The sequence below is a fragment of the Mixophyes fleayi genome, chromosome 6 (genome assembly GCF_038048845.1).
Source record: "Mixophyes fleayi isolate aMixFle1 chromosome 6, aMixFle1.hap1, whole genome shotgun sequence".
In the NCBI taxonomy this organism is placed as follows: domain Eukaryota; kingdom Metazoa; phylum Chordata; class Amphibia; order Anura; family Limnodynastidae; genus Mixophyes; species Mixophyes fleayi.
The window spans coordinates 50,214,481-50,286,569 of record NC_134407.1 but is presented as its reverse complement, the minus strand read 5'-3'; the positions used below and the strand labels follow the sequence as shown (position 1 = coordinate 50,286,569).

At 41.4% G+C, this 72,089-nt stretch overlaps 1 protein-coding gene and 2 long non-coding RNA genes across 3 annotated transcripts; 1 reads left to right on the top strand and 2 right to left on the bottom strand.

Annotated features, from left to right (window-relative positions):
- Positions 1-19,932: 19,932 nt before the first annotated feature.
- Positions 19,933-33,905, bottom strand: LOC142161144 (uncharacterized). The gene is made up of 3 exons (XR_012693354.1): positions 33,069-33,905; positions 31,169-31,485; positions 19,933-21,207 (listed from the first exon to the last, which is right to left on the bottom strand). It is a non-coding gene; the product is annotated as an uncharacterized LOC142161144 (long non-coding RNA).
- On the top strand, positions 33,146-54,669 carry LOC142161145 (uncharacterized). The gene is made up of 3 exons (XR_012693355.1): positions 33,146-33,836; positions 53,056-53,267; positions 53,443-54,669. It is a non-coding gene; the product is annotated as an uncharacterized LOC142161145 (long non-coding RNA).
- A 4,256-nt stretch (positions 54,670-58,925) lies between these two features.
- LRRTM3 (leucine rich repeat transmembrane neuronal 3) lies at positions 58,926-62,001 on the bottom strand. The gene is made up of 2 exons (XM_075215192.1): positions 61,487-62,001; positions 58,926-60,750 (listed from the first exon to the last, which is right to left on the bottom strand). The coding sequence occupies exons 1-2, from the start codon at positions 61,488-61,490 to the stop codon at positions 59,213-59,215; spliced, it is 1,542 nt and encodes a 513-aa protein (XP_075071293.1). The 5' UTR covers positions 61,491-62,001; the 3' UTR covers positions 58,926-59,212.
- Positions 62,002-72,089: the final 10,088 nt, after the last annotated feature.

Genomic DNA, 72,089 nt, shown 5'->3' with positions numbered 1-72,089 from the left:
TTTACTTTCATTTTCCAAATACGACAGTACACATAATAACAAGCTTGGTCCATTTTTCCTGTGCAAACTGCTCCAGTTCTCAAGGATTGGAAGGGAGCCTTCTCCCAGATGCAGTTTTCAGATCTCTCCACTGGTGCTCCATGGGTTTAGATCTGGAGTGACTGCTGATCACTTTAGAACAATCTTGCATCTTGTCCTGAACCATTTCTGGGCGCTTTCTGAGTGGGTTTGTTGTCATTGACTTACTGGAAGACCCAGGACCAGCTTTCTGACACTGAATGCAACATTGCTCTCCAGATGACCTGTAATCTCCAGCTTTCAAGATGCCATTCAGATGTAGCACAACAACCCCCAGTCGTCACTAAACCTCCCCCATGTTTGAATGCCGTAAATGTTTTCTTTTCTTTGTAAGCTTCCTTTTGCTTTCTATAAACATATCGATAATTTGCTCTAATTTGCTCTAATCTGTCCAATACATTGTCCCAGAAGGAATTTGGCTTATTCAGGTGTGTTCTGGCAAACTCCAGTCAAGCCTTATGGGGTATACTTACTAAACTGCAGGTTTGAAAAAGTGGAGATGTTGCCTATAGCAACCAATCAGATTCCAGCTGTCATTTTGTACAATGTACTAAACAAATGATAACTAGAATCTGATTGGTTGCTATAGGCAACATCTCCACTTTTTCAAACCCGCTGTTTAGTAAATATACCTCTATGACTCTCTCTCTCAACAATGGGGCCTTCTAACGCCCTCTCATAGAGTTGGCAATTGATGGTGCAAATTGAAACCATTGTACCTTTTGTATGCAGGTTAGCTTGAATGTGTCACTTGATCAAGGTGCTTTCTCCACAATTCTGAAAATACTGCTCTGCAATGTCTGATCAAGTTTCCCTTTCCAGGATTACAGTGTCCCGGGCCTTAAACTTCCTAAAATTATTACATATGGAGGAAACTGGAACATCAATGTCTCTGAAGATTGATCTGTAGTCTTGAGATTGTCCATGCTTGGTTGTCTGTCTGTCCCCCTCATTCAATTCTCTTACTTTCCTTCTTTTCTCTATGCATTCCTGTACAAACAGGGGAATAAGTATTTTGTTCTCTATTCAAGCTTATGTAATGGGTGATTTTTACATTACAGGCATCTGCTACTCACCATTGGTTAATTTACAAAGTGAAGGAGAATCACCTGTTTTAAATCTTATTATTTCTAACTACATCTAAAAAGGTGCCAATAATTTTGTCCAGCCCATTTAAGGATTTCTGTGTGGAATGACATACAACTTAGTAAATGGTTTTGCGTTTTGTGTTTTAACCAATGAAATATACTGTATATGTGGATATCAAAATATTTTTTTTAATTTCAACAGTGTTCAAGTAGATATTGTGCACTATTAGAAAAAAAACTGCAAGGGTGGCCACATCTGTATTCGTGGATACAAAGTAATACAATAATATTAATTATGTGCAAAAAAGAACCCACTAAAGTTGGATACTATTGGAAACTAACATTTGCTGAACTTGTATAACATAAATATATAAACTCACTTCTACATAAAAAAAAAAGATATCGATTAGGATGATACATAGTAAAATTCATAACTTGGCCAGCAAATTTTTTTTTTTATACAAAATCAATCTGCATGGATTCATATAAGAGAAAACGTCCAAACGCTGGAAAAATAGCAGTCATATACACAATAATATAAAACTCAAAGCAGCTGAACTGATCACAAATGCTGAATAATAAATTGGGCATCACAAACAGATCCAGATCAATGCAACACTGCACAGTTACAAGAAGAGGGCTGAAAAACAAGTCCACTCTGTTTAGGAACAAATGTGTCACATGTATAGAGTGTCACTAACTGTACTCAAATTACAATCAAGGTAACAATGTATTTGAAAATATGTAACAATAAATTAGAAATATGCATCTGTTCATAGGAGTAAGTACTTCCAGGGTCTGAATGTGCTATTTGGAGCCCAAAGTGGGTGATATAAGTGTGTGACTGGGTTGATGAAAGGATTAAATAGCAAATACAACCAGCATGTACAAACTCTGAATCCAGTATTCACGAACAGACAGATGGCTCGATTATCAGTGATTCAATGGCCTGATATGCTTCATTTCGAACAGCAATTTCATCAGTAGCATAACTGAAGCAGGGAGCCATCGCCCTCTTAAATCATGCATAACCAATTAGAAACCAGTCTGTATGCATTGATGAAGATTACATGTGTATTAATCCTGAAATGAATTTATCAAGTATATTTATCTATAAATATATATTTATAGATATAAATTATTTGTTGCACAGATAAAAAAATCTAAAAATAAATCACCAGATGGAAAAAGAAAAGTCCCTGAATTAATAAATTATATGAACAATAATTATAAAAGATGAAACCAGCTGTGTATAAGAGGGAATATCAACTCATGTTCAAATCTATGGATTAATTTAATCCACCAATATGCCTCTCAGCCTGTTGTTTCTATTATCCCATTGGCAGACCTCAATGCTGTATGCCAATGGTGCTCAAACCCAGTCCTCAGTAGCTACCAACAGGTCATGTTTCAGGATTTCTGTCTATAGAAACAGGTAGGATAATTACTGACCCAGAAAAAGAGATTAACTCACCTGTGTGAGAAATCCTGAAAGCATGAACTGTTGGTAGCTCTGGAGGACTGAGTTTGTTCATATCTGCTGTATAGAAATGCTGTTCAGGGCCGCCATCAGGGGTGTACAGGGGGTATTGGCATATGGGGCCCGGGCTCACCAGGGGTCCAGCTGTATCTGATGGTGGCTGTCCTCCGCTGCATCCCTGCTGCTGCATGCCTGCTTCGGTGAGCCTGGCTGTCACAGCCAGGCTGCTGTCAAACAGGATCACAGGGGACTAGTAGCTCCGCCCTTGCGATCATTTGATCCACCCCCTCTCCATGCCATTTGCTTTTGATTCTGGCTGTCACTGTGACCGCCAGGCTGCTGTCAATCAGGATCGCAGGGGACTAGTAGCTCCGCCCCTGCGACCATGTGATCCGCCCCCTCTCCCTGTCATTTGCGGGGAAGGGGGGCTGTCTGTTTCATTTGTACTGGGCCCCACGATTTCGGATGGCAGCCCTGATGCTGTTAGTGCATAAATTCTTCATAACAACAGGTATCACTTGACACCAGTCAAAACATGTGATTTTGCAAAGAAAATAAAATGCTCAGAACAGACTTGCAAGGGCCAAACCTGTACCAGGTACTTCTCAGGACATTTCCCAATATTGCTCAACTATTGCTTAATAATCCCCAATTCTCCTAACAGGAAGAAATTGCTAATTAGAATTTAATAAATATGTTAATGAAATTATATCCCATTACGGAGGTGTTATCTTAATAGTAATTATAGGCACTTATTACAACTTTGAGAGATTAAACTGACCTGACACTGCCTTTTTCCAGAACAGTGCTCACATAAACAGATGTGTGTTGTCCAAGATCCTGGGAAATGCCTCTATCTGAATTAGGAAAATCTTAAACAGTAAAGCAAATAATGTTAAGCCATCAATGCCATTAATTATATTACACTTTAACTGCAAACAAAGTCTGGTAACACACTAGACACAAATTATGTTATGTGGGAGCTTCAAGCTCCTCTACAGATTTTCCTTTCTAATCATCTATTCTGTTTTCAATGGTAAGTGGCAATTTACAGATTTTTGCCAGCTGTAAGCTGTTTTCAGTCAATGGTACTTTCTGCATAAAATATATGGCAATTTGATCTAATTTGTTGGTTTTTTAAGTTCATTATATGGTACGGTGTAGCTATGTCTTCTTAATCTAGTTGGGATGGCCATGATGGGTTGCTGTCTGTGGCTGCACAGTTCATGGACACAGCTGGCCACCTTGGGGCAGGCAAAGGATGCTCCTCAGCCATAACAATTGTATTTATAACTGTATTTATAATCAGAATACTCCATGAACTGCAGTTACTGGGTATGCTGTTATACCCAGAAGACGGCTACTAGCACAATGACTGGTGGATGGATCTGGTCATTTACCAATCAGAGTGCCAGGAGTTTCACACACACACACACACACACACACACACACACACACACACACACACACACACACACACACACACACGTGGATGGCTGGAACTATCCACCAATCAATTTATTTGCCTTCAATTTTTGCCATTTCTTTTTAAATCCCAAAGTCTAACAAATTGTTTTTCTTATTATCCTTTCATGGCATTATCTTTAGGACTATATCATCCAGGGGCGCACGGATGATTTTTAAGAGTTTCCCCTCCACCCCAAAAAAAAAAGAAAAAGCGAGAGAGCATGCGCAGTAGCTCCGTTTCGTCAGCACTGTACTATACAGCAGCCACGGCGCTGTCAAAGAAGCGTCCGCGGCGGTGCTATATACAATACAGTTCCACCACAGACGCTTTTTCGACAGCGCCGCGGCTGCTGTATAGTACAGTGCCGCTATGTAGGGCACTTTTTTAGCGGAGGGGGGGGGTTTGGGTCTCCCCCTGCGTGCACCCCTGTCATCCTTCACCCTCCCTGCAACACACACCTTTGACCACATTGCCCCTTCACTACTCCACTCCCCTCTAATAAACACACATGACCTTTATTCTTATTTGTATTCACCTTGCCGCCAGGACATAAAAAGTCATATACCATACAATCAACTTTCCCTCACTGCCATTAGCTGATGATGTATCACCCAATCCAGGTCCCGTTCCTCCACCACATCTCCCAAACACCTATATCTAATTCATAAGACTACAGAATTCCAGCTAATCTCAATTTCACCTATCTCTTGTCTTTTTTAAGGTCTTTAAATGTGCCCTATGGAATGAACTTCCTGTTTGAAACAAACTTAGCTCCATACACAACCTCTTCCTCTCAAATAACCTCAACCTTCTGACAATAACAGAAACATGCCTTACATAATTAGACACTGCCTCACCTGCAGCCCTTTCACATGGTTTCACCCACACCTCCACACCTGGAAGCAGACGCATTCACAATTCTACCAAATGTCGCATCACACATATTCGAGTCTTTTGAAATACATGTTATTCAGATAATTTCTTGAACATTCCTCTGCATGGCTCCATCATTTCTTATCTTCTGACATTCCCACCATCATCATGTGTGATTTCAACATCTCCATTAAAAATCCATTTGTGCTTCCAAACTACTAACTTCCTCCATCAACCTCTCCCATTGGAGATTTCTCTACTCATCAAGATGGCCACTGCCTTGATCTTGTTTTTTCTAGACTATGCCCTCTCATATCATCACCTTATCAACTGTATACTTTACACCAGTACTTTAATCTCTCTGCTGTCAAACTGTACCAAGCATCCTCATACCCATAGAAATCTTAACTCTATTAATACTCAAGTTTTCCACCTTTTCCCAACACCCTCTCTCCCCAATTTCTACATACTTCTCTCTTGATATGGGAGTTGCACATTTTTGCCAAACCCTAGCAACATCCTTTAAATCAGGGATGTCCAACCTTTTAGCTTCCCTGGGCCACATTGGAAGACGACGAGTTGGTTTGGGCCGCACATAAAATACACTAACATTAACGATAGCTGATCACCCAAAAAACTATAGAAAACATAGTTAACACATATATATATATATATATATATATATATATATATATGAGAAAAAAGTGATATTATATATATATATATATATATATATATATATATATATATACACACATATATATCACTTTTTTATCAAATCCCCCTATACTTACCTTTTAATCGACTTGTTCTCCGATCTCCTTCTCTTCATTTCTCCAATTCTCTGCTGCTGATTGTTCTTCTCGCGTGAGTGACTCCTCTGTGCTGCGCTCCGCGCCGCATGGAGGAGGAGACCAGGGATGGAGCCGGAGTACCAGCTGACGTGACCGCAAGATAAGTATTTTCTTTTCTTTTTTTTTTTGCAGGATTTTTTTTTTCTAATTAACAGCGTTGCCCCCTTGCCACAACCAAAACTCCCGTTGGGCCACATTTACAGGCGTGCTGGGCCGCATGCGGCCCACGGGTTGGACAAGCCTGCTTTAAATCAATAGGCTCCAGCTACTCTTCATACTCCATGCAGACTTCTATTTCAGCCGTGGCACAGTAAAGTAACATGGTATCTTTAAAAACATTCTTGCAAAGCCGAATGGCATTGGCATAAATCTCATACTTCTAATGAATTCCTCACATATACTGCTATCTACCACTCTTATTGAAATGCTCTGGACACTGCTAAAGAAATATACCTGCAATCTCTCATCTCTGCTCAAGCTTCTAACCACAAACACATTTTTAACACATTTAAATCTCTTCATAACCCTCCACCTAATATCAGTGCCCAAGATCTTGCTTGCTACTTCAAGGACAAGATTGATAAGATCAGAGTTGAAATTGTATTGTCCTTGGTGAAGTTCTTTGACAAACCAGCTCAATTTCTTCATTTGATCACACAAATGAAGATGAAGTATCCAGTCTCTTCTTATCTTCCTACTCTACCTCCTGTCCTCTTGATCCTATACCCTCACAAATCAGTAGAGCCTTCTATCCTTTGCTCGGTCCAACCTTAACTAAAATCTGTAATCTATGTCTACTGGTATCTTTCTATCAGTATGAAAGCATGCAGTGATTACTTCTATTTTAAAAAAACAGAAATCAGAACCAAACTCCCTCTCAAATTACTGTCCCATCTCCCAGCTCCTCCAAACCCCTCAAGAGAATTGCTTACACTTGCCTTACACATTTTATTTCCTCTAACGACCCAGTTGGACCCTCTTCAGTCAGGCTTTCATTCCCAACACTCTACAGAGACTGTACTGACAAATGTTGTCAATGATTTGTTCACTGCTAAATCTAAAGGCAATTATTCACTTATTCTCCTGGATCTTTCTGCTGCATTCAACACTATTGACCACTCTCTTCTTATACAATCACTATAATCTTGGTTCTCATTTTACCTATATAATCGATTTTTAAGTGTTATTTTCTCTAGATCAACTTCCTCCGATACCTTTATCAGTTGGAGTACCACAAATGTGGTATCTGCATAGTAAAGCTACCATAGGCCTGGGTCTGTATAGTAAAGCCACCATAGTTTTGGGTTATGTATATTCAAGGGGTGGTCTACATTATAAAGCCACCAAAATGTAGGAGTCTGCACTGTAACACTATCAAAGATTTGGGGGTATGAATGTTATAGTGCTCCCTAGAACATTGGCATTGAATAGCAGTCATTAGTATGCATTGTTTTGACAAATGGTTGCAAAAATACTTTTCTTATTGTACAAAGATCACTAGAAAACACTTTGTGATGTATAGAGATCACTAAAATGTTCTCTGTATAATGTTTATATAACATGCTCTCTGTATGTCATACTTGTCTATAAGATGGTGTCTGTTTTGTATTATGCTCACTAAGTTGCTGTCTTATTGTATGGCCTTCATTGGAATAGTCTCTGCATTGCATACTGGTCAAATGGAGCTGTGTTGCATTTGCCTACAACTCTTTGACATTTTTTCATATATTATATTCACTATACAAAATTACATCCACATTAGACAAACCTCTTCTGTATAGTTCTGGTCATTCACAATTTTCCATTGTGGCATGCTGGTAGAAGAGTGTGAGCCACTTGCCTGGGGGTCCCATGTACATTTCTTCATTTTGCCTGAAGAAATGTACTAAGAGCAGGCAACACATATATGAACTCTAATATGTTTTAAGATGTTTAATAACCATTTTAGCCTGATCTTTTGTTTTACAGTCATCTTTCATGAGAATTCCTCCAACAACTATTTCCACAACTGTCCCCAGGGAATAGCCACTATTAAAACTCAACTTGATGCTACGTTTTTGTTAGTGAATTAATCAAGACCATATAGCGTCCCTGCGCCCTCAATACCAAAGTAAATCTGGCTGGATGAATTGCATCTTTTAGATGCTCAATGAAATCTGACTCATTCACAGCAAAAACAAATGATGCTAATTCACCAAGCTTCTGGGTTAAAATGAATGCTGTGTCTTATATTCATGGTTCAATTACAAATCTCCAAATTTAAATATAAGTGGTATTTTACAACATGCAGTGATAATGGAAGAAGCTTAGTGGATGCTGAATGAACTTGTTTTCTTTTTTTTTTTTCATTTTACAATGGGCATTATGTATCCGCAAAGCAGTCCCAGCAACCAGTGTTGGACTGGCAAGTAGTAATTTACTGATGTAGTTACAGTGGGCTTTCTCTATGCAACACATTATGCATACTTTTTTATAGCACTTCTATAGTATGGTGATAGTCGCCTTTATTGCAGAGATTTTTTAACAGAACATACCTGGACCTGAGTCATTAAGGCAAAAAAAGGAATATATGCTTTCCTGGACAAGCCATGTTACAATGCAAGGGGTGCACATTCGTTTATTATTTTGCACATATGTGGAATACTGGCTGGTTTTTCATCTAGCACACAAATATTTGATAGCTTAATTTTTACACTAAAATTTAAAGTTGATCTAGGGGGGCACGGGGGCTACTGCTGTACCGTGCCCGGGCTCACTAGGGCTGCCCGGTGGCAGAGACTTAGAGGTCCCGCTGTCCTCCAGTCCCCGGCGTCGGTGCCGCTGCCGTCAGACTGGCTGTCACCAGGGCCACCTTAACTACATTATGGGCCCCCGGTCAATGCAGTGCACCGGGGCCCCTAAATATAAATATACCAACATTCACTGCGAGAAGAGGGGACCAGGGAGGGAGTCGGATCGCCAGCTGACGTGACCGCAAGGTAAGTATTTTCTTTTCTTTTTTTTTTTGCAGGATTTTTTTTTTCAGCGCTGCCTCGGACGGGCCCACTTGCCCGCAGGGCCCCCGGGCACCTGCTCATTGTGCCCAATGGAAGAGACGACCCTGGCTGCCACTGTGACAGCCAGGCAGCTGAATGCGATTGCAGGGGAATAGTTGCTCAGCCCTTGCGATCATGTGATCTGCCTGTGACAGCCAGGCAGCTGTCAGCAGTGATCGCAGAGGAGTTCCTCAAGGCTCTTTCATTGTCCCTATTTACCGAACTGCAACCTGGAGACGCAACAACGGACACAATAAAAATATAGAACAGGATCTACAGAAAAAAAAATTGAAGGTGCATTATTGCAATTTCACATAGATACAGATTAGAGGCTTGATGCACAAAGTAAGCAAAGCGCAGTAAATTGACACTTTGTTAGACTGCTAATGAGTGATAAATGCAATAACATTATTACCTGACAAATAGATTACCACTGTTATTGTTGCTGGTGTAATTAAATGAATCTAAATTATACATAAGATAAATGCATACAGTGCCTGGGAGTGTACGAGACATGTATACTGTTTTGTTAGGGGAATTAGTGTTTGATTTAGCCTGAGGTGTGAGGCATTGAGATTTGTACATTTAATGACATTATAGCAAATGGGTCAGAAGCACTTGATTCATTTGAGCAGGAAAAAAGGACAAAACAAAATACAGAAATGTTGTAAACAACAGTTTGTCACATCTGCCAAAACTTGTTTATAGCAAACACACTAGTTATCAGAGTTGTCTTTACTATATTTATAATTTAAATGTTTTCTTATATAGGTAGAAATGCACCTACAAATGTCCTTTCACCTATAACGTGCTCCTTGAAGATTCAACGAAAATATGCTTCAAGTTTAGGTCAAGGCCTGACACCCACCACCTCCAAGCAAAGGGTAAAAATCTGAATTTATGATGGAGAATAAAGTTTTCCCATTAAATCCATATGCATTTTTTTGACCAGCCAAACTATATCACATTTTTGTATGTGAGTGACGGGGACGGAGCGTTTTCATCGGGAGGGGGGGGGGGGTGTTCGTGGGGGGGCCCTGCCTGTTTCATTTGTACTGGGCCTCACGATTTCTGATGGCAGCTCTGCCTATCCCAACTATAAATCTTTTCCTCACATTTAATATTTACCTCCCCCTCCAATGTAACAGGTGCAAAGTTACTCCTGTTTTATGCTTAACTCTCCTTAATAATTCAGGCCACCCTGTGTTTTAAATATTTTTTTGAAAGCTGATAAAAAGCAGTTCTCATGCGTATAAAATACTTGTCTACTCTCCCAGAATTTCCGGGAGGCTCCTGAATTTCGGGGACCGGACTCCCGGAAGAGTAGGCAAACCTTCCGGATCCCATAAAATCACGGCATTAAATAGCGGGGGGTGGAGCTTAATTGCATCATTAAGCCCTGCCCCCGCTATTCAATACCTTGAATTGCTGTAATTTTACTGCGGGAGGGGCTGTAGTGACACAACGACGTTGTCACTCCCCTTCCTACCCTCTGTCACATATAACGGTATCTCCCGGAGTACAGATTTAAAAAGTAGGCAAGCATGGTGTATAATCCTGAGGTACCCCAGCGCAAAAACCGGTCACACACTACTGCAAAGATAACTGACCTTACTATGCTAAAGAGGACTGCCCTTATATTGCTACAACAGGATCATATTGACCCTACCATGCCATTAATATCAAAAACTCATTTGGACTGTGCTTTTGGCCCTCAATTGGCCAAAAACCCAATTGTTTAGATTATTCATATTATGGCCTACATAAGCATGGAAATGAGTACATTTGGGAATGTATATTAATGAAACATTACTAAAATAAAGATAGTTTAACCTAAATATGTTAAGGTTAAGATAAATTAACCAATATTGTGGTTTAAAAGCGGTAATTAAAGAATAACGAAACCTTAAACTTTTCAGAAATGAATCATGAGTGTAAAATACATTATATGTTAACCTGACATTGCAGCGCTGCTCTCGTAACATTTAATATATGTTCTCTCCGTTTCATTACAGACAGTTCCAGCCCCTCCCACCTCTTTAGGACAACAGTCCAATTAGACCTGATATAGATAAAAAGTGGACACTGCAGTCTGTTATCATCACCTGCCCTGTCCATTTGTATGAAATCAATTAACATAGTGCAGTTCTGCAGAGTAAGTTTATCAACTAATTACTCTATGTCTGTGTGAGGAGGAAGAAGCAGGATACGGATAGGAGGTGAGGAGAGAATCTCGTCTCTGCCGTCCCTAGATAGTGAGGCCTGAGACAAGATTCTTACCTCGCCTCAAGGAAGGAATGGCTGAAGCTCAGAAATACACAGCCTTTCATAGAAGCGGCAGTGAGTTTACTTTACAGATATAGATTTCTTGTAGGCTGAACCAATGTGCATGTGAATGTAATCTGCAAATTCACTAACAGCTAGTGACATCGCTGAGGGCCTGCAATCCCTAATGAATTAATAGGCTGAGTTCATGAATCTTTGTTGTCTATCCCATGAAGAAGTGACATAGGCAGTAAGTGCACTTTAAGGGTAATATCAGTGGTCATATAGGTCAGCTGCTGGCTTGTTACAAGGGAAGATACAGGTCGCCTGCACTTACATTCACATGTATTAAAACAGTATTGATGTGAACTTTTTCTTTAAATTCAGCTGACTTATCAGCACAGATGTAGTCAGTCTGCATTCATACCAACTATATCTTAGCATTCACTCTGAGGAAGATATGTTGGGGGGTTTCCTACACTGAGTGGGTTTTCTCATAAAGTGTACGGAATTGCACAGTCAAACAACAAGTTTGAACAAACAGAAAATAACCTCTGATTCCTGTCAGTAACAAGTGTCATCTACTGCAGCCTACCACTGCACTTCTTTTATCACTGTCCTGGCATTGTAACTTGAATATTATAGCTTTATTTCTTTTCTTTTTATTTCCCTGCTTCACTCCCCCCATCCAGCTGCTCAGCTCCTGCGCTCTCTCTGATTCCTATCCTTTCCTCTCGCTATTTCTGCTTTCCACAAACTCTCACCTCTTCTTTCTCACCACTTTATTCCATCCCGTCTCTTCACTTTTCTCCTGCCACTAATATCCCATTCACACTGCCTGTAAAACCCGGATTTTAGCCGGGGCGAGCTCCGACGACCCGGGTCGTGGCTCAGTGTGAAAGGGGGTCAGTGCAAAATCCCAGGTTGGACCCGGGACCTTTGCAGGGTTAATCCGGTGTCAGTCCCGGGCTGCCCTGAAGTGTGAATGGTGCAACCCGGGTTGTTTCAACTCGGGTCTCACATAAAGAAGCTGATTGGGGGGATTAGGGATGTTGGAGGGTGACATCATTTCAATACTGCAGAGAAGAGAAATTGGACAAAGCATGGTACCCTGGCTAGAGGAAGAAGGTCCCTTTAAATGACCTCACCATTTTTCAGCCAATCAAAGCTTTTCTTGTGATGACTCACACTTATTGCCAGGGCAGACCCGGGTTCAGTATGAAAGGGGTAGACCCGGGAAATTCCCGGGTCCAAGGTGCAGTTTGAGTGGATGCTCTATGACACGGCAAGAAACCACTTGAAAAACCTGGGAATTTGCAAGGGCGTGTTCAGTATGAATGCAGTGTGAAAGTGGTACACCTCGCCCTTCCACATATACCGCTTTCACACTGCCCCCCCCCCCCCCCCCCCCCCGGAAATATCCCAGGTTCATATACCCGGGATATTGCCTGAACATTCATACTGAACATGGTTCTGCCTGGGGTCTCCATGGCAACATCACAAGAGGAACTCTGATTGGCTCCCCTTGAGACGTTTTTGGTTTTTTTTTTCACTTTAACATTGTGTCTAGTGAGACCTGGGTTGAAAAACCTGGGTCTCACCATTCATAGTGCAGGCTTCCCAGGGCAGACCCAGGAATTGGCACACCAAGACCCGGGTCTAATTCCTGGGTCTGATGACCCGAGAATTAGATCTGGGACCATTCATACTGCACCTCGACCCAGGTCGTCCGGGCTTGCCTCGGCAAAAACCCAGGTTTTGGGTGCAGTATGAATGGGGTATTACACACATTATTTTCCCATTGCCTTTGTATTTACAGCTCTTTCATTATTGTACTGCATTGTCTTTGCCATTGTAGTGGTCTAGCATAACATTGCTGTGCCAAAATATTGCCTTGCTATTGTTATATCACTTTGATTACATTGCCACTGTCATACCTCCCTTGTCACCATCTGGCCTTCTACACTACCTAGGCCCAGACACCATAATGGCCCCTGCACCATCTGGACTCTCCAGGGATCTGTACCACCAAGGTCCCTGTACCATCATGGCCTTAGTAGTTTGCAGACCTCTGCCCCATAGTGAACCCCACTATGCGATTGTTCCCATTCTCATGTATTGTTTCTCACTATCACCTCTCTTTTAGAATGTAAACTCTCGCGGGCAGGGTCCTCTATCCTATGTCTCATGTCTATACCCTATGTATCATGTCCCCCCACTCACTATCCTCCTCTCTTTCCATTTAGTCTTATGGTAATTTTTGTGGGTATGCCATGCAATTCGTTCTGCATTTACAATTCTGTCTACCTGTATCTGTTCTATTTATCTGTATGTACTTATGTAATCTTGTAATTTTGTTGTATATTCTAACCTCCTATGTACAGAGCTATAGAAGGCATGAGACACCTTATAAATAAAAAAAATATTATTATTAACACTTGATTCCACTATAAGGCAACTAACACTGATTTGCAAATCATCTTATCAACTTTGAGGACATTAAACAGGTAAATGAGATCATTTAAATATATTTTTAAATGTTTATAATGTCTTTTCTACTGACATTTCCACTGTATTTTCAAAACAAAATATATAATTTTCCTGTAATATCATATTGTATTGACATGTATTTAAACTTCAATTAAGGTCATTTTACTCTACTTATATGTAATATCCCCAAGAACCCTTAAGTGTAACACATTTATCACTAACAGGTAACAAACAGTCCCCAGTGTCTTGAATTCAATCACAATGAACAGTGATGAGTATATTACTGTAACAGAGAGCAGTCATACTAAGTGACCCATATAAAATATACATACCATACCTCTAGTATTTGCAGGGGACAAGCATGGAGTAATAAGCAAGTGTAGTCCACATTGTGGTGTACAGTAGGTAAATTCAGGGCTTCAGTGAGGAATCTTGGGCCTTGAGGCGGGAACCGTTTAGGGACACCCCAGGCTGCACACGCAGCTGAAGCAAGTGAAGTTATAGGCTGCGGATTTAAAGAATGTTTCCACCCACAAATGGCTGCCTCTACTGTATGTAACAAGTGCATTTTAACATCTCTCCTCCTAATATGACCTGTTGCAAATTGACATACATTTTGCAGATAATTTTATAATTACAATACCTGGACTAGTTTAAAATTTGGTTTATTGTGGCATCTTACTACTAGAATACCTGCAGTTCTGTAGGCTTACTGATACTGTTCAATTTAACACTCTGTAGGGTAGTAAACGTGATGCTTTGTCCACCGTACCAGGGGCGCACGCAGGGAGGGTTTCTGGTTCTCCAGAAACCCCTCCCCTCCGCGAAGAACAGTGACCCTACATTACGGCACTGTACTATACAGCAGCCGCGGCGCTGTCAAAGAAGCGTCCACCGCTGCGGACGCTTCTGTGACAGCGCCGTGGCTGCTGTTCAGTGCAGTGCCGCTGAAATGGAGCTGCTGTGTACTCTCTGTGTTTTTGGGGGCAGGGGGGGACCCCCTCTTAAAAATCCTGCGTGCGCCCCTGCGTACATCATACTTATTACAATTCACCAATGACCTCTGAGTCTTCAGTGACCATTAATATACAGTGGTGGGCCTTTTATTCTTTTATATAAAGTAAAAAATGGCAATAGTGAAGTGATGATTTCACTTATCACCAGTGATAGTTTAAAATCAATACTATCCAATTTATAACAGAGCATTTATAACAGTACAATTAACAGAAGATAATCAATACAGTATAACCATCATGCCCCCCCTCCCCCGGCTGCAGCCCTATGCCCCTTTTTCAATTTAGTTCACTTGATCACAGCATGTGATCGGTTCTCCTGCTCACTTCCCCGCTACTCGCAGTTTTTCAGCCAGGGCAAGAAAAAAGGAACAATGGCTGCATATGGCAGCCCCCAGGGCTTTGCCTAGGACGATGGACATGTCAGTATAATCTTTTCTGTGCAGCCTTAAATATGAATCTTGACACAAATAAAATGCAAACCCTGCACACTTATAAGCATGCGCTATAAGAAGGAAATATTCTTGATAATACAGAACAACCAAAACTATTGAGATATGGAGGAGAGAGGTTCCAGGTAATAGGTAGCTGTGTATTGAAATGCACATACAAACCAGGTCCCAGTAGCTTAAGGTCTTACAGCCTGCAAGAAACTCAACCTGGTAATATTATTAATGAACATTGAGGTGACAATAAAGAACACTCAGGAACACTATGAAGATATTTTCAAAGGTTTGGACTGTTTGTATTCCATCAAATTGTAACTTGGGGCACATCCAGTTTTACACCCGTCAGAAAGAGTTCCTATAAATCTTAGAGACAGAATTCAAAAGTAAGGAAAAACGGAGTATAATACAATATGGTCACAGAACCATCAGCGTGGTGAGTTCAATGGTAACAGTGGAAAATCAAATAATCTTCTGATGATTGGCATTAACCTGAGAAACCTAAATCAAGTTATTAAGTTACTACACGCTGCCAACATTGAGTGGCGTCTCATGCAAACTGGCAATATCAAAGTTCTTTGTCATTGATGCCAGTCTGGATACCAGCTAGTGCTACATAAATTACTAAAATAAACATTTTTCAAACGCCATTTTGGGAGGATTTACACAAGTGCCGTTTAAAATAAAATCCACACAGAAATTACGATAAAGAAAATAAATGAATTAATTGAAGGCCTTAGATTGGTTAGAAGTAATCATTGAGAATATCCTGTGCATAGGGAAACAAGGGCTGAACATGATGCAAGCTGCTTGTGCTGTTACAACACTCCACAGAGAAACAACTGAAACTAAAAATGCAAACACGAAAACAGGCGGCATAGTCACCAGTTCTGTGGGACCTGTGGATGTGTCAGCACCACTAATATTTGTGCTGCTACTGCATGGCACGGAGTTTATGGGGCTTGTATGACCTCAGGTATCATATTTTGGGCAGGTAATAAGCTGTAAGTGTACACAAATAGATCCAAATAAAATAGAATCAGTCATGACATGCCCGTCCAACAGCCTAGAAAGAGCTAGAGACTGAGTTAGGTGTGTTTTACTGGGTATATTTAATTTTCAAAGAGATTAGACCAATGCACTTCCCCCTTGCAAACCTTACTCAAAAACAATACAGAAATGTATAAATATATATAAACCAATCGGCATATGTAAAAGACAACCCAAAATGATAATATAAAACATTTACTCGGCCAATAAATTGTGGCCCTATATATTGTAAAATAAATATAACAAGCAATTGCATATAAGGAGAAAATAGATATAACCCAAATATCAGTATATAAACAAAACATTAAACATAAAAAATGTGTATTAGTACCACATGTGATTCATAAATGTAGCAGAAATAAAAGTGAATTGCCCTATGGATCCAGACCCTAAGATGCACATCTAGGTCTATAAGTACTTAGTGAAATAGCAACCCAAAAATGTTAATAGCTCGAGACCATTAAGGATTTGCCAGATTTGCCTAGTGGGGATTCCGTGAGTACTTATGCCCTCTGTGAAGCGGTAATCAGAACAGTTTTCCTCTCAGCGGGGATCCGTGAGTCACATGACCGCTGTTGCAGCAGTGAATTGGAATATATTTGTTTTACAAGGAGTCCGTGAGATATCTCTACATTGTATCCTGTTGTGGTTCTTTCCTATACACGTCCTTAATGTTCTCGAGCTATTAACATTTTTGGGTTGCTACACACTGTAACAATGGATCAAGAATGAGCGCTGATATATACCAGAATAGCTGCCTAAGTCAACATTAAAAGAGCCACCTGCTCCCCAAACAAATATACATATTTGTTCTGTATTTTTGGGTTGCTATTTCCCTAAGTACTTATAGACCTAGATGTGCATCTTAGGGGATCCATAGTGTAATTGACTTTTATTTCTGCTACATTTATGAATCAAATGTGTTTTTTTTACGTACTAATACACATTTTTCTATGTTTTATTTTTTTTCTTTATACACTTATTTTTGGGATATATCTAATTTCCCCTTATATGCAAATGCTTGTTATATTATATTCATTTTACAATATATAGGGCCACAATTTATTGGCCGAATAAAAGTTTTACAATATCATTTTAGCTTGTCTTTTACATATGCCGATTGGTTTATATATATTTATACATTTTTTATTATTCCTGGTGTATTGTTATTTGCGCTGGACATTCCTCCTTGTGCTTCTTGTGTTGATATTGTGGGTTACCTCTATCCCACATCCAGCTGCAGTCAATTCCAGGTTAGTTGTTTGATATATTTTTTATATATTTCTAGCGCCTGACCTTTCTTTTTGTGTTCGTCAAAAACAATACAGAGCAGAAATGGGATTCTAACACCCAGACAATATTTCCGATTGTCAAAGAATAAATAACCATGCTAACATGAATTATATTAATTCTCTTTGATATGAATAAAGTGCTGTAATTCAAGTGGATGCATTACAAACTGGGCTAGAAGTGGTAATCACTCAGAAAGGCAGGGCCTGTCATGTCATGTAACATGTGACAAATTGATTACACACAGGTTGAGAAAGAAATGTTGGCTAGTCGTGCGATGTGCGTAATTCCAACATCAACAGCTTTATACTCACAGAACAGTGATATAGCCCTTCCACAAGGATTAGCAACACATATTCCATAAATCGCTGAAGGCAGCTGAACCACACCTACAAAGGAAGATGTTGGAATTACAAAAATATAATTTATCACTGCAATGCAACCAGGCAACGACATGCCTATGGTAGACACATAACCTAGAGCATTCCCTCCCAGACAGGATAAACAAGATCTGGAGCATCAAGTGTCTGGTATCTTTTATTAAATCAGAAGAATTAAAGCAATGCAGTTAAAATGCAAATAGCGTATACTGTATTTAAATAGTAATATTGATGATGTAACTAATTGACCAATCATTCAATAGACATATATTACAAGAAAGTGAAGGGTGTTTATTATACGTGAATTAAAAATTACACAATATTTCATAAAATAGAAAAATCTGCATGTTGCACAAAAGATAGATGTAACAAACATTTGCATTGGTAACAAAACAGTGAAGTAACGTAATAGTAATGTAATAGGCATCAATGTGTGAATGGCTCTCTGTGAACAAGTAAGTATAACATTCTAATCTGTAAAGATTCCAATGTGGAGAGAGACAATAGAAATGATACTACAGCGTACTTACATGTGTATGTTGAGACGGACATATGTTAAGATGTGTTCAACTGAAAAATAGCAATATTTGCGCCTGACATGCCTCAGGCATATAAGCTTGACGGTGTTAGTAGTAATCTTAACAACATAATAATGTAATGAAGTGTCATATACATAAGGGAGAACAGCGTCTTGAATGTTACGAATAAATTTGAAAGTTACATTTTTCAAATGAAACATAATTAAATACAAACATTCTGCATCCATTGTTTACACCTTTTACCCATTTGGAATCTTCTTTCCAATAGTAGTCCAAATGGAACTGAGCAATAAGTAATGCAAAAAAATAAAATATATATTATGAATTAAGTACTATCACCTGGAGAGGCCAATACACAAACAAGCAATCAGAAGCGGCTATTCTGATGATGGTCATCATCCTGTATCTTTGCACCAGCCCTCCAGTAACTGCAAGAGATACATCTCCTAAGTGACATATCTCGGGATGCGCCATGTCTAATTATATCACACTTACGTGTACATACTCTTTCTGTACTCAGCTTACACTCGCCCCCATTCTGTCTCTCCAGGTGTAAGTGGATGCCGGTCTATGATATGCAAAAAATCTAGATACCGAGGCAAATTTGGTGTGCATTCTCAGTACAGAAATACTTATACTACGCAAAAATATTGACATAACTCCAACTCTAAATGAGGCCCAGTGTTTTTGCAAAAAAAAAAAAGACACTGTTGAAGAATTGATCCTTACAGTAATGATAATTTAAGATATTCATAATGCAATATACAAAATAAATGTTATCTTCATCAGTTATATAGCGCCACTAATTTCATAGGGCTGTACAGAGAACTCACTCACATCAGTCCCTGCCCCATTGGAGCTTACAGTCTAAATTTTCTAACGCACACACAGAGTCAATTTAATAGCAACCAATTAACCCACTAGTATATTTTTGGAGTGTGGGAGGAAACCCACGCAAACACAGGGTCGGGAATCGAACTCATAACTCGAGTATGGGGCAGAAATGCTAACTACTAAGCCACCGTGTATTGAACTCATATATAGAATTATATGTGCCATATTCAAAATTCATTAGTGTTTAAAATAACCTGTGATTATTTTATGTAATACATACAAAAACTATATATAAAAAATATATATATAATAATCACATAAAAGATAAAAAATGTAAGATAAAAACAAACCACATAAAAAAGTTTAGACTGTTGGTCAGACTAGCCGCAAAATCAGAACACAGCTTTCTGAATAGAAGAATTCAGTGAGGATTTTTTATCCAGATTTTATGTACACCAGTAGTAAAGCTGAAACCCAACTGGGTACAAACCTATCCAATCTCTGTAATGATTTTACCAATGACTGAAGGTCCCTATGAGCATGCCGATTCATGCATACACACCTACACCATTTACCGTCATATCTGTGATGTTCATCTCTCATAACTAGCTACTGAAAATATGGTGCCTCCGTACACACTCTATAGATATCTGCCTACCCTGATGCAATATGTAAACCTAATTTAAATAATGTGTTGAACCTGAACCTCACTGCACATAAACACACACAAACATCCAGGGGAGGGCGGGCAAGACTCGACTTAGCAGCATATTTTAATGGTGGTCCAGTGACCCAGCCCAAGGTAGTCCAATATGGGACTGGCCAGAGGGGCAGCAAACATCCAGAAAGAGGAAATAGTGCCATTAGCATTTATTTATGGTAGTGCTTTGTGTATAATTTACGTTTGGGTCACTCACTGCAGAACTACAATATAGGTTTTATCATTTATAATGCATCTGCCCGGTAAAAGAAAATTGTGTGTTTGTTTGCTAGTCACCATGGTGACAATCCTGCAATAAACAGGAGGAAAAGGAGAAGCAAGAATCCTAGTTGTTGGAATGGTTGCTGAGGATAGAGTCCTTTTCACATATGTCACTACTATAGGAGATACCGTAGCATAATCCTGGTGACTTTCAGGAATTTCCTTAGCATGAATGACCCTACTTTCCAGGCGCTGCTGCAACTGGTCAGCCCACTCATAGAAAAGGAGGAAACATATTTCAGGAGTCCCATATCTGCAGAGCAGAGACTGGTTAGCTACTGGAAGGACACAGCACAACTATTTCACCTCAAGCTCTGGGTCTAATAATATCTGAGACCTGTGAGGCTATCATACAAGTTCTCCATATATATATTCAAAGGTATGTGCAAGAAAATACGCAGATTTAAAACTTTGCTATTATTAACTTATCAACTGAACGTATTGACATTTCAAACAAAACACATACACACTTTACAAGGATGAAGGGCTTCCACTATATTGCAGAATTCTGGCACAGCTATTCGGTGTGGAGGTCCTATAAACAGAAGGGGTACTAGAGCGTCTCTCAATCAATTGATGATGCCTGTGGGGGGAGGGGGAGGTAACTGCAACTGAGGGAATGGGGCATGCCTATTGTGACTTATGCATGGTTCGGTGAGAGCTCTGTGAACCCTGTGTATTGGTTGAGTTCCCCTCTATTAGTCCTATACAGCACCTCCATAATCAATCGTTCTACCTTGGCTTTCTTGTCAGCATCCAACCTCTTTAGTTTTTTAGCTATGGCCGTACACATAAGGTCTCGCCTGTCATCTTCTTTTTCCATCAGCCTTTTGGCTGAGTCCAGTATATGACAAATTATAACCTCGTTGTTATACATCTCCTGTTCCCATTTCTTTCCCCTCCTGCCAGGTTGATCACCAAGTTGCTGAGTGGGTTACTGGATGGGTTGCTGAATGCCTTATGTACTCAGCTGGGTGGGTGCCAGGGTCTCCACAGTATCCCCCATCAGATCGGAAAACCTCTCCTCAATGAACGCAGAAGACTGTTTAAGAAAAACATGCAGTAAAATAGTTAGTATAATAACAATTGACGCATGTATTGATTTAACACAACAAGCTTTCTTTTTTATTTTCCATCAAAGGTTGAGTGTCAGGCACCGTCCCAGCACTGTGTATAGGTGCCTGCTGTTTCCTCCGATTCATGTCCCATTGCCTAGCAGTGGTACGTACTTCTGGGTTTCGCCAGCTGCGCATGCGCGGTGTCACTCACCGGACCGTGAGTGCCTCTTCCCGGACATTTAGGAACCGTGGCCGTCCTCCATCCTGAGGGTCTGCGCATGCGCAGCCCTTTCCCATACTTCAGTGTATGTCCCTTTAACTCAATTGGCAGATCAGGCAACACTCCCTATATTAAGCACCTGTGGTCAACACCACGTTGCCTGATCTTGGAGTCTCATTCCCTATGAGTCTCTGAAGGTGTTCCTGTATTCCTCGTGTTTTCAGCGCTGCTGATTCCTGTGGTTTCCAAACCACTTCTACCTCTGTGGTTTCCAAACCACTTCTACTACTGTGGTTCCCATACCACTTCTACCATCAACTATATCATCGTGACTGTTAGCTGATTCCTATTCGCTGCCTCCGTGCACTACAGTCTTCCAAACCACTTCAACGCTACTACTTATTATTGTGACTGTTTGCTGATTCCTATCTGCTGCCTCCGTGCACTTCAGTCCTCTAATCCACATCATCGCTATTATATTTCACTGTGACTGGTTGCTGGTTCCTACCCGCTGCCTCTGTGCACTCCAACCCTTACTTTACATCCACTCACCTGTTCCTCATCAAGTCAGTGAGCTGATTCCTATCCGCTGCCTCCGTGCACTACAAGCCTTCAGCCTGCAACTCGCCTGTGTACATTATCGTGACTGTTAGCTGTTGTCTATCCGCTGCTTCCGTGCACTACAGCCTCCAGCCTACAACTCGCCTGTGTTCATCATCGGGATTGTTAGCTGATGTCTACCCGCTGCTTCCGTGCACTACAGCCTCCAGCCTACAACTCGCCTGTGTTCATCATCGTGACAAGTTAGCTGATTCCTATCCGCTGCTCCTGTGCACTGCAGTCTCTTCTCAGCTCTCCTGTGTTTCCTCGAGACTGCTGCTCTCATTGCCATTTGCTACTCTCCGTGATCAACAGCTCCTGGTCTACTCTGCTATCCCATGTTCCATCGCTACTGACAACTATTGGTTGCTACTGGTTACCTCCGTGTACCGCAGAGCCCTGCTGCTGCTGACCGCGCTATCATCCATCTACTGCTGATCCGCTCTCCACGCCTTCACGTGTCCCGCAGGTCTACCCTCCTGTCTGCATTGGATTTATATTTCATCTACTACTCCTCTGCTGGATCCTCTCCACTCTCCTGGGTCCTGCGTGAGTCCAGTACCACGTGTTATTGGTTCCCGTGGATTCGTGTCCCTGTTGGTCTACTTATCTGTGCGCTGCACCTACTGACCGCTGCCTCAGGTATCCTGGGTCTTCTCATCCAGCCGGCCTCCTGCCGCTCAGGTATCCCTGCACTCCTATCTGACTACCTGCTTCTGAACCACGGTATGCATACTTCTCATTGACTGTGCTGGTGTATTGCATATCTTGCTGGACTGTGTTGGTCCTCCTGTGGAGTCTGCTATCCGCTAAGTCTATTGCCATCATTGACTGTGTTAACTTGTGCTGGACTACTTCAAGAGACTTCCTATATTTGCAGACCTGTTCAGTCATTTATATATATATTGTGCATGTTACTGTGGATCGTATATAAGGTGCCTGTGTATATTCTGTGTTGCAGTCTCTCCCCGTGCACCTCCTCACATATATATTCAGTGGTACAACTTGCTAGTAGCAGACCACTGATCCCTGTTTCCAGTATCACCTGTTCCAGTATCCTCTCACATAGCAGTGGTACAACTTGCTATCGCAGACCACTGACTCCCCGGATACCTCCACTTGGATTCCATTCCTTCACTCAGACAGCGGTACAACTTGCTATCCGCAGACCGCTGACTCTCATCACCTCCTCGTTTCTGTTGGACATTCCTCCTCACTATAGCAGTGGTACAACTTGCTATCGCAGACCACTGACTACCTTCACGTGTCCTTGTCCTACAGTTCCTCGTTTACTATTACCTCCATATTACCAGTGCTGCTAGTCATAGACTTTCCTGAGCATCTCATCATCTGCTGTTTCCTGTTCCGTGATCACCCAGCTACCAGAGTACCCTATTACCATCTACATTGCTCTGGTAAGCCTACCACCTGGTGATCCCTGGGTAAAGACTCCTAGTGCCCGTGACAGTAAGATCAGGCCATGACAGACCCAGATACGGAACCTACAGCCAAAGAGATGCTGCAGCATCTGGTCAGCCGGGTAGAGCAACAGGATGCCCGCCAACAGCTGTTACTTCAGTGTTATCAATCGTTAACCTCCCAAGGAACATCTGGACAGACAGTGACAGCTACTACTGAGGCTCCTGTGCTCTCCTCCGTTTCCCCAGTGCCATCCCAGGTGTCTACAGCTTCTACGCTTCACCTGCCTACTCCGTCAAAGTACGATGGGGACCCCAAAACTTGTAGGGGTTTCCTTAACCAATGTTCAGTCCATTTTGAGCTCCAACCTCAAAATTTTTCTACCCATCGTTCCAGAGTGGCCTATCTTATCTCTTTGTTTTCTGGACAAGCCCTGGCTTGGGCCTCCCCTCTGTGGGAAAGAAACGACCCAATATTGCAAGATAGTGCCAAATTCATTGCTACATTTCGAAGTGTGTTCGATGAACCAGGTCGTGTGACCTCCGCTGCTTCCAGCATCCTCCGTCTGCGACAAGGATCTCATACAGTAGGACAGTACGTCATTCAATTTAGGATCTTAGCCTCTGAACTTCAGTGGAACACTGAAGCTCTAGTTGCCGCCTTCTGGCAGGGGCTCTCCGATAAAATTAAAGATGCACTGACTACCCAGGAGCTTCCTTCGTCACTTGAAGATCTGATCTCTCTTTGCCATCGTGTTGATATGAGATTTCGTGAAAGAGAGGCTGAGAAAACAACTTCTGCTAAAGCACCTCTTCGTTCTAACCCTCAATTTCGTCCAGTTTCACCCTCTGTGATTCCCATGGAGATAGGACGTTCCAAATTATCTTCAGAGGAGAGGAAACGAAGAGTAAAGAATAGACTCTGTATCTATTGTGCTGATTCCACTCATATGCTCAGCTCTTGCCCTAAGAGATCGGGAAATGCCAGGCCCTAACTAGTTCTGGAGAGGTGAAGTTAGGGTCCCTGGAGTCCTCTCCATCTGCCATGAAATCCAAAGTCTGCGCCTTTGATGTTACAATTTCCTGTGCTACCAAAACCTTTGAGTCACAGGCATTGATTGATTCCGGAGCAGCAGGAAATTTTATTTCCAAATCATTAGTAAATCAATGGTCTCTACCAGTGATTACCTTAAAAACACCCATTACTGTGACGGCTATAGATGGATCACGTCTCATCAACGGTCTCATCACTCAGAGTACGTCTCCAGTAACCCTTCAGATTGGTGCCCTGCATCATGAAGAAATATCGTTTTTAATCCTTCCTGTTACGACAAGTCCAATTGTCTTAGGCCTTCCATGGCTTCAGTGTCACTCTCCCCAGATTGACTGGCGTACCCCTCAAGTCACGTCTTGGGGGTCTGAATGTCACCATCGTTGCCTTTCCCAAGTCATTCCTCTCAAAGTACAGCAATCTTCCATCTCATCTACCTCACCGGGACTCCCTCCTCAATATGCTTCATTTACTGATGTTTTTGATAAAGCTCAGTCTGAACGTCTCCCTCCTCATCGTTCTTGGGATTGTCCGATCGACCTTCTACCTGGCAAGACTCCCCCCAGGGGCCGGGTCTATCCACTCTCGTTACCTGAAACTCAAGCTACATCTGAGTATATACAGGAGAACCTCCAGCGTGGGTTTATTCGACCTTCCACCTCTCCCGCTGGAGCTGGGTTCTTCTTCGTTAAAAAGAAGGATGGATCTTTACGCCCTTGCATAGATTTTCGTGGACTCAATGCCATTACTATCAAGAATCGGTATCCCATTCCGCTGATCACTGAGCTATTCGATCGCATCAAGGGAGCCCGTATCTTTACTAAGTTGGATCTTCGTGGTGCCTACAATTTAATCAGAATCCGTTCCGGTGACGAATGGAAGACAGCGTTTAACACCAGAGACGGGCATTACGAATATCTGGTAATGCCTTTCGGGCTGTGTAATGCCCCCGCTGTTTTTCAAGGTTTCATCAATGAGATTTTCCGGGACTTATTATATGTATGTGTCGTCGTCTACCTGGACGACATATTGATCTTTTCACAGGACCTGCCTTCTCACCACCAACATGTGGCAGAAGTCCTTTCCAGGCTACGGAAAAATTCATTGTTCTGTAAATTAGAAAAATGTTCATTCGAATTACCCCAGATTCCATTCTTGGGGTATATAGTTTCCGGAGTTGGCCTGAAGATGGATCCCGACAAGGTGAATGCTGTGCTACATTGGCCCCAGCCAACTACTCTTCGTGCTATCCAGCGTTTTTTAGGTTTTGCCAATTACTATAGACGCTTCATTCAAGACTTTTCTTCCATTGCATCTCCTATTGTGGCCCTGACTAGGAAGGGGGCTAATCCTAAGCAATGGTCACCTGAGGCTCTTCAAGCCTTTCAAACACTAAAAGAGTCCTTCTCTTCGGCTCCAATCCTTCGACAGCCTGATGTGACACTCCCCTTCTTCCTGGAAGTAGATGCCTCTAATGTGGGCTTAGGAGCTATTCTCTCCCAACGCTCGGAACAGCAAAAATTTCATCCTTGTGCCTTCTATTCTCGGGGTCTCCTGCCCGCAGAGAAGAATTATACTATCGGGGACAAGGAGTTACTGGCTATCAAAGCTGCATTAGAGGAATGGAGATACTTATTGGAAGGAGCTCGCCATCCGGTGACGATCTTCACAGATCATAAGAACTTGTCATATCTCCAGTCTGCCCAATGCTTGAACCCTCGTCAAGCAAGATGGTCTCTTTTCTTTTCCCGTTTTGAATTAATAATAACCTTCAAACCAGCTGCCAAGAACAAAAAAGCTGACGCTTTATCTAGAGCTTTTGTGACGTCCTCTGATCTAGAAGAGGTTTCCAACCATACCATTCTAGACCCCAAATGTATCTCACTGGCTGCTTCATCCACCAAAACGCTACCATTTGGGAAGACCCTCGTGCCTCCTACTCTAAGGAGGAAAATCCTTTCGTGGTTCCATGCCTCTCGTTTTTCTGGACACGCCGGTGAACACAAGACCTTTGAGATTCTCTCTCGAAGTTACTGGTGGCCCTCAATGAGGAGAGACGTCAAAGAGTTCATTGCTTCCTGTGAGCTATGTTCCCAGTTCAAATCCTCCCGCAGAACTCCAGCAGGGTTGCTGCGACCACTACCCATTCCGTCCAAACCGTGGACCCATATTAGTATGGATTTCGTTACTGACTTACCACCTAGTAAGAATCATAACACTATTTGGGTGGTGGTGGACAGATTTTCGAAGATGGCTCATTTCATTCCTCTGACTGGTTTGCCTTCCTCGTCTATTCTGGCTGAACATTTCATTAAAGAGATCTTCCGTATCCATGGATGTCCGTCTGAGATTGTGTCGGATAGAGGAGTGCAATTCGTTTCCAGATTCTGGCGAGCCCTTTGTAAAACCTTGGGCATACGATTAGCACTCTCATCTTCTTACCATCCGCAATCTAACGGACAAACTGAACGTGTCAATCAAGATCTTGAGACTTTTATAAGGATGTTCTCTTCAGCCAATCAAGACAACTGGGTAGAGTTGCTCCCTTGGGCTGAATTCGCCCATAACAACATGTACCATGAGTCATCGTCCAAAACTCCATTTTTTGTGGTCTACGGTCACCATCCGTCTTTTCCGGAATTTCCTGCCCTCCCGCCCACCCAAGTTCCTGCGGTGGAAACTGTTTGTCAGACCTTTAAAAATATCTGGTCTCAGGTTAAAACCTGTTTAAAGAAGACATCTATCAAATATAAATCTTTCGCAGACAAGAAGAGGCGGGCTATTCCACCACTAAAAATTGGAGATCGTGTCTGGTTATCCACCAAAAATATTCGTTTGAAGGTCCCATCTATGAAATTCGCCCCTCGTTTTATTGGTCCATATAGGATCATTCAAGTAATCAATCCAGTATGTGTGAAACTTCTTCTTCCTAAGAATCTTCGGATTTCTAATGCCTTTCATGTATCCTTGCTCAAACCTCTTATTATCAACCGTTTCTCAAATCCTCCCTCAGCTCCGCAGCCGGTTCAAGTTCATCAAGAGGAGGATTTTGAGATTACTGAGGTACTAGACGCAAAAATTTCGCGAGGAGTCCTCCGTTTCCTCGTTCATTGGAAGGGCTTTGGTCCTGAGGAGCGCTCTTGGATCAAAGCTGAAGATCTTAATGCTCCTGCCCTGTTGAAGAAGTTTTATTCCAAAAATCCGGACAAGCCCGGTTCCAGGCGTTCTGTGCCCACCTTTAAAAGGGGGGGTACTGTCACTCACCGGACCGTGAGTGCCTCTTCCCGGACATTTAGGAACCGTGGCCGTCCTCCATCCTGAGGGTCTGCGCATGCGCAGCCCTTTCCCATACTTCAGTGTATGTCCCTTTAACTCAATTGGCAGATCAGGCAACACTCCCTATATTAAGCACCTGTGGTCAACACCACGTTGCCTGATCTTGGAGTCTCATTCCCTATGAGTCTCTGAAGGTGTTCCTGTATTCCTCGTGTTTTCAGCGCTGCTGATTCCTGTGGTTTCCAAACCACTTCTACCTCTGTGGTTTCCAAACCACTTCTACTACTGTGGTTCCCATACCACTTCTACCATCAACTATATCATCGTGACTGTTAGCTGATTCCTATCCGCTGCCTCCGTGCACTACAGTCTTCCAAACCACTTCAACGCTACTACTTATTATTGTGACTGTTTGCTGATTCCTATCCGCTGCCTCCGTGCACTTCAGTCCTCTAATCCACATCATCGCTATTATATTTCACTGTGACTGGTTGCTGGTTCCTACCCGCTGCCTCTGTGCACTCCAACCGTTACTTTACATCCACTCACCTGTTCCTCATCAAGTCAGTGAGCTGATTCCTATCCGCTGCCTCCGTGCACTACAAGCCTTCAGCCTGCAACTCGCCTGTGTACATTATCGTGACTGTTAGCTGTTGTCTATCCGCTGCTTCCGTGCACTACAGCCTCCAGCCTACAACTCGCCTGTGTTCATCATCGGGATTGTTAGCTGATGTCTACCCGCTGCTTCCGTGCACTACAGCCTCCAGCCTACAACTCGCCTGTGTTCATCATCGTGACAAGTTAGCTGATTCCTATCCGCTGCTCCTGTGCACTGCAGTCTCTTCTCAGCTCTCCTGTGTTTCCTCGAGACTGCTGCTCTCATTGCCATTTGCTACTCTCCGTGATCAACAGCTCCTGGTCTACTCTGCTATCCCGTGTTCCATCGCTACTGACAACTATTGGTTGCTACTGGTTACCTCCGTGTACCGCAGAGCCCTGCTGCTGCTGACCGCGCTATCATCCATCTACTGCTGATCCGCTCTCCACGCCTTCACGTGTCCCGCAGGTCTACCCTCCTGTCTGCATTGGATTTATATTTCATCTACTACTCCTCTGCTGGATCCTCTCCACTCTCCTGGGTCCTGCGTGAGTCCAGTACCACGTGTTATTGGTTCCTGTGGATTCGTGTCCCTGTTGGTCTACTTATCTGTGCGCTGCACCTACTGACCGCTGCCTCAGGTATCCTGGGTCTTCTCATCCAGCCGGCCTCCTGCCGCTCAGGTATCCCTGCACTCCTATCTGACTACCTGCTTCTGAACCACGGTATGCATACTTCTCATTGACTGTGCTGGTGTATTGCATATCTTGCTGGACTGTGTTGGTCCTCCTGTGGAGTCTGCTATCCGCTAAGTCTATTGCCATCATTGACTGTGTTAACTTGTGCTGGACTACTTCAAGAGACTTCCTATATTTGCAGACCTGTTCAGTCATTTATATATATATTGTGCATGTTACTGTGGATCGTATATAAGGTGCCTGTGTATATTCTGTGTTGCAGTCTCTCCCCGTGCACCTCCTCACATATATATTCAGTGGTACAACTTGCTAGTAGCAGACCACTGATCCCTGTTTCCAGTATCACCTGTTCCAGTATCCTCTCACATAGCAGTGGTACAACTTGCTATCGCAGACCACTGACTCCCCGGATACCTCCACTTGGATTCCATTCCTTCACTCAGACAGCGGTACAACTTGCTATCCGCAGACCGCTGACTCTCATCACCTCCTCGTTTCTGTTGGACATTCCTCCTCACTATAGCAGTGGTACAACTTGCTATCGCAGACCACTGACTACCTTCACGTGTCCTTGTCCTACAGTTCCTCGTTTACTATTACCTCCATATTACCAGTGCTGCTAGTCATAGACTTTCCTGAGCATCTCATCATCTGCTGTTTCCTGTTCCGTGATCACCCAGCTACCAGAGTACCCTATTACCATCTACATTGCTCTGGTAAGCCTACCACCTGGTGATCCCTGGGTAAAGACTCCTAGTGCCCGTGACACGCGGTAAGCCTGCGTCCCGTTGCTAGGCAATGGAACGCTTCCTTCCCTAGCATGTCGGCGGTCATATGCACCTGAATTCAGTAGCCACCTATCAGGGCTCACTATGGTGTATATCTAGCACCTCCTCCCTTCAGTCTGTGCCAGAGTATTGGTTTCACCAGCTCCAGCATCCTGTATCCTGTTTCTACTGTTCTTGGTTCCTGACTTTTGGCTTTGGACCCGATTATTCTCTGCCCTGCGTTTTGGCCCAGCTTGATTCATGGATTCTGAACTTCGGCATCCTCCTGACTACTCTCTCAGATCACCTCTGTGTACTGCACCATTGTTTGGCTTCCAATCCGGACCATACGACTATTCCTGCTCTCTTACGCTGCACTGATAGCTAACTGGGAGAACCGCGACCTGCGCACCCCACACAGCCAAGCCCATACCTCCTTGCGGGGGTCCCTGGGGAATACCGGGGGTGTGTTAGACTCCCCGCCTGCCAGATTAGTCGCGCCAATATCAGTCAGGGCATGCTTTAGTCATTAACGGGAAATTGAGGAATGGCAAGTTATTTCTGAAGAATTTGAAGGAATGTGGAATTTCTATGGTGGGGCCATAGATGGGAAACATGTAAGAATTATGCCACCCTCTAATACAGGTTTCTATTTCTACAATTACAAGGTATTCATCTGTATTATCCTGAGGGCCATAGTGGATGCCAAAAATGAATTTATATTTGTGAACATTGGAAAAAATGGCAAAGTGTCTGATGATGGGGCATTGAAACAGATGCCCTTCTATGGCAAGCTTAAAAATAATAGACTTAATTTGCTTACACATAACTAAACTAAATTAGGAATGAATTGTGCATTTGTGGCTGATGAAATTAATATTTTAAAACCTTACCCCCAAAAAGCACTCCAACCTGAAAGGAGGATATTCAATTGCAGATTATGCATTTGATATATTAAGTAACAGGTTCAGGATTTTTCATACTGCCATTAACCTTGGCCTTGACACAACAGACAAGGTGGTGATGGCTTGTTGTGTCCTACACAACTATCTTAGGCGTAAAAGCCCCAGTGTGGGTGCACAGCTTCTACTTTGGAGCATAGTACGGATTATGTTGAGGAAGTGGTAGGGTTGACACCACTGGAGAAATGCCAGTGAAAAAGCCAAATTAAACAGGGAGGAGTATTTGCAATATTTTAATGTTGAGGGTGACAAGTTATTATGTATGTACATTTACATTCTATGTTATATTAAAGTACTAATTTTTACTAATAGGTTAATAAATATTTTTAGCATTTATGATTGTGTGTTTACTTACTATGCCACTTGCTGGTGTCTCTTCAGCTTCAGAAGGTACAAATGATGAAGCTGTCCCCCTGGGACAAGTTTCCAGTAGAGAGTCTGACAATCTCCTGAACCACCCTGAACCTCAGCAGATCAAAGTACCATGACTTTGACACATAAACTTCATCAGCTGCCGCCCCCGATTGTTTCAACACCATAATTTTATTCAATTACTTTCAAAAGACAGTACACATATTTTGGATCTTCCCTCTGACTCAATCAGGTGTTGCCCCCGGATAGTGTGGAAGTCTCACTCTCACCATTTCTTCATAAGCCTTGATCCTCTTCTGCCTGTTGGAATAGACTTTAGATTTGCTTTGCCACAAGCAGGGATGGGATCTATCGGCTTCAGTAAAATAATTTCATGTGCTCAACATTCTTATCTGGTGCCATGAACAAGTCTGAAAATATTATCATCATCATCATCATTTATTTATATAGTGTCACTAATTGCGCAGCACTGTATAGAAAACTCACTCACATCAGTCCCTGCCCCATTGAAGCTTACAGTCTAAATCCCCTAACATACACACAGACAGAGAGAGACTAAGGTCAATTTAATAGCAGCCAATTAACCTACTAGTATGTTTCTTGAGTGTGGAAGGAAACTGTAGCACCTGGAGGAACCCCACGCAAACACAGGGAGAACATACAAACTGCACACAGATAAGACCATGGTCGGGAATCGAACTGATGACGCGCACGCTGTAAGGCAGAAGTGCTAACCACTAAGCCACCGTGCTTAGTGAAAATAGATAAAACGTAATATTTATATTCTTCACAAATACTACATCCAGTCATAGACAAGCCATATGTAAAAAAGTACTTACCTTTGTCAAAGATCAATGAAATAAATTAATATATCCATTCTCAAAGTTCCAAAAGTACAATTAATGCTCTGCAAAAACCAACCACCAAAGACGAATGAACGTTGCCCTCTATGTCGCTAGAACTTCCACAATTAGTTCATACCAATTGTACACGCCCATGTTTGCATGAGCATATTCTAGATAACCTAGATAAATACAAAGGAGCTAGACTGTCTCGAGCGGTACGTCACAAGATTAAGGTGATGAAAATATTGATGAAGGAGTTGAAATGGAGTGAGAAGAAGTGATGTCATCGGATGGTGGAAAAAGAGGGACATCAATGAGTCAAAGGGAGATGGATATGATGGTCAAAATAATGGACTAACATGACTATGATTTTTTTTAAAAAAATTTATAAAAATAAATACATTACAAAAAGAAAATGAAAATGCAACGATTGATAAACAAGATAAGAGACAAACTTGTAAAAAAGAAAGAATAGGTTCCAGATACAGAAGCGGTTGTTTGATCTTAAATATAAGGAACAATGGAAATTAAAGAAAATACGAAAACACATTAAAAAAACTGAGTATTTAAACTTTCTAAAAATGTTAACGACGTAATTAACGTCAATAATGATTTTGTACTAAAAACTCATCTTTTTAGAGAAAGACAAATGCGCTATTTACTATCAACATAGAAAAATAAAACAGCACAGTCAAAGCCAATGTGGAAATAAAAGAGGAAGTCAAGGAAGGTAAATAACAATCATATACAACAATAACGTCATGTGTACCCTGTGCCTCTCATAACATAGAAAGCTATCTATATGTCAATATATAACCTCTAGATTTCACTATACATAGGCCTAGACAGTTGCATGATCTAAACGGGAGTACTAAACCTGTGTCCATACATTTATAGTGACCGATTCAGTGTGGAAAACTATATGTTGTATGTATGTATATATATATATATATATATATATATATATATATATATAGCCTTCTCGGACGGACGCAGATATTGGGCTCTCCTTATCAATAGACCCCTATTCCACCTTACCTTTAGGCCTTCTCATTGCCAATACTGCCTAAATAGTGTACAACCCTCACTGGGATCTCCTGTGGAACTCGCCTGCCTCCTGAGATGCTTAGAGCTCTGCTGCGGCCGACTGAACATCCCGCGCCTAGTGCCCTCTCGCGTGATGGGCTTGCTGCCTTTCCAGTGGCTGCCTAGCTCCTGGACCTCCCTGCCTCCTGGGGGACTCCTCCGGCCCCGTCGGCACCTGCCCGAGCTCACAGCCTCTTGGTGCGTCCACGGCTGATCTTGCGGCCTGTTTCCGGTGGAGACCCTGGGCTAAAGTTACAGCTGCCCTGCGGACCCCTTACTCCCGGTATCGCTACGGGACTTCCAGTTGGACCAGATTGGGCGGATCTGGCACCCCTGCACCTGGACTTTCACTGAAAGGTACCTCTACTTCACCCCTTTGCCACTCTGTTGGGAAAATCGGACAATACCTTCATAAGACCAGTCCCTGCGGCCATCTTCCACCCTTTCCTCCTCTCTTCTGTATTGGACACGTAGCTGTCCTCACTACTCCTGCACCCCCTGCATTACTCCAGGGTGCTTCCCCTCTGACTGGGTCTCCCTACATCAGACCGGAAGTCACAAGCGCCATTATTATCTTCTCTTCCGGTGGTCTGGATGAGGTGGTGTGTGCTGGGTAGAGTACTGGAGCGGGAGCCCAGAGTTTTAAAGCTGGCTGGATAGCCGAGGTGTCCCTGCGCCCTCTGACTGTGCCGAGGAAAAAGCAGTCATCAGAGCTGTTTGGTTAGTACCAGTTTATTTAAAAATACACGGCTGTCTTTTCCCCCATCCTAATACAGCAGCTCACTGATGGTGATTGAATTTTCATTACTGCACTTCACTGCCATCTAGTGTACATAACGATACACTGCAACTTGTACCTATTGAAGCTTCATAACCTCTCACAGAGATGATGTAGACGCAGGGCCGGATTAAGGGAATGGAGGCCCCTGGGCTAAGGGATCCCCCGTGAGGCCCCCCCTGTGAACCGCCCGCTGCCCCCCCAAATGCTTATCTCCTTCTGTCACTCTAGTCCTTCCGCGTCGCGCTGTAAACTCCTCCCACGCGCGTATCCAAGCCTTCGCCCGTGCTGCCCCCCTCCACTGGAACAAGCTCCCTCCCTCCATCAGAACTTCCCCTAATCTGTCCAGTTTCAAACGGGCTTTAAAAACCCACCTTTTTCTTAAAGCCTTCTAGTCTCCCACTTAACTTCCTACCTTTTCTTCTGCCTCTTCCTCCCCCTTATCCTCCATCTCTCCCCCGTGTCTCTGTCTGTCTACCCCACCCCTTAGATTGTACGCTCCTTTGAGCAGGGTATTCTCTCCTCCTGTCTTCACCACTGTTAACTCTGCTCTCCAGCTACTTAGCCCTCCCCCTTGAGGACCCTCTTTCCCGCGTCCCCTCTCGCTCCCTCCTCTCCCCTTGGGGGTCTCCCTGTCATCCGTGCCTTCCCTATTGGACTCCGTCGTTGGCGGACCTTCCCCTCTCCAATCCTCCACCCCTCTAGCTGTGTTTTGAGCTCACTGAGTTACTGTGATTATTGTTTACTGTACTGTGCTGTCTCACCTCGTATTGTAATTTTGTTTGTCCCTGTACGGCGCTACGGACACCTAGTGGCGCCCTATAAATAAAAAATTAATAATAATAATAAACTCCTTACTGAGGAGATCTCGTGAGAGGGATACTCATAGTCTCACTCTCACGAGATCTCCTCAGTAAGGAGATCACTGAGCGCCGGGGAAGGACTACAGTGACAGGCTCAGCAGCATTGATCTGGCCGGGGGCGCCCCGCACTAATCAATAATGCTGCTGAGCACTTTCAAGGGCCCCATGGATGTCCGAGGTTCCAGGGCTGTAGCCCAGTTAGACCTCAGGTTAATCCGCCCTGTGTAGACGACGCAGCTGAGAAGTCAAGGTGCATTTAATTCTGAGTATCTTCATATTAAGCACATTTGGGTCCCTCCACCCCAGCCCGAGTTTGCAATGTCCGCAGATCAAAGAGTCTACATACACATGAGTGGCTAAATGAGCCAGTAGCATCTAGTTCTATAACGCCTCCACCACAGCGACGGGAGAGAGAAATCTAACTATCTGTTCACTGACATTGCCTCCTTGCCTCATCATTTATTGATAAATGTACTTTACTAGGTGCTCGAGGTACCCACAGGAGACAAGTAAACTTTATTTGATTATAGAGCGCAAATTAAAGGTTATTGAATTTTAAATGTTATTGATCTTCAATTTTAAGACCTCATGTGAGTTGACCAAATGTTTGCAAAGTTCACTGTGTTTATCGATTTGATAGGAAGGAATGGCCTTGTGGTTTGGGAGACGGCTGAATGTTAGTACTTTTTCATGGTTAATGAGCTGCCTCCCAGATCATGATGCAAATAATTGCTTAGACTAGCGACAAGATAATGGGCAGACATTTGTTTACCTGAAGGCGATTGGTATGAGAATGTCGCTATGGTTAAAAATTAGTTTATTGTTTACTATGGTTATTGAACGCAGGTAATTATCTGAACTATGAGTATTGTTTCTTTAGAATACTCCAATGTTTCTTTTAAATACTTTCTCTCTCCCATTTTAATGTTATTTAAATTACAAGTACAGACACTTACTGGTTTGTAATCCTTTGGATTCCCCTCCACCAAGTGTCCCCTTTCTGCTACGCTACCACCCCCCACACTTCCCAAGTACACAGGATATACTGGTTCCATTGTTCGGAAGACATGTCTTGCCAGTCAAACTGTCTTCTCCCCTTAGACTTTCCCCCTAACTCGTTATCCCTTCTCTTTAACTTTCCCGTCTCAACCTGTTGTCTTACTTCGCCAACTATGCTACTTCAACAGACCTTGGTCGGATTATTTCTGGTATCAACCATGACTCTCTTGATTTTGACCAATAATGTTAATGGTCTTAACACTCCGCAGAAATGTACAATATTGATTCAGTACCTTAAACAGCAGTCTCCGCAAGTTGCAATGCTCCAAGAAATGCACTTTAAACACACTCACCCAAAATTGCATTGTAAACAATATCCGCAGGCATTCTATTCGACCTCCTCGCAGAAGGTCAAAGGTTTAGCTATCCTTCTTCACCACACTCTCCCGATGACAATTGAGATGATTTATGAGGATCCCCAAGGTTAATTTATTATTCTAACAGGCTTACTTTGGCACACCCCTATTACTTTAGCCACGGCATATGCACCTAATACCTCTCAAAACTTTCTTCTCTCACTTTTTTGCCAGACTCTCACAATCTAAAGTAGGAAAAATAATAATATGAGGGGATTTTAATACATTTTTAAACCTACGGTTAGATCGTTCACAAGCTATATTACGTAGCAAGAGTGCTATTCATGAAGGTTCAAACTTGTAGTCATTGCTCACACGTGCTAATCTTTATGACTCGTGGAGAGTGCTATACTCTAACGACAGAGCTTATACGTATTATTCGATGCCACATGGCACATACTCTAGACTAGATATGATCTTTGTAGATGCTTGCACGACACAGAGCCTGAAATAGGCTAACATCATCATCACACCATTTATTTATATAGCGCCACTGATTCTGCAGCGCTGTACAGAGAACTCATTCACATCAGTCCCTGCCCCATTGGAGCTTACAGTCTAAGTTCCCTAACATACACACAGATAGACAGACAGACAGAATGACGAGGGTCAATTTTTGATAGCAGCCAATTAACCTACTAGTATATTTTTGAAGTGTAGGAGGAAACCAGAGCACCCGGAGGAAACCCACGCAAACATGGGGAGAACATACAAACTCCACACAGATAAGGCCATGGTCGGGGATTGAACTCATGACCACAGCGCTGTGAGACAGAAGTGCTAACCTCTTCGCCACCGTGCTGCCCAACATCAATCAAGTTCCTTGGTCCGACCACTTAGCTATGTTTTTACGGCTTGACATCTTGCCACAATTTATGCCACGTTACCGGTGGAGATTAAATGACCATTTGTTTCTAAAGAAGGAGAATCTTAGTAAGATATGACAAGCTCTAAGCGACTTTCAAGCAGACAATAGTCCAGAAGAAACCGCTCCTACAGTTAGATGGGAAGCCCAAGGCAACTATTAGGGGCTGAATGATCAGCCTTGCCTCTCATGATGAAAAGATAAACAAGCAGATTGTAGCCAACTTAGAGTCTCAAATACAGGCTCTTACTATCCAGTATCAGAGATACCCCAAACGCGCAACCTATCTTAAACTTCTAGCCCTGAAGGGGTAGCTGGGTAAATTACTTGCTGCCAAAGCGGCTAAAATACTTCAATGGCTTCAACAACATTTTTACGAAAAAGGAGACAAGGCTGACACGCTGTTAGTGCGTAGGCTCCAGAATACGCGTTCACGCAATCGTATTGTGGTCATTAGAGATCAGGCACAGCAACTCTTATATGATCCCCAGACTATAGCAAATAGATTCTGTACTTATTACAACTCACTATATAACCTCCCCTTGCCAGCAGACTATATTATGGGTTGACATAGAGGCAAAACGCATACAGTTGCTTTTGCCTTACACCCTTTTATGGATCTTAATTAAACATCGTCCACTGCTCCTTTCGCTTCCATCTTCTATTCGTTTCTCACTCCAGATTTGGGACTATAGTACTCGCGCCTTTCATTTGTTAGCTAATCCTGAAATTATGTTTCCGTTATGGACAACCGGACCTTCCCCCCTGGACAGCAACAGTCCTTTTCTCAACATTGGTTTAATTGCGGGCTCTGGTTTATGACAAAGTGCATATGCAAATTTTTCCGCAATTTGCAGATCTGCAGCGGATACATAGCATCCCCCATAAACGCTTCTATCAATATCTTCAATTAAGGCATCTATTTCAATCTCTTTTAGCATTTAAATCCTTCTTCCAATTAACGCCTTTGGAAACTTTTTGTCAAAATAGATCTCCGCCAACCGGCTTAATTTCAACATTCTATAGTCTTCTTGTGGCATTTTGTCAGCCTATCAAGGATTGATATGAGCTAAAGTGGGAAGAAGATTTGGGAATTGCACTGGAAATTGATGATTGGGCTAAAATCAGGACCCGAATCGCTAAAAGCTCTATTTGCGTGAGGACTAAAGAGAATGCGTATTAGCTACTTTATAGGTGGTACCTGGTCCCCACTCGTCTCAAAGCTATATTCCCAGATGCTTCTAGTTCCTGTTGGAGATCCTGTGGAGAAGAAGGCTCTTTTTTACACATTTGGTGGTCTTGTCCTAAAATGGTCAGATTCTGTAATTTAATCCGTAGAGTTACGTCAATACATATTCCTCCATGTCCTTCCTATTCGCTCCTACACAGGCCAATACCTGACACTGACAAACATGAAACAGCACTAGTGAGCCATATCCTTAATGCTGCCAAGTGCTCGATAGAGGCAAGTTGGAAATACCTAGAGCCCCCTGCGATGCCTGAAATAATTAATAGAATTTGGTAGACTTATCGTTGCGAACATATTACAAGTATACTTAATGACCAACCTAACAAATTCCAGAATACCTGTCAACCTTGGCTTGCGTTTTGCGGAGTAGAGCAATCAAGCACCTCTTGAGGTAGATATTGTACCATAAACTTAATATCAAATCTCATATTAAATAGCTGATATTCATTAAGACACCGGGTTGAGTTCCTGTCTCTCTTTTTTTTTTTTTTTCTCCCTTCCCCTCCATTCCTCTTCCCTTTAGCCTCTTTCTTTGTTTTCCTCTCTCTTTCCCAATCTGTTTTTCCTCCTCCTCCATTGTCCTTTTCTTGGGCTCCTCTCCCCATCTCCATTTCTAATTTTGATGTCTTATTTCGTTATAACAAAGTTCTTAATAACTTTATATACCAATTAAGTGATCTATGTCCTAATCTATATGCTGTTAAAACTTGAAAAACCTTTCAATAAAATATATTTTAAAAAAAAACAACATTTAATAAATTTACCCATAGCACGCAAGTAACTACATGAGACTTTATTGAGAATCTTTATGTATTTGTATTTGTACATGTGTTTTAATTTCATGGTCTAAACACTTTCATACAGGAACAAACATATATAACATGAAAAAAGTTCACTTTTGATTAGCTATGAAGACAGCACTATATTTCAATGTGCTTGCTCTGTATGCCTAGACAACAGAGCATGTAGGATACAACATTATAGATTTAAATATGCACACCTACGACGACAGCCCTTTTGGAGGAGCTATCGGCAGAAGTAATGGACAGACGGTGTTAATGCGTACACATTTCCAAATATGCCTGACATTGTTGATTGTGCTTTTTAAGGAAGTTTATAAAGCCAAACCAAATAATGTGATGTGTTATATTATGATAAAACATGATCATCGGAGCGTTCACCACGCTCTTGCAATATCTGATCAAACGTTTGTGAACCATGTTATCTGCGCGATATTTGAATAGGTATGTACCCAGTTTTATTTTAGCTAGTCATCTTTTAAAATCAGGTCACAGTGTGTCTCTGTTACAATGATGTCATTGCACCCATGATGTGGTATATAAACATTACTTACAATCAGGGGCACTGCATGAAAGTGGGTGGGTACAGGGGCGAATGGAGGATTGTCGGGGGGGGGGGTTTCCCCCCCGACCCCAAAAAAAAACCACCCCCCGCGAGAGCTGCTCCGTTTCTTCAGCACTGTCCTATACAGCAGCCGCGGCGCTGTCAAAGATGCGTCCGCGGCGGTGCTGTAGTGTATACAGCACCGCCGCGGACGCTTCTTTGACAGCGCCGCGGCTGCTGTATAGGACAGTGCAGCTATAGCGGCCACTTAGTTAGCGCAGGGGGGGGGGTTTCCCCCCTGCGTGCGCCACTGGGGTTCAAGGTACACAGAAGCTGTGGGAGAATGCCCCACAGTCAGTCACGTCTGATAGGTAAGACACGTAATAAGCAGACGCACCTGGGAATCCTCCTGGTAGCCCTGCTCATAAGTGAGACCATATGGATTGGCAAATAAGGCACCTTGTCTAATGGCCTTAACTAAAAACTTTGATTTCACTTCATTTTATAGTTTGCACCTTTGTTAATACTTATTTTTCAATCCCTATTTGTACAGACAACGCACAACCTCCAGACCAAACTTTTCATAATTAAATGGTCTATCAGAAAAATATGTAAAAATGTTCGTCAACAATATTTTCACAAAGTGCAAAGAAATGAGAATACACATAAAGCTATGAATATATAGCTATGAACTAGAGACACACCAATTGAAGGGAGGTTTTCACCTGCTCAATTGTAGATGGGCAGACGGTTACAATAACACCAAGAAGTTAATGCCAGAAAGAGTCCCTTAGCAAACTCCACAATCTTACTATCTCAGAGCACCAGCTGGTAAACAGATGAGGAGAAGGCAGATTCATCTGAAACCATAGTGACAGATGGAAACCAGGGCCGTCTTTCCCATAGGGCACAATGGGCAGGTGCCCGGGGGCCCTGCAGCCCAGCGGGGCCCGTCGGAGGAAGCCAAAAAAAAAAAAACCTGGAAAAAGAAAAGAAAATACTTACCATGCTGTTAGCTGGCGATCCGGCTCCCTCCCTGGTCTCGTCCTCCATCGCGCTCGCAGTGCATGTCGGGCGTGACGTCATCACGCCCGCCCGACATCCATTGCGGAGCGCGACGGAGGAGGAGACCATGGAGGGAGCCGGATCGCCAGCTGACAGCACGGTAAGTATTTTCTTCTTTTCTTTTTCCAGGTTTTTTTTTTTTGGCTTCCTCTGACGGACCCATATATATAATCATTTTTTATTTTTTTTATATATATAGGGGCCCTGGTGCACTGCTGTGCCCAGGGGCCCAAGATGGTCTTAAGAGGGCCCTGATGGTAACACCAATTCTGCTGAAAGATATGCTACAAATGAAGGCAGACAGGAATTAGCACAAGAAAACACTCCTTACCAACCAGGATCAGGACAATGTTAAATAGGTCAAAAGTCTGCAGAGTATTCCTGTGCAGGAAGACTCCTCAAACCCAGAGAATGGGAAGAGTCTATAGACTACTACTTATCTTTCCTAAGATTCATATCTTATGCATATCTTGCCTGTAAGTGTTAGTAGAGTAAATGCTCTCAAGTGTACAACCTTCTTTAGCAATGTCATTTGGCAGCAGAAAAAGCCTAGAATTGCGCGGCATAGACTATATCTGCCAAAGCGGAAGGGAGGAGTGGGCTTCCCAGATACTGTGACCTTTAACAGAGCGGCAATGTTCAGATACATTTCGGATTAGTTACTGCTAATTACTACTAATTTCTGTGCTATTGTATAATAAGAAGGTTATTCTGAATTTGGGGATTTTGACCTTTCCCTTCCTTTGTTCTTCCCCCTTCCTCACTCACCATCCTGCCAGTTCCTTTTCCCTTCCCTCTTCTACCATAAAAATGTGAAAAATTACTTGTACTGTTCATTGTCTATTTGTATGCCACTTTACATTTATTTTTATTCTGTACAAATAAACAATCATTCAACAAAAAAATTATATATACAAAACAAAAAACATTACAAATGTATGGTATTACATAGACATACATAGTAGACGACATAGGCAATCATTTTAAAAGCTTTTAAAGCTTAAACATGCAATGCAAATGTATGCAGGTGTGTAGGAACTACCCTACATGCACATAACATTTTAAAACAGACAAGCATTGATAATGTATGACATTAGTATGTTAAAAATGTATGAAAACGATTTGAAAAGCAGAGACCATTTCAAACATTCGCACAAGTATGCAGTGCTTGTAAAATATAAAATAATGCATCTATCTCTTTGATATAAATAATATCTGTTTGATGAAATGGCACCATGGTACTGTCACTCTATGGGTCTTATATATAATGCTGTATGACGAGATGAGTGTGTGCAGGTGTGCAGTTGAATAATAATTTATCCCACTAGATGATGAGGATGTGAATGCTGCGTTTAGTCCTCACTATCATCAGTCAGTTAGACATAACCCGAGCAGGTGCAAACCTTACGTCTGGAAAACAGCCTACTACTGCACGCGCCAGCGTTTGAATAGAACGTATCTGTACATTACCTGCATGCATCTGCTCTGTCCTCACCTCGTTCCATCCCTGAAATCAGAAGCTGCTGTAAGTGTTCTTTGCACTTGAAGATGAATTGGAAGCTGCTGTGTTCTGTGGTGTATGGTCCGGTTCTCAGTATGTGCTAGAAATTGTGCGCATTATACGCAACGTATCGCCATTTATGCAGACTAATGTATCAGGCCCACAGTGTGGACGTCTTGTTACCCTTATGATTAATCCAATACATAAACGATGTTAAATAATCAATATTTTAGGACATGAAATTAAAAATGTTATTTAACCAAGAGTTGGTACTAAGGTGGAAGTATGTAAGTATGTAAGTCAATCTTTTGTACTTTCCTTGTGTACATTATCATGTGGCCCTGTAATCCCTCCCCATACTAAGGTAGCAATCTACAAATATGTTATTTGGTTGTGTCCCTATGAATGCGTGAGGTGGAGAAATAGCCAGGTTTGTGCAAAGATACTTGCAATAAGTAAATAACCCTTACTGATATTAATACATGTTGGATGTATAAACTTTGTTCCCAAGGCCCCATTTGACACATATATTTTGCTGTTCTTTTGATATATCTCTTGGAGTGTCCTTGTAAACAGCAATATATCTGGAGGACTACCTGAGCTCTAAACTTTAGATTTATGGAACATAGAGGGAATATATTGAATAAATTGAATACACAGTGTCCAAAGCACTTTCAGATGGCACATAATGGAAATCCAGAAGGCTTAAAGTTAACGGGCATAGTATCGATAAATTACACCAATCGCAGGGGGAAACAGATTTAAGAGATTTTGCAATAGAGAAGCCTTATGGATTTTTAAGATGGATACTTTATATCCAGATGCTCTCACAAAACTTTGGAGTTTGTTGAGTGTTCTACATTTTATATGACCACAACATAGATAATGTTAAGAACATATGCATAATATCTAGTACTATTATATTGCATTACATTATTATATATACTATATGCTATTAATTTTACTGTTTTTTACTATTTTATATTTTTACATAGTCATACAACTTAACATAGTTTATATATGTTATATTGTTTTACTTTGAGTATGCACATTATTATACAATTTATAGGATGATCATTACAAGAATATACACCGATCAGCCACAACATTAAAATCACTGGCAAGTAAAGTGAATAACATTGATTATGTCTTTACAATGGCACCTATCAAGGGGGGGGGGGGGTATATTAGGCAGCAAGTGAACAGTCAGTTCTTCAACTTGATGTGTTGGAAGCAGGAAAAATGGGCCAAATTGTGATGGCTAGAAGACTGTGTCAGAGCATCTCCAAAACAGCAGGTCTTGTGGGGTGTTCCCGTCATGCAGTGGTTAGCACCTACCAAAAGTGGTCCAAGGAAGGACAACCAGTGACAGGGTCCTGTGTACCCAAGGCTCATTGATGCGCAAGGGGAGTGAAGGATAGCCCTTCTGGTCAAATTCCACAGAAGAGCTACTGTAGCACAAATTGCTGGAAAAGTTATTGCTGGCTATGATATAAAAGTGTCAGAACACACAGTGCATCACAGCTTGCTGTGTATGGTGCTGCGTAGATGAAGGTCAGTCAGCCTGTCCATGCTGACCCCTGTCCACCGCCACAAAACGCCTACAAAAGGCATGTGAGCGCCAGTACTGGACAATGGAAGAAGGTGGCTTGGTCTGATGAATCACGTTGTCTTTTACATTATGTGGACGGCTGGGTGCATGTGCATCGTTTTACTGGGGAAGAGATGGCACCAGGAAGCACTATGGAAAGAAGATAAGCCGGTGGAGGCAGTGTGATCGCCTGGGCAATGTTCTGCAGGGAAACCTAGGGCCCTGGCATTCATGTGGATGTTACTTTGACATATACCACTAGCTAAATGTTGCTACAGACCAAGTACACCCCTTCATGGCAGAAGTATTCCCTGATGTCAGTGGCTTTTTTTCAGCAGAAAAATGGGCACTGCCACACTGCAAAAAATGTTCAGGAATGGTTTGAGGAACATGACAAAAAGTTCAAGGTGTTCAATTTTCCCCACATCTCAATCCGATCGATGTGCTGGAAACAGAAGTCTGAGCCATGGAGGCCCCACCTCGCAGCTTACAGAACTTAAAATATCTGCTGCTAATGTCTTAGTGCCAGATACCACAGGACAACACCAGAGGTCTTGTGGTGTCCAAGCCTCAAAGGGTTAGAGCTGTTTTGGCAGTACAAGGGGCACTTTCATAGGCAGGTGGTTTTCATTTTGTGGATGATCAGTGTATAGTATGAGTCAGTGGTCGAACTGGAAATTTAGAAGTGCTGATATGGAACTTCCATTTTGAAATGAATGGCCGGGGGCTGCCTGGGCCCCATGAAGATTTAGGGAATTTGATAGAGTGAAATTAATTTTAGATGCATTCTAACACTATATAGTATAAAAACTATATAAAACATATTAAATGATGCAAGGCTCTCCACTCTGTGTTCCTGCCTCTCCTGTGTTAAAATAACTTTCCTGTGTCCCTCCACCTCTCCCCCTTGTCTCCTTTGTGTACTTACATTTTCCCTCATATCTCCATATTATATTTATAATAAACTATCAAACTATCTTATATATTCCATGTTACCCTTTATCTTTCCCTTATCTGTTTCTTTTTCACTGTTCCTTTGTGCCCTTATCTTCATTGCAGATATCCCCCTTGCTCATGCTCTCCTGTGCCTCACATACTGCTTCTCTCTCCTCCCTTACTCCTTGATCCTCCCTATCTATCCCTGTTCCTATTATTCCCTTTCACTAGTTAATTCACACTTTTGCCCCTCCAACATCACACTGCACCCTCCTCCATCACACTTTGCGCAATCCTTCATCACACTGTGCCCCCTTCATATCACATTGTGCCCCTTCCCTATAATACAATGTACCCCTTGCCTATAACACACTCTGCCCCCTCCATGTCACACTCTGCTTCTTCCCTATGTCACACAGTGCCCCCTCCATATGTCAGACTGTGCTTATTCCATATGTCACACTGTCCCACCTCCCTGTCACACTGTGCCCCCTCCCTATGTCACACTGTGCCCCCTCCATATGTCAGACTGTGCTTATTCCATATGTCACACTGTGCCCCCTCCCTGTCACACTGTGCCCCCTCCCTATGTCACACTGTGCCCCCTCCATATGTCACACTGTGCTTATTCCATATGTCACACTGTCCCACCTCCCTGTCACACTGTGCCCCCTCCATATGTCAGACTGTGCTTATTCCATGTCACACTGTGCCCCCTCCCTATGTCACACTGTGCCCCCTCCATATGTCACTGTGCTTATTCCATATGTCACACTGTCCCACCTCCCTGTCACACTGTGCCCCCTCCATATGTCAGACTGTGCTTATTCCATATGTCACACTGACCCTCCTCCCTATGTCACACTGTGCCCCCTCCATATGTCAGACTGTGCTTATTCCATATGTCACACTGTCCCACCTCCCTGTCACACTGTGCCCCCTCCCTATGTCACACTGTACCCCCTCCATATGTCAGACTGAGCTTATTCCATATGTCACACTGACCCTCCTCCCTATGTCACACTGTGCCCCCTCCCTATGTCACACTGTGCCCCCTCCATGTCAGACTGAGCTTATTCCATATGTCACACTGTGCCACCTCCATGTCACACTGTGCCCCCTCCTTCATTACTCTGTTCCTCTCCGTTCCATACTTACCTTTCTATGACCTTCTTTCTTCTCTTCCTCTTTTTCTTTTCTTCTGTGCTCCCAGCTCCTTTATGCTCCCTGCTCCAGTCTCGCTCTCTGTTGGGTGTGACGTCATCACGTCCCGACAGTCAGTTAGAATTGAGCAGAGGTGACAGGAGATGCCAAAGGATGCAGCACGCCGAGGAAGGCAAGAGGAACGTAGCATGGCACTCTCCTACCTTTACAACCCCGCTTACCACCGGCCGTCACTGCAAAGGTGGGGCGGAGAATTGCCGGTATCTCATACTGGCACATACCGCCCCACTTCGAGCACTGGTACATTACCTGATTTTTGTATAAACAGAGTGATTTGATATTTCTTGCTTATAGTATTTATTGTTTTTAATTTATTTTAATATTTTTAAGTATAGTAAATAGTAACCCCTTTCATAGCTTCGGCATCTTAAAAAAGTCCGCCTCTCCAGGACGAAACGTGTTAGAAGTTAACTGTGGACTTTTACATTTTTTCACTGCTGCAAATAGGAATGAAATAATCTCTCCTACCTGGTGCTGCTATAAACGTTTTTGTATCTATTTTTCTATGCTATTTCACTAAGGTATTTTTAGTATATACATATATATGAAATATAAAATATTTTTATTGCGTAATAAAATAATTGATTTTACCTATACCAGTGCCATCTATTAACTGAATATATATTTTATACATTTATTTTATATATTTTTATAATACAGATTGATACATTATATCTAGTATACATCTGTGATATCTTTTCTTATTTATTTATTTTTTTATCATTTATAGCGCTATTTGCCCTAGTTTATAATATATTTTGATGCTGTTTCACAACCAAACAGCAGAAAATTTTAAAAATATTTTTTTCTGCAGTTTTGCAGCCAGCTGGACTCGACCTGAATGGAGAAATGTGAGTCAAGGCACAAGAGCACTTCAAACTTGATTACACACAGGCATCACAGACAAAAAAAAATGATTACAATAGGCACTTGTACCCTAGTATAAAGAAAAAACGTATTTTGTGCTTCCTGTGATCTATTCAGGAACATTAAAGATCAAATCAGGGCACCAATATTATTTGTCTATGCTCCCATTATAACGGGGGGTAAAATATGTGTATGAATTGCTACCATCAAACTTAAGGAACTTTTATTTAAAATAAAATAACAAGTTTAAAACAATGGATCCTATATAGCAGATCATATATAGCATATAGTCATTTGTATTGAATTTATTTTTAAAATGCTATATATCGCCCATAACCTGATACATGACTCATTAATCTTATCTTTCACTGGGCCAAGAAATCATGATTTAAATTGTATAATATATAACAGCATCATTAAAAATAACTCATCTGAATGAAACTCTTTAAAGACACTCCACCCGTCAAGATGAAACATGATTTCTATTGCACACGCCAAGCTCTGGATGAAACATCTGCCCGCAAGCAACAGACCTTTCTTACTCTGTAAGGAGAAAGCAGTTGTGATTGTAGTAACAGTGTTAATATGACCCTCTATACTCAGCATCAATTATCTAAATGGGCAGGAAAACCTCATACATTATTTTCTCACAGCCTGCACATGATTTACTTTCCCCCTTACCCACCCCTCCATTGATCCTCTTGGCGGTCATATATCTCTTGTCCTAACTGTACATTTTACCTTGTCCAGTAAGAAATGCTTTGCTATGCTCTATAAATACATGGCTGCTACGTACAGAAGGCTTCCTAACGGATAAAGCAGCATAGTTAGTGAAAGGTGCACAAGGGCATCTACTTTACATTTAATGTGAATGGGCAGCACGGTTGGCTAAGTGGTTAGCACTTCTGCCTCACAGCACTGGGGTCATGAGTTCAATTCCCAACCATGGCCTTATCTGTGTGGAGTTTGTATGTTCTCCCCGTGTTTGCGTGGGTTTCCTCCGGGTGCTCTGGTTTCTTCACATACTCCGAAAACATCCTAGTAGGTTAATTGACTGCTATCAAAATTGACCCTAGTCTATCTCTCTTTCTGTCTGTGTGTATGTTAAGGAATTTAGGCTGTAAGCTCCAATGGGGCAGGGACTGATGTGAATGAGTTCTCTCTACAGTGCTGCAGAATCAGTGGCGCTATATAAATAAATGGTGATGATGATGATGAATGTGGCTGTAAACCCTTCTTAACCCATACAATTGTATCTTAGCTGGCTAATAAAGTGGGTTAATCACTGGCGTTACAAACAACTCGGTAACACTACACGCCAACTGCGATGGCCTTTGACATTTGTTGTTTAACCAGCACATGAACCTGCGTTTGGTTAGACAGGTCAATGGAGGTCATTCAGTACAGTGATAAGAGCAGGCATCTTCCAAAAGATCCTGCTGCCACCACTTCGGACCTCTGGTACAATCTCCAAAAGGTTCCATCACCATTTACATGATTGTACTAGGTAACTGTCTTTAGCATACGGTTGCATTTATTCTTTCCTATATTTTATTATTACAATTTTGTCAGCGTTAATATTTGCGCCAGTAACTATAAAATTGATATAGATGTTAAAGCAGAACTTTCATCCAGAATTTTGTAGATGTTGTGAAAAATAAAATATAACTGTGTTGCATTTTCATTAGAAAAAATACAGTTGTTTTTATTAAATTTGTTGTTTTATTATAATAGTTTCACCTATAGTATCATAGTAAGGAGAGGGAGCAGAATGATTTTCAGGGTATCATACAGGTTTGGCAACCAGACTAGTTTACAAGTTCAAAAGGTCATTGAAAGTCAAGCTCACTTACCTGTAGTGTAGCTTGTTTACTCCCTATTGGGTAATGTATCCCTTTTTTTGGGAATTTTCCTTCAGCTCTTAAATCAGAGCTTGCAAAATTAGTCATACAGTTTTATTATGTTTGCAAAAGAAAATATTTTATAGATTTTCTAACATCAGGCACTTAATTCAATATAAATGAATGCTGCAAATAACTTAATAGAATGGCTTTGATTATATTTATTGCTTTGATATGTGGCTAATTTCTGGTTGGTTCCTATGGTTTATTGCACATTTGTACTTTATTGGCAAACAACCATTTAAAAAGATTGTTTAATTTCCTGTTACCGTAATAAATACTAAGATGTAGTTATATTTATTTTTACACATAAGGAGCTGATTTTAATATTGTTGTCATCTATAAATAATAAACTGCATCAACGAACATAAGAAATTCAAGGTTGGACACTGACAGCTGCTGCGTCCCAAGAAAGTAGAAATTTAACCCAAACACCAATGTACAACCTACATTGACAAAAATAAAAAGTGACATTAATTTACAGACAGAAATTGTACAAAAATATATGTCATGTACCACATAATCCCAGCCACTATTGATAGCACTAGCACTAGGTACCTTATTTAAAACATTTAAAAATCATATGCATGTGTGCTGCCCTGTAACATGTATGTGGTAATAACAGGTGCTCACATCCCTATTACACCATATAAATTGAATATGTGAGTCCCACAAATCTAGTTGCCAATAAATGATAGAAATAAATCCACTTGTGTTGCTCCTGATAACACTAAATATTCAATACAGCTCACTAGTGTAAATTAATTGTGCATCGTGTTCCATAAGTTATTACATACTTGCCTACTTTTGCAGGCAGCTTTCCGGGAGGGGGTCCGTAGAGGGGGGCGTGACCAATCACAATTTTAGCCAATCGCAGTAGGGGGCGGGGCCACAATGACCCGTTTAGCCCCACCCCGCCATCTTCAACAACGCTGAAATCTGGATCCGGGATTTTTGCCTGATCTCTCGGGAGTCCGGGAGAACTCCTAAAAATTCGGGAGTCTTCCCGACATTGCGGGAGAGTGTGCAGCTATGAGTTATTATTACATCTGCATAATTATACAGCTGTCTCATTATATGTACATAAGACTGCATTGTTGCAATACCAAACATTTCTGTTCGCAGCTGCACTGTAATCCTAATGTAAATGTATATATTACATTGTGTTCTTGCCATCTTAATCTTTCAATGGCAGTGTCAGAAATGGCACTGTGTATTGTACTTACTGATCACCTTCATAAGGCCACATCAAAATAGCAGTATACACAGGGAAGATGCTATGCACTGCGCAGATCACCCACTTATTTTACACAACTGCTGCAACTCCATCAAATGCAATGGTGCAGTAGGTATACACTTGTCCAAAACAGGGATGGAGAACCAACATAGAGTTAGCAAGACTTAACACGCCAAACATAATTTCACAGGAACAATAATATCAATATTAATAATGATGTCCACACAATACATCACAATCCAGTGTGCATCAAAATAACAATACTGGTATTTCATCAGACACCCAAAAGCATATATTATATTCTAATAATATACTATATATATTATACTGTGTGTGAGCATGTGTGTGTGTGTGTGTGTGTATATATAAAATGTATATGTGTGTAAGAAGACATAAAGCATTTAGTTGTACTTACTGTTACTCAAGAAACTCAACTCAAAGGTGTTCTTCATCCAGACTAGAGTCTACAATGTAATTCCTTTCCCCCAACTGGGATGTCCAGTTACACTGCCCGGTATGGTAGGTTCCTTATGGAACTGGAGTCTGAGGGCCTGAGTCATTAACGAGAGCAAAGCAAAACAAAAAGGAACAAGTTTGCTCCTGGACAAACCATGTTACAATGCAAGGGGTGCAAATTAGTGTATTATTTTGCACATAAGGAAAATACCGGCTACTTTTTCATCACACACATACTTGATTGCTTTATTTTTACAATGAAATTTAAAGTTGATCTAGGACATGCCCTACCCCAACTATAAATCTGTCCCCGCATTTTAAATTTACCTCCCCCTCCAATGCAACATGGTTTTGCCAAGGTGCAAATTTACTCTTTTTTTATGCTTTTCTCTCCTTAATGACTCTGGCCCTGAGTATTCAATCCACAGCAGTGAAATATTATTGTCAGTGAAACTTGGTTGTTGCATTAGGACATGTATCTTTAGAGTGATATTCCAAATTCATCCAATAAAATCCACAGGCATATTACAAGGCGTTTGTGTACTGACCAAAGACAAATAATATCCAACTCTTATTTCCGGTGGTATCCATGTAGAGTGTGTTTTTGATCAGCACTCTAAAGCACAAGAGTAATGGAGCAGAACTGACCAGGTATTGAGAAATATACCTAACACACAAGAAGAGATATAGTGTAGTTGCTCCATCTTATCAATCCATCGTTTCTGGAAATGAGGGTTACCTGGCAACTCTGAGATTATTATGTTCAATATTAGTACAGCATTTCAGCACTAATGCTGCTCACCACAAGATGGCAGTATTACCTTTTCAGTGTAAGTTTAATTTCAATTCATGTATTTACCAGGGAAAAGGACAGGACAAAACACTTTCATTTTTTTTTCACCTTTCTCAAACAGTGGAAAATGTTATTCATATAAATTATATGTTTCCCTGAATCTTATCACAATTTCGGAGAGTAAGGAAAAAGATAGAAGGACAATCTGTATGAATTGTCATCATTCTCCTTTCATAACTATCTTCCTTGTTACTTAGCTTTCATGGCAAATGTATTTTGAGAAACAGCAGCCCCTGTAGAGAAAGGTTAATAGGAGTTGGAGGCTGTGATTACCAATTAGGACCCAACAAGCGTAGAGACTGTGTAGCACAGGCTAGAAAAACAAATTATATAATGAGAGATGCAAGCAATTACTGAATATTATTTATAGACAAACTGATAATTATTTGTTTGTATTATTATACATTAATCACCTATTAGTCTGAGCCATATAAATTAGTAAGGGAAAGAAAATAGTTACTGTACTCCAATGAGAACAGACAGCATTTTCTTAGAAAGGTTATACCCAAAGATCACGTTAATGCATATACACACGTGCCCTTTACACCTTGCACAACCATGGCACTCCTCCAGATCAGTAAAACATATGAGACAATCATCTGGAAAATTTACACCATGCTCAATAGCGCATTGCTAAATAAGCCAGAGGCACATCTGATGCTGGGGGCAGAAGCCTCTTCGTTGATAAGGATGCAAGCAGTAAGAGACTGAGAGTAGCAGAAGCATCTCCAGGGTTTGGTGATTCAGAGGCAGCATCCCTGGAGGGCGTGAACGGAACATACATAGAGAAGAGGCAGCGGCAGCTTTGAATGCAACTGGGGCATCTGGCAGTGCAGGTGAGAGGCTGCAGCTCACATTAGGAAGCAACACAGACACACTGATGAATGCTTTATTTATATTAAATAAGAATTATGGCGTAGTGATTGACCGCAACTCAAACACAAGTATAAGTGGGGTGGCAAACACATGTTAGGCCTGTAAACAGCAGAACAGCTCAAGGGGATACATGGGAGGCAGCGTTCACAGAACAGGTCGATTTAGCCACAGTGTCTTTCTAGGTCCCCCTGACTGCAGAGCATAGCATGGTACTAAAAGCCTAGCTGGGCAGAGTGGCAGCGTAGATTTGGTATTACAGGAGAGTAGTGTTAGCACTTGTGTGAATAGAGTATTAGTGGGGGGAATGGACCTGTCTACAGCAAACTTAGGTGCACAGTTTATGGGTGATTCAGTGTATGTGGGCAGTGATGTCAGGCTGGTGGGGGTAAACCCAATGGAAGTGGGTAGGCAATATGTACAGGGTGCAGAATGGTGCATCTGATGTAAGCCCGACCTCTATGTGTTTATAGAGTCCAACTACAGCAGCATGGTCAGGGCTGAGCTTAGTGGCTTGTAATAGGATGACTGAAGGATAAAAGGGGGCAGAGTTAAAGGGCTTGTCCTTGGAGAGCGTTACCCCATCGGTTAAAAAGGCCACGCTTATACAAATACGAAAGTATTAAATACACAGGCCTCTAGACTGGGTTAGGGCCATCCTGATGCGCAATGTGGCACTATTAGAACTATTTTCAGGCAAAATAGCAGTGTAATTGTGGGGTGCAGAATTTCAGAATAAACAGTGCTATTCAGTTTAAGCAACCGGGCGGTGGTGAATGAGTTGAACACTCATTCACCTAAACCACCTCCTGTAGTAGTTTTGTTGCAGAACATTTAGGTGAGGGCTAGGCACATCCCAGGGGGTGTTATGAAATGAAGATACATTGTGTAGTTTCATAATTATATATTTTTTTATCTTAGATCTGCAGGCAGAGGTAACGCCTTGAAGACGCCACACCGACCGTTAGGATTAGTGACCACAGGAGTGCTGAGCTGAGCCAGTCCTCTATGGCAAGGAGTAGCTGGACTGCCAACTGCAAGCACCGAACGCCTGGGCGGCAAAAAGTTTTGGTCCCCAGAGAACCTCAAGTTAAGGCTATGGAGGAGTTCTTGTTGGAGATGAATGAAAGTAGGTATGTGGCCAGCTCTGCAGAGAGAGTGATGGCAGGTATCTAATTGTCTAAGGATATAGCTGGTGGAATGGAAAAAGACTCATCTTGGTCTAAAAGGAAACTGAGAAGAGGGCTGGACCATGCAATGTTAGTGTGGTTACTCCTGTATGTGAAATAACATGGCTGTGTTTTATAGGTGCACATCCTATAGAGGTATTGCTTTGCAGGGACTCCTACATCCATCGGGCTGTCTAGACTAAAAGCTGTGGAGAGTCCATTTGGGCAGAACCTGGGACTTTACTGTCATCAAGCGGAGTTGATGTGGTTTGGGAGAAAAGCTACACGGTGGGCCCAAGTGATCCCCACATTGGCAGAAATCCGCAAAGGAGAGTCAAGATTCAGATGTGATTATTGTGTTTGCAGGCGCCAATGTGTAATAAAAAGTATTTTCAGTTTGAAAATGACATATGCTGTGATCAAGTCTAGATTATGGAGATGTTTGGTGGCTGTATGGTGGTGCGGTCTGAGATGGTGCAATGCTTAAAAAGGCAAATAACAAAGTGTCCATTTTTTCTGGGATGATGGGACCTTTTACTATCAGTCCTTGGGAGCTGGAGGACAGAACACCTGAGTTGTACATGCTGGATGAAATGCATTTGTCAGATGTCGTTTTAGTTATTTAATTTAATGTACCCATACACAAAGCAGTGGAGGGGGCCATCAAGTAGCCTAGGAGCATTGGCCAATTTTTGGTTAAAATGACCCTCTTGTGGCGGGTAAGAGGAGGGGGCTTATGCGGCTACCCGCAGGTGAGATGGAGATGGGTGGTGATATATATGGTTATTACACTCCCTTTGGTTTGTCACCAGAATAGGATGCATCAGGTGGCCACTTTAAATAAAAGGCTGTGGCCATTTTCTCTCCCCTGCTTGGTATTGTGTCTATTATTGTATGAGTGATAGATGGGACGTTTTTTGGGACAAACAGGCAGTATACCTAACAAATAAGAGAAGAGTGCTGAGCACATAACATAAAGGCTAATGAATGCCCAACTCAACGTATCATTAAAATTGATACATTGAGTTGGGAATTCATTAGCCAATAACTTGTGTGCTCAGCATTCTCTTCTCTTTGTTATGTGTACAATTTGGGAATCACAGATTCTCTTTACAGAGCAGCATTTACATGATATATTGGTGGAGAACATCTAGCTAGTAGATTAAAGTCAACTTATTGCCGGAATACTTTCCTTTTTCTTTAGATAATAGGCCCGGTCATGCATGTGCAAATCTGGCTGTGAGATGTCTTCCTGAAAGCACTCTCCTAGTAACCTTTGTGTGAAACACTCTTTATTGAGTGCATTGTTTAATTAAGCTGTAGCCCTTAATTGCCTCTGTAAAATAAAATATTCCTTTGCTGTAAATCTGAGCCTCAATGTAAGTAATGATGTCTTCATATTTGCATCAAATTAATCGCACAGCTATTTTTGCGCATACACTAAGCTGCCCTAACCTTATTTTGACAAAGAACATAAAATGCCTGTGAATTAGCTTTACAGCAAATGGCCTAGAATTTAATTATTTATTTACTTAGCTTTAATTACTTTGCAGCTGTTTTCCAGTTAAGTATGTCATTGTTGTTGAAAATATGTTATGATGAAGAAATTGGCAATTAATAAGTGATAAATAGTTCACTAGTTGGCAGCACACATTAGGTTTACAAACAGAAGATTTTGATAAACTACAATAAGGGCAGGGCAGCTCGTGCTTCCGTTCCAGAATCCCTGTCCCTAGTCTTGGTTAAACAATAACTTTGTTGGCATTATAGGAGCCGATGTTAGCACTTACACACTTCTCAGACAAATGTGCTATGTTTCAATGAACAAAATACCCTCAGTGGAATGTCATAAAAACTGTGTCTCCTGGTCAGGGCTGGATTAAGACTTGTGGGGACCTCAGGGTGACTTGTGGAAGCTCCATGTTGCAGTTTCTTCCTGGGGGTACTGCACACATATGCTACGGGGAGAGTGACAATGAGGCTATATAGTCAGACACAAAACAGGGGCTGACTGCATGGACATAAAGGAAGCCGCAAGCATGGACCTAGTAGTCCATCTATTCACCCACCCCCAGTTTTCCTTCTACACATTCTGCACCACACTCTTCATCCCATTCACACAACTTGTTCCACACATCACTCTGTGACTGGATTGTGCCATCTTCTTACCAGTGACCACAACGACCAACCAGTCACATACTGGTAGGTTAATGAACTGCTGACATCTGCGCCTGTACATGTGTTTGTGGCAGGAAATTTATACTGTAAGCTCCAATTGGGCAGCGACCAGTGTGAATGGTCACATATTCTCTGCATAGTCTGAGAAAAATGGTGGAACTAGATAAATAAATGATTACAAAAATTAGCTTGCTACCAGGGCATTGTGTTACATTGCGCTAATGTTACACTATGGCATATAGTGTAAACAATTATATTTTTACAACAAGAACTTTGCCTATCAACACAATTCTAGGGAATAAAATAAATCCCTTAAATACATTAAGTTGTACACCATTAATCTAGAAAGTAGTTCTATCTCTACAACTAGTGGTATACCTACGCTGTATAAACAATTCAGATACAAAGTGAGCAAACTTTTAACGATGAACCAATTTGTTTTGCACCCAATACAATTATACAATTGACATGAGCAACAGTCAGCAATGCTCTCCTACTCTTAATTAACTAACAGTAACGTTCTGACCTCCTAAAGATAAACGTAGCATTGGCCTATGCTCACTACCCATCACAAATCTCTTTATAATGTGACAGACAATGGTATTCTTTGCATCTCGTAATGCTGTCTAGAAACTATAACTCATTGTTTCCATCAAACCAATGCACGCATCAATAAATGAAGCATAAAAGAAAAATCCTAGCATCTATTACTGTTCATTGGATTAAAATACATACCTAGGTGATTTCTCAAGAAGCAGATTACTAAATATCATTTTCAATCATTGCTTCCTTGAGTTGTATTAAGCCAAATAATCAGTATATTTAAATGTCATTATGCAAACTGTGTACGATTGGCAGCATTCAAATTATGTATAGTAATAACAAAGGTACAAAGGGTGTACTTGCATCGATTATCCAGTATTTATCCTTTGCTATGATAGGCTCTCCATTAAACATGAGTGTAGGGCTTCAGCTAAGTGTCTCTCCACTGCACTGCCTACTGCAGAGTATTAGGGTGGGCAATATGCATAGTTATAGAGTTAACATTGTTTAAAACAGATATAACTCCATTGAGTTCAAACTATGTATGCCAATGTATCCAACGCAATTATAGAAAAATCTTTCCTGAGATGCAAATATGCGCACCATGCTTTTATTACATACCAGGTGGATAATAAAAATATTAAGAACAACAATGCCCTTCTCCTCACTGGCCTCCCGCTCTCCCATCTCGCCCCCTCCGCTCTGTACTCAATGCGACTGCTAGACTCATCTTTCTCTCACGCCGCTCCTCCTCTGCCTCCCCTCTCTGCCTTGCCTTACATTGGCTCCCCTTCCCCTAGAGTATCCTTTTCAAACTCCTCACCGCCACTTACAAAGCTCTCTCCCAGTCTACTGCCCCCTATATCTAACCTCCTCTCCATGCACACTTTTGCCCGCTCCCTGCGCTCTGCAAATGACCGTCGCCTCTCCTCCACTCTGATCACCTCTTCCCACTCCAGAATCCAAGACTTCTCCCGAGCTGCCCCCCTGCACTAGAATGACCTCCCTCGCTCCATCCGTCTCTCTCCCAATCTATGCTCCTTCAAACGGGCACTTAAAACTCACCTGTTCCTCAAAGCCTACCAACCATCCACTTAACCCCTCATCTACTCTGCTCGTTCTCCCCTCTCTCCCCTGGCCCCTCTTTTCTCTCCCCCTTGCTTCACTGGCTTCCTTTTGTGCCTAATTTTGATCCTTAGGATGTAAGCTCATATGAGCAGGGCCCCTCTCCCCTCCTGTCTCCATACCTATTCTTCTGCTCCGTCTTGACTCCATATGTCTGCTCAGAGTTTCTGAAGTATTGGTACTTTGTGTTTATTGTTCTGTACTGTTTCACCCTGTATAGTCTACTGTTTGTACTGTGTACGGCGCTGCGGATACCTTGTGGCGCCTACACTTATAATAACCCTCTATTTTCTATCCATGAGCCTTATATCCTTATACCTACAAATGTACATATTTCTCGCCTAGTTCAAGCATTCTCATCTTATCTACCAATCTGTTATATGGACACAGGGGGGTAACACTCTATCGTCGGCCAGGGGAAGGGGAAGCTGGCAACTGGTCTCAAAGTCCCAGTTCTGCACAAGCCGGCACGTATGTATTATTCCACATTTGGAATGGGGGATGAAGAGGTATTGCTATGCCCCCTACACCAAATGCCCTATAGCTACCGCACCACCATATAATAGCGGTAATTCCATCTTTGGTTGGACAGTATCCAATCTTTTTAGAAAACAATCAAGATATATTACATCTACAGCGCTACCAAGATCCGGTTTGCCACTTACTGTCTCATAAAAACTTGTTTGGCACAACAGGTCTTTCATGAACCAAAGCTGACACTGTGTTATAAGATTATTATTAATTACATATCTATGATTGCCATTCATTAATATTACTTCAAAAATGTTCTTATAGTACAGATTAGCAACAATAATAGCAAAAGGTGATCGAACCTCACTGGAAAAAGCCACATTAAAGCATAACATGAGAGGGGGGCTGGCATAGGAGTAGAGAGAATCTGTCTAGAAATGGAGCATGTCTGTCCTAGCATGTCAACTAAAACTATATCTTCAGTAGTGCCCATGCTTCTCTTCCAACCAAATCAAAATATGGCTCCCAAATCTAATTCAAGAGTAAGAAACTCTCAGTATAAGAAACAGTTTGTGCTACTAATTAATCTTTGCTATGACCTATGAGAAATCGTATACATGACAGTCCAAAATCATACTGGTAATTTAATTTGCTATTAAAACTAACCCTAGTCTGTGTGTGTGTATGTTAGGGAATTTGGACTGTAAGCTTCAATGAGACAGGGACTGATGTGAGTTCTCTGTACAGCGCTGCGGAATTAGTGGTGCTATATAAATAGCTGATGATGATGAGAGAAAACTGGGCATGCATTTATAAATATTTTACAATAAAAATTATCTTATAACAATATTAACAAGACACTGTATTTCAACATTAGAACACTTTTCACTAACAAACACTTTTCATTGACAGAGTGCAGTTTATAAGGTCTGCATACAGTAATTCCTGTGAAGCAACATCACACTGCACTGCAATTGGAGAGAATATGTCTGAATACCAGCTTCCGTATGTAGCCATATAAGGGTTGGCAAATGTTTGATGGGATTACTGAGGTCACAAAGTCTTGTATCCTTAGAACACTTGCTTCTTCTAACAGGGAGACTGACAGTGATTTAAAGCTAAAATAGCAATATAACAAACATTAGCTGCTTTCAAATCACTTGCTCACTTATAGAGCAAAATCCTATAAACAGATATGTGTTTGCATATTAGGCAATATTTTCTGTTATAAAAACGTATAGAACAACCGTAAAGAATTCAATGCACACTGCAGCAAATGTGAAATAAATGTTAGCAAAGTCTCTAAAACCTGGAAACAAGTGATACTTTAATTCAAAATAAAGAAAAAAGAAAACAGCACCTTAATTCACAATATATTGCACACCGTCTCACCGTGATTTTACAGTGGCTATTCTTGAAATACCCATATCTGTATAATTTGGCTGCAGAAATAAACAGATTATTATGTATACAATTGTCTATATATGACATTAGTTACAAATAAAAAAGTTAAGTTACTGCAGTTCCATAAAAAAAAAAAAAAGTTCTCTTAAAATAAAAAAATAAAATAAAGAAACATGTATTTTCAATCTTTATACCTCACATTCCCTGGAACCTGATTTGGTAAATGTGCAGGGTCCAGTAGTGTTTATTGGTTCACAAGATTCTCTGCTTGTTGCGGGTTTGTAGTCTACATAAAATTCCTGTGGTGTTAGGCTTATCTGTGTTAGGGATGATCTTTTTGCTTGGCTGTGATTTTTCATAAGAGTTGCCTGTTGCAGATGTCTTATACCTGCTGGAGACCTTCTCCATGACACATAGATTACTAAGGAGATCACTAACACTGACAGAAACAGCGCAATAGTCCCCGCTATTATTTTATGCAAAGAAACACTATCTGCATTCCCACTGGTATCATAGCCAGGGACTGTCACTCCAACAGTCGGAGGCATTGAGTGGTTACTTTCATGTTTAGTTCTTGTTACTTTGTGTTTTACAGTTGTATTCCACCCGCTGGTTTTTAGCTCCCTGCTTTCTGTAACATTTTTGCTGCATATATTGTAGCCCTCGACTGCTTGGATGACACTGATCCCCTGTAGATCCTTCGGACTGGCACAAATAATTGTGTTGTCTCTCAAGCCTTTAAAACTTTTCAGCCAGTTCACCAAAGAACAGATATTTCTGCTACATTCCCAGATATTTCCAGCAAGACCTACATCTGTGAGAGATCCCCAGCTGTCCAAAATCTCTTGGCCTATAAACGTCAGTTTGTTGGAATCCAGGTTAAGCCGTTGCAGGTTCGGCAAACACTGAAATACGCTTGGGCCGCTAAAAGCTTCAATCTCGTTGCCAGATAAATCAAGTCTTTGTAATGAGGTCCAGGTCCAAGACATAGTTTGTCCTATAAGGCCGATCCTGTTCCACTGTAGGTAAAGGTTCTGTAGACTGACCAGCCTGGGAAAAAGAGCTAGGTTGAGTTTGGAGAAATGATTGTGCTCTAAATGCAGTTCTTTCAATCTGATCATACCCGTAAAAACATTTCTGGCCAAACTTCTTATCCTATTATAGCCTAGATCCAAAAGTTCTAAATTTCTACAATCCTGAAATATTCTAACTGGAATGTTTCTCAATATATTAGATCTCAAGTGCAAGCTCTGCAGTTTCCTCAAGCCTTTGAACTGGCCAAGTCCCAATTTTTGTAGGGTATTGTAGGAGAGATCCAGATTTCTCAGGTTAGTGACTGGTCTAAAGGTGTTGTTTAGCACATGGGAAATCCTGTTAGAACTCAGAACCAGCTCTTTTAATCTGCGAATCCCGTTGAATGCATTCTCATCGATGGTGCTAATATGGTTATGGTCTAGGTACAACCAAGTGAGCTGATTAAGACCTTTGAATTGATTATATTTCAGTAAGTGGAGGCTGTTATACCGGAAAGATAACCCAACACATCCAGGAGATATTGATGAAGGGATTTCCTGCAGCTTCTGAGACTCGCAATAAAACATTTTTCCATCACACCTACACTCTGTAGGGCACCCACGTTCAGCAGAGGAGAGCATAGCCATGAAAACCAGCAAGACTATATGCAGGAATACAGCTGATCCTCTTAATAACCGATAAGGGTTGACACCTACAAGCAAAAGCCTGGAAGTGATTTTCTGATTTACAATGTAGAGAATACAGACACAACACATAATAACACAACAACTGTATGCTTAAATCATATTTTATGTGTTTTAAAAACATTGTGCTCATTTTGTACCAACTAGCATTGAATTGCAAATCATAGTTAAAGCATAGAATAACATGTTTAGTGTATATAATTTCTAATTTTAAGTGCTATTTCCATTTAACTATAATCTACAAATTAAGAAATATTGTGTGTGTCTATATAAACAATATATATACCATATATTTGTGTGTGTGTGTGTGTGTGTGTGATAATATAATATTATATATATATATATATATATATATATATATATATATATATAAAATCCATACATATACATATATCACACACACACATATATATATATATATATATATATATATATATATATATATATATAGATAGATATATATATATATATATATATATAGATATATATGTAAATAGTGTACAAGATATATGTGTAAATATCTGTATATATTTGTAGAATATATATACAGTGTAGTATATATATATATATATATATATACTACACAGAATAAAAAATAATCATAGGAAAGTATATGACTGCAGGAAATAACGTGTGTTTGTGCGTTCTGAGGAAGTATTGGAGCATATGTACGTTTGCACATATCCTATGGACGTGCATTCAAGTATATATGTGTGTGCAATAGCATCCCGCCAGTACACGTACCCATTCTTCGTTCATTTGAGAGCTGATCCTCAGGTGTAGTTATTGCCTATGGGGCCACAGGCACTTAGCCTCTGCCAGCTGCATTGTGGTGACTCAGGGCTGCTTCCAGACATCCACTGACTTTGCTCCCTCTGAGAGATGAGCACTTTGCACCATCATTATTTGGCGGCTCCGTAATATTCTCCAACACTTCAGCACACCACCAGCACTAGCTATTTTGGAAAGGGGTCACTTTACCCTCTGTTCAGGATCATGATCTGCTGGTAGAAATCTATTTTGCATCAATACGCCATGAAAATTAGTGCCGTCAGAATCCGTTTGAAGTACATTATTTTCACTCGTGCAGTTATAAATCCAAGAAAGCAACTATATTATATTCCAGAAGCACCTTTCCTTCTCCACCAGAAAACAGCATTGTTTCGCAGTTCACAGGGTAACCAAAGCATGTAGGATGTGAAAACTGCGCTCTCTGTAAGTATGAGCTGATTAGCCTATTACATTGAGATTGTGGTCTGCGTGCATTCTCTTCGATAGGACAGCGCCCCCTGATGGAATTATGCATATCTGTATGCATGGATCTTAGAGACGCTTCATGTGCTGCATATTATTCCGTGCCATGAAATCATTTAAATATATGTAGAACAGATCAGTCGCAAGCACTCTAGTTTCTGAATAAACATCATAAAGCGTGATTAAAATGCAGTGATCATTTTAATGTTCCTGCAATGTATAAAAGTTTAGTTCCTTGTTATGTTTCTACAGAACTATATTTACTGATACATTTACTGTCCATGTTTCTATGGAGTGAATTGTGTACATAGCACACTTGGATCCTGTAGAAGTATCAGAACCGTAACTTAGAATTCTAATGCCTGGGGCGAGAAAGACAAATGCTGCCCCTCTAGCACTCAATTTTAATCAAATGAACCTAAAATATTCCTAAATTGCGCCCCCCTTCAGCATTGCGCCCTGGGCGATCGCCCCTGTCGCACAGCCCTAGTTACGGCTCTGAGAAGTATATTTACATTGGGTGGAAAGGTAGCATAAAAACTTAGATGACTACATTTTGTTTTTAAGCCACCATAATGGTCAGTTCATTAGAGTTTCAAACCATGGAGAAGTTTGAATTTAATCCACCACTCACTACAAATAAATTAATTCAGCATATGTAGCTAGTTAATAGTATTAACCAGCCCAATAATTTTGCCACAGAGAGGTGTGTCCCCAGATATCCACAGGATTGGTTCTTTTTTTTTGTATCTTTATGCAAATTAATGTCACGTTTTTCAATCCAAAAAAATTGGTCCTTGGCGTCATATCTCCCTATGCTTACGGACAGCACCAGCAAAATTCTCTTGGCAAATACATTTTATAGTCTAGGTTTAATGTGGTGTTGTCAACAGAAATAGAGCTATCAGGTTGTGAAGAAATGTAGAATATCTAATGACTGATTGTTATTTTCTATTGAATCCATGTATAACACTGTGAATATTTCATATAACCTTTCAAAGTGTATTTGGTTAACTGACCTGAGTCTGACCTAGGCAAATGTCAATGGTCTTTAGAAAGTAGCCAGGCCCAGAGACAGATATCTGAGTAGTTTGTGTATGCAGAGGAGTTAGGCTTAGCCAGACAGAAAGATCAGAGGTGAGAGATTCTCTAAGGTGCCCAAACATATATCTTAGTGATAGATAATTTACTTCGGGGAAAGCTCTGTGTCATTTAGGGAATCAATCTGACTTAATTGAAACTGTAAATTCCTAAGGTAGGGGTTGAAGAGCCAACAAAAAATGGTTTAGAAATCCCTTGTATCAATAGTACAGTGTCCATTTCTTTGAGGAGGGTCTACCATGTCTGAAATGTGCCATTCTTCTCAGTGTGTACTCCTCACATGCCAATTCCTGAACTTGTAAGTAAAGATTCTGGTTTTATTTCCTATTTTATTTTTTGAAACTTATATGCAACCTCTCGTATGTCTGTTTATTATCTTTTTGTAAATAAGCCTTGGAAATATTTTTCAGAGTAAACATATTTAATTTAGCATATTTCTCCATTATTCTCTGTGAATTTACGAAGCCCCAAGGAGGCTCATGCTACATGTGTATGTGATTTAAATGTGAAACTTTAATAAGTGGTTTTGGTGAACATAAGGACACCATAATAAATTCTTTGTGGTGGCAGAAAAGGTGTATTCATTGTTAATTAACTAAGGTAACACCAGTCACGGCCAACTGTTCAGATTGCTGTATCTGGGACAGGCTGGGCATTCATGACACAGGTAAATAACTTCAGTTGGCTTAATAGTTCAGATATGAAAGATTGAGTTTGAAGAGCTGAGAAGATATGCAAGATAAAATAATAGAAAGACATTCAGTAATGTGTCACCAGTGTGGAGATACTGAAACACAAAGGAGAATATTCATTTTCAGAGAGAAGTGGCATAAATAGAAAAGAGCAGAGGACCTAGGACTGAGTGTTGTGGTGGTCCCAGTAAAAGAGGAAGTAGTGAGGAAGTGGATCCAGACACACAAACACTGAAGGAGTAATTTGAGAGGTAGGATGAAAACGAGCCTAGGACAGCATCCCGAAGGCCAAGTGAATGCAGTTTTTATATGAGAACTGAGTGGCCAATAGTGTCAAATACAGCAGAGAGGTCATGAAGAGTAAGAGGAGAGTGCTGACCTTCAAGTTCATGAGTGTTAATTAGAATAAAGTTGAGTATTGAGGGGGAAATATTGATAATGACATATGATGCACAGGGATAAGGGTTGTAATTATGTGGTGCCATATGACTAAATTAAGATGATGATAATCCTTAGGATAATGCCAATGAGAATTATGTTTTGCACATTGTGTGATTTGAAATGAATTGTGAGATTTTAAAAGAAGATATCTAATAGAAACTAGCTCACAATTGATGCAGTATTGTCACTTATATATTTAACATTTCGATTCACAATGTTGTGTATGAATAGTGTACCTCTATATCAGCAATGTGTGCCTACAGACAGTTTCTGAAAGAAGGAATCTGCAACAAGTTATGGGCCCAGACACAAACATGACACAAACATGAAGAAGCCCAGACACAAGAGAGAACTGTGAGTAACCCAGTTTTATACCTGGGTTACGGGGCAGCACGGTGGCTAATTGGTTAGCACTTCTGTCTTACAGCACTAGGGTCATGAGTTCAATTCCCGACCATGGCCTTATCTGTGAGGAGTTTGTATGTTCTCCCCGTCTTTGCGTGGGTTTCCTCCAGGTGCTCCGGTTTCCTCCCACACTCCAAAAAAACCATACTGGTAGGTTAATTGTCTGCTATTAAATTGACCCTAGTCTCTGTGTGTGTGTGTGTGTGTGTGTGTGTGTGTGTGTGTGTGTGTGTGTGTGTGTTAGGGAATTTTGACTGTAAGCCCCAATGGGGCAGGGACTGATGTGAGTGAGTTCTCTGTACAACGCTGCGGAATTAGTGACGCTATATAAATAAATGGTAGTAATAATAATAATACCTCAGAGGGAATAAAGATATACAAAAAAAGAAGAAAATGGCAACCAGCACAGAGTTTAGGCTATCAGTAACCAAGCTGTCCAATGATAACTAACAACTGTGGAAATTTAAAGTTGAAATGGGACAAGAAAAGCAGACAGACACATGCAACCCTAAGCTTATTAGTTGAGGATGATCAGCAAATTCACATAAGACATGAGAACACTGCTAAAGGTATGTGGGATGCACAGGGCTAGATTAAAGGAATGGAAGCCCCTCGGCTAAGGGGGTCTCCATTCCCCCGTGAGGCCCCCCTGTGAGCTGCCCGACCCCCCCCCCAAGCGCTTACCTCTTTCTGCTGTCCTGTCACTGTAGTCCTTCCGCGGTGCGCTGTAAGCTCCTTACTGAGGAGATCTCGTGAAAGTGAGACTCACGAGATCTCCTCAGTAAAGAGATTAGTGACCGCCGGGGAAGGATTACAGTGACAGGACAGCGGGGGGCGCCCCCGCTCTCGGCCTGATCAATAATGCCGCTGAGCACTGTCAAGGGCCCCCTGGATGCCTGAAGCCCCTTGGGCTGTAGCCCAGTTAGAACTCGGGTTAATCCAGCCATGGGGATGCACTGCAGAGACTACATGAAAGATCCAGTTTAAGCAGCTAATTATTTCTGCTAAGAAAACTTATAAATGAATTGCTGGAAATAGTAGCACAGCTCAGATCTATAGAAGAATATATAAAATGCCACCACATAGTAACCATACTCCTGTGCAGTTTACCTGACACATATAATGCACTGATAAATGCTCTGGAAACAAGGCCTGAAGTAGAACTCACACTAGGGGGTAAATTTATCAAGCTGCGAGTTTGGAAAAAGTGGAGATGTTGCCTACAGCAACCAATCAGATTCTAGCTGTCATTTATTTAGTACATTCGACAAAATGATAGCTGGACTCTAATTGGTTGCTATAGGTTACATCTCCACTTTTTCAAACCCGCAGCTTGATAAATTTACCCTTAGATTTTGTGGAAACCAGACTAAGTGCAGAAAAAAAAATTACATAGGATAAAATGGTCAGTGACACAGAAAAAGCCCTTAAAGTTACAGACACCCAATTGCTTAAGATGGAAACAAACATATTTTAGATGTAAGAAAAATGGAAATTTAAAGAATAACTGCTCAATGTGGAAAGCGGAACAGCAGCAAAGAGTTCAAGCAGAGAGTTTAAACTACATTTGCAGACATATGCACCAACAAGTGGACTGGAACTTGTAAAGCGGCGGTACTAATCTGACCCATAATTGGTATATAGATTCAGGAGCAACAAGTCACATGACAAGTGACAGAGAATTCTTCACTGAACTTGATATGAACCGTAAAGAAGCAATCTATTTATCAGATGGAACAACTATCACAGCAGAAGGTATAGGACACGGTCTATGCTCTAATGTAAACAGCAGTAATTTACCAATACCAATAAAAGATGTATTTTATGTTCCCAGATTGGAAGGTGGACTATTGACTGTAAGGTGCATGGCGTTAAAGCACTTACTATCAAATTATAAGATAACATGTGCATTATTCAGAATAGAAGAAAAGTATTAGCCACAGCTACTGCAACACAACAGGTGAGAATGAGCACACACAGACACATTGTCTGTATTCATTTGTGGCACAGTCTAGGACACAGACACCCAGACAGCACAAAAGACTGAAACAGAGAGACCTAACAAAGGATCTTACAGTATCAGACTGTTTAACAGCCATGCGGTGTGAGTGCTGTATGAAAGCAAAAGCCACAAGAATAACAATCCCAAAACAAAGTGAAAGCAGAGCATTGAGACCACTTGATCTCATGCACAGCGACATAAGTATGCCAAAGAAAGTGCGCACACCAGGAGGTAACAGATGTATAGTGACTTTCACTGATGACTACTCCAGATACACAGTCACTTACAGAGGCGGACTGCCATCTGGCAGTTCTGGCAAATGATGGCTAGATGGGCTGTTTCAGGGACTGGCCCAAGCAGAGGCGAATTGGCTATTTCTTTCTTCCTGGGTCCCGCATTGCAGTCCCAAGCTAATAGGCCGGTCCTAGCCTATCAGTGGCTGGCTCCTCCCAAGTAACCCGCCACCTTACTAAATACGCTTTGCGGATCTGCCCAGCGATGCTCCGTCCTCTCCCCCATACTGATCCTCACCTCCTTCTGTTTCTTGCTCTATCCTCTGACCCCTGCTCCTGTCTGAGTTAACAGCTGCAGCTCCCTCCTCGCCCAACGCTTAGTAGGTGGACAGAACACGGGTTACTAGATGCCATAATCAGGTATGTTCATGTATTTTCTCATGCTGCAATGTATTTTTAATTACTTTTTTTAACCATCCTTTCTTGAACTTGGGGCACTACTGTATGGCACAATAGGATTTGGGCACACTATTGTGGCATATTATGAATTGGGGGTACTACAGTGTGGCATAATGTGATTTGGGGCAATATTGTGGCATAATGATTTGGGGCACTATTGTGGCATAATATGAACTAGGGCACAACAGTATGGCATAATATGAATTGGGGGTACTACTATGTGGCATAATATGATTTGGGGGCACTATTGTGGCATAATATGAACTGGGGCACTACTGTATTGCATAATTTGATTTAGGGGCTCTATAGTGGCTTAATATCAATTGGGGGCACACACTCGACGTAAGGGATGTGCGAGGGACAGAGGGGTCTTAATATAATGTGGGAAGTAGCCTATTAATTTAATGATGGAGTGTAGGTAGGGGCTAATTATTTAATGGATACTATTTTATTTGTGGGGTGATGGTGGGGCAATTTAATTTTGTTTGGAAGGAGGAAAATAGGTTTATTATCAAATGTGAGTACTATTATATTAATTATGTGGTTGGAGAGAGGCCTAGTTATTAAATTTGGGTGCTATATTGATTTAATGCCAGCGACAAGCAGCAACTAATTTAAAGACACCAGCAGCCACAGGTAGTGAAAGTGACAAGACAGGTAGGAGAGAGCAGGACAGTCTGCCAACTGTTCTGGATCTGGTGGGGCAGTCCCGAACTTGGGTGACTGTCACGCTTAGTCAGGATTTGGTCTAACTGCTAGGACAGTTGAGAGGTATGTCCCGCTTCACACTCTACTGCTCATGCATGAAGGCAGAGATGTGTGCACCTATCAGTAGTGTACACAGTTTTGCCTGTGTATTTGGCTAAAATTTGTCTAAAATGATAACCATGTTTGGTGGCACACATTTTATTTCCTACTCTATCTATGGAAAGGGCCCCAAAAGTTAACTGTACCCAGGCCCCAAATTTCTCTTGGCAGTCCTGTACATACCATTGTCTGATACTGGTGCTCTCTATCAGGGCTGCCACCAGAAATTGCGGGGCCCATTACAAATTTAACAGGCAGGGCCCCTCTCCAACATTTGCCACCCCCACCCCATTGTCTACAGTCACCCCCCATCCCCGGTTCCATCTAACCCCTGCAGTAGTTTACTTACCTCTCTGCATCTTCTTGCTGTCTCCTCTCGGTTCCTCTCTATTGATAGCACTGTGACGTTATTAAATACAGGACTTCAGCGATGCTATCTGCCTTGTCGCGGCTCTCTGTCCGGAAGCCAGGTACCTGGGTGGCTGAGACTGAAGCAAATGGAGGCAGCTGTGGGGCCCGACATCTTGGGAGTGGAGGCAGACATGCTGCCTTGCGGGGCCCGCTGTGCATCCTTAATTACACACAGAGGTCTCTCACCACATCAACTCTCACATCTCAGGAGCAGCTGCTTGCTAGAAATTGCGCCCGCTACCTCCCTTAGTTCACTGCAGAGGCCCCCTTCTCTAATACATTTGTTTGGGCCCAGGGCTGGTGGAGCCCCACTCTGCTGTTGGGCCCCATACTGCTGTACTCCCTGTACCCCCCTGATGGCAGCCCTGCTCTCTATGCTGCAAATAGAGAGTCAAGCTGTGCATAGTACATTTGTATCTCATGGACACCGTATAACAATGAGCTTTACAAAAAGTACTGTAATTATTATTATTAATATTATTATTATTATTATTATTATTATTATTATTATTATCTGGAACAAAGGTGGGCCTGTGTGCTTTAAATGCCAGTGCTGCTTTTAGTCCCAGTCCGGCCCTGGTCATTTACCTGATACAAAGCAAAGTAGAATTACTGGACAAGTTACAGGATTATGTAACAATGACTAGAAATAAATTTCAAATAAATCCACTTGCATTTCATAGTGACAATGGTGGTGAATTCACAGGACACAAAATAGAACAGCTCCTAAGTAAACTCAGAACAGATCACCGGAGTGAGTACTCTGTCCAGCGCTGCGGAATTAGTGGTGCTATATAAGTAAATGGTGATGATGATGATGCAATTACAATTAATAAATTACCTAATATCCCATCAGCAAATGACTAAAATCAAAATGTGTCCAGCGCTGTAACCCAATATAAAATAAAAAATAATGTTTTTCCTCCATCAGTCTGATTTATTAGAGTGTGCTTGCAGTGTTAGTAATAAAATGCGGTACCCAAAAAATCCAGATAGGTGTTCCCCTTGTAGTTATTTCTGGAGTATAGCAGCTTTAAGAGAATTTACTTTTCTTATTATGTGTGCTTGCAGGGTTACTAATTAAATGCGGTGATTGAACTTAAGCAATCAAAGGGTGATTCATTAGAAATATCAGCAATGGGGATCTTCTGCTTGTTTTTGGCACAATGGTTCTAAGGCTTAAAAGTAAGAAATGCAAAGAGACACAAATCATGTAGCCACAACGCAAAGGAATTAAGCACAGTCAGCTGGATTAGGCAATCCGCAATCAGCCAATCAGAAGGCAGCCAATGACAAGCATCTAGCTAATGCTGCTGATTGTCATCATCATCATCAGTGTGTATTTTGCACTAGGGAGCAAGCAACCACAACAAATATGCCTCCAGGTCTGACTTAGTTGTATTTATGAGAAACCTCCATCACTGTACTTGACCTGCATACCTCTACCCTACCCTAAACGTCACTATCCTTGTTTCTGCGTATGTGCAGTACTGTGATGTATATTTTATTCACAAAATTGGACTTGTATCCAACTACATGACCCTCATAATAGTTGCAGCACTAATCAGTAGTTAATTGGGGAATGATGGCAAGACAGACCAAAGGCATTCTTGGAAATAAGTCACATATTGCAAGTCAGATGATGCTGGGCTGCAGAAGTTAATAGAGGTAATAATGGCATACCTGGAGATGAACCAAAGGAAAAGGGATTAGACACAATGTCAGGAGGCAGATGAGTAACTGTCTTGTTTAACTGTGAATTCCTATCTCTTTGTAGGTGTGTTACTTTGAAAAGTAATCACAAAGGCTTCCACCCCTGTAAATGCATCCCCCAAGACTGATATGAAAGGATTCCACTAGGTCTACGCTGGCAGACTTCAGGTAGTACATGATTAGTAGACAAGGGGAGTTAGATCACACTATTAAAGAAGTATTTATATAAAAAGAACAGTACTGTGTGCAGTCTGGGACCGCTACCCAGGAGGATGACACAGTTTTACATCTCCTGTGGTACCAATGTTACACTAAATTTCTTAAACACTGTTTAGTTCTTTAGGAAATAATTGCTTAATGTATTGCTCAACCATTCCGCATACAGCTAGAATCATATACTATTTGCTAGGAGATATTCAATATATCCTAAGTAATCTTTTATATATTGTATTTACAAACATAACCACAGGATGCAAAACACATTTTTTTAAGACCATAAAGGCAATTTTCAAGGTTAAATCTTTTTTTGTACTGGGTCATGATAGGAAAGAGGAAAAAGAAATAGTTGTGATGTGTGAGCAAAGTGTTTGCAATGATTAACTACAATTAAAATCTTATTTTAAATTCCTGTCATGTATTAATATTATGAGTAAACATAACAATAATTTGAATGTTTGTATCACAACTTCACCCACTTGAATGTCAATAACATAATAGGAAGTCTGTCAACAGTTGTAATTACAGAATATTTAGTTCAAAAGAGTATATGAATATGCCCTAATTAGTTTCTTTAAAGTAATAAAGATATAGGACCTGATGCTGAGTTGAATTTACACCAGTTTGCTCAGCACAAATTGTGCACAAAGAGAGTGCACGTACGACTGGGTAAAACAGGGGAAGAAGGGGCAGTCTGACGTATGCCAAGTATGTGGTCATACAAATGTAGCTAAAGTAGACCAGGAGTAAATCAGGCACATATGCAACAGAAGCGGAGTTGAGAGCCTCTCTGGATATGTACGGCTCTGAATGTAATCTCATTTTGTGAACAACTAGGCATCAGCCCCGTAGTCTATGTCAGTTTAACTTTCACCACAATGCTGATTAAAAAATATGTGAGGGATTTTCTCAAAAGAAAGGACACCTAGGCCCATCTAAATTTTGCACACAACAAAAATACCCCAACCTATGTGGGAAAATGTCTTATGGTCTGATGAGACAACTTTTTGTCATTCTACAAGATATGCTTGGCACAAAGACAGCACAGCTCGTCACCCAAAGAACACCTTACCTACTATGAAGTATGGTGGGGGCAGCATCATGTTTTGGGGTTATTTCTCTTCAGCTGGGACAGGGGTTCTAGTCTGGATGGAGGGCATGATGAATAGTTCCAAATATCAAGATATTTTGGCTGGCTTCTGTCAGACAGCTGAAGATCAAGAGGAATTTCACCTTCCAAAACGATAGCGATCCAATGCACACATTCAAGTTAACCAAGGAATGACTTACGAAAATGAAGATCAAAGTCTTTGAATGGCCCAGTCAGAGTCCAGAGCTCAATCCCATTGAAGACCTGTGGGATGAACTTAAAAGGGCTGTGCACAGGAGATCCTCTTGCAATAGAATGGACCTTAAACATTTTTCAGGGTAGAGTGAGATAGTATTGCAGAGTCCAGGTGTGTAAAAGTTGATAGAGGCTTATTCAAGAAGATTCATTGCTATAATAAAAGTAAAATCAAGGAGAGTATATATGATAATTGTACATTGCAATTAGGTTTTCAATCAATCTAAACTATTGATATCAGATTGATCACAAAACTGGATAAAATGAG